Source organism: Odocoileus virginianus, chromosome 7, assembly GCF_023699985.2.
Source record: "Odocoileus virginianus isolate 20LAN1187 ecotype Illinois chromosome 7, Ovbor_1.2, whole genome shotgun sequence".
Taxonomy (NCBI): Eukaryota; Metazoa; Chordata; class Mammalia; order Artiodactyla; family Cervidae; genus Odocoileus; species Odocoileus virginianus.
The window spans coordinates 49,315,682-49,387,770 of record NC_069680.1 but is presented as its reverse complement, the minus strand read 5'-3'; the positions used below and the strand labels follow the sequence as shown (position 1 = coordinate 49,387,770).

At 38.7% G+C, this 72,089-nt stretch overlaps 1 pseudogene; it reads left to right on the top strand.

The window, feature by feature from the left end:
• The first annotated feature begins 23,388 nt into the window (after positions 1-23,388).
• Positions 23,389-25,618, top strand: LOC110148121 (WD repeat and SOCS box-containing protein 1-like; annotated as a pseudogene).
• The last annotated feature ends 46,471 nt before the right edge of the window (positions 25,619-72,089 follow it).

The window sequence follows — 72,089 nt, the reverse complement described above, 5'->3', positions numbered from 1 at the left end:
GGGTGATGGGTCTCTAAGTAATGAAGGATAATTTGAACTATGAGAAAAGCCACAGAAATGGAGACAAACTGGTATCAGTGGGACACTAATGAGGTAGAAATAAGTATGTCTGAGGTCAGGAAAGCCAAAGGCATACTTTACCAGTAGCTTTCCTGTGCTCTCAGATACCTGGTCATGGTACTGAACTTTTCATTTCTATAATAACCATCGACTTTCAAGATTCTTGAGACTTCCTCAAGGAGAGGAAGGGGTGAATAGAAAGGAGAAGGGAGGGTCAAGCAAAACATCCATGATGATGGCTTAGAAAAAGGAAATATAAAATATATTCTTTTTGTACCCCAAAACAGAGTAAAGCAACAGGATAAAGCATGGATCTTAAATCATTCATTCATTCATTGAACACTTGAATTATGAATTGAACTATGAATCAGATCCCTTTCTAGGCATTGGAGATGCAATTAATAAAACAGAACAAGACCCTGCCCTCAAGATCTCATTGTCTACAACTACATATTTAGAATTGATTTGTTTTTAGCATTGTCCTAAAATTAGACCTGTATTTGTCTTCAATTAACTGGATTTTTTAAAAAAATGAAAATTTAGCTTTTCTCAAAATCTGTACAGAGAGAGAAGTACTTATCAAGTGCCCTGGGAGAACCAAGAAGGGAAAATTTGCCTAGGTAGATGGAACAAATAGAACATTCTGCACAGAGACACAGAGGACTGGTATGTCTGTGAGAAATGCTAAGCAAGTCCTTTTGGCTGATAAAGAATGGGTGGAAAGGTAAGAGTTGTAAACTATATATTAAACAAACAAACTCTCTGTTAGTGGAAAGGACAGAAACGATGACTTTTGCCTGCTGGGGGAGGAAAATTTTCTGTTGAAAAGCACATCTCAAGACATTACTAAAATTTACTTTCAAATTCACATTTATCCACCTGCTTTTGGTTTTTGGTGGCTGCAAGCTGGCTATGAAACAGCTTTTGGCAGGAGTAAATGAGTTGGGATTATAGAAATCCTTCACTATAATAAAGCAAAGGAATTGCTTGTGGTCACAAAGAGATTATATATACGTGTGTTTCTATGTGTGTGTATGTATGTATGTTTATATGTATATATATATATTTTTTTTCTGACATAATATAACATACAGCTTTTATACTTTAGTTTTACTTAAAAAGCCTGCCGTGGAGCTCAGGATAAAGTACTAATTACGAATACAACTTAACATAGAGGACATCCTCAGGGTTCCTAGCAGTTTGTTGAATATCAGTTGGTCATTGGAGAGTCCCTGGTATTCTGCCACACCTCATCCTAAGTGTCAGAGAGGCTATTCTTGGTTTGTCTGAATTACTTCCTTGCTTTTCTTCTGCTCTTACTATCCCCCTCGCTCCATACAGGGGAGGCTTGAGACATTGGTCTTCTGAGTCCTAACCACATACTCTCTTAGTCTCCTTCTCAACTTATTTCTGTTTCTTTCAAGTATGAATCTCAGTCCACAAATCCAGCTTTGAATGGAATTTTAAATTAGCATTGTATAAAGTCTGAGCCTATAAACCTGCAAGCAAGGGCAAGTTAAACTTCAGTTCCCACTGGGGAGCTCCCTTCAAGGAATTGCCATCTGATCCATCCCAGGGAAATCGCATGGCCATTCCCTGCTGCCAGCCCCAGGGCACTGCCAGGATGTGGCCCCAGGTCTCTCCAAACCCAGAGTCTCTCTCCATGTTGTCTTCATCCCTAGAAACATGGAGAATTGCCTTCCTCTCTCTTGAAATTCCTGCTTGCTTCTCTCCTCAGGAGTATACAGCACACCTGATAAGTGAGTTTAGGCTTTTGAAAACAACATTCAGGAAGAGAGAAGATCTTGAAAGCCATAAACCTCCTCTGAGCAAAGGGCACAGAGAGCCTGCTTGTCTGTGCTGACTCCTCTTCTCCTAAGCTGACCCCTCAAGGCAGCTGTGGCAGCAAATAGGGAGGAGACAGCATGGAGCCATGAATGCTTGCTCCATTTCCTAAAGATGGAAGCAACCCACTTGCCCATCAGCTGAGCGACGCTTAAACAAAATATGGGACCTCCATGCAATGTCAGCGGTTTATTCATCCAAGAGAAGGAATGGATACACTACAACATGGAGAAAACTTGAAAACACGCAGAGTGAAAGAAAGAAGCCAGAAACAAAGATCTTATATTGTATGATACATTTAAATGAAATGTCCGAAATAGGCAAATCTATGCAGACAGAAAGTAGATCAGTGATCACCCAGGGCTGAGGGGATGGAAGATGACTGTTGAAAGGTACAGGCTTTCTGTATGGGGCAATGAAAATGTTCTAAAATGGGCTCTAGTGATGGTTTCACAATTTAAAAAAAAACACACGTTGTTGTTGGCTTTGCTGGGACTTTGTTGCTGCATGCAGACTCTGTCTGGTTGCAGTGAGGAGGGGCTGCTCTTTAGTTGTGGTGTGTGGACTCCTCATGCGGTGTCTTCTCTGTTATGGAACTAGGGCTGGTAGGCATCAGTAGTTGTGTCTCTCGGGCTCTAGAGCGTGGGCTCAGTAGCTGTGGCACATGGGTCCCGCTGTCCTGTGGCAGGTGGAAACCTCCCAAACCAGGGATCAAACCCATATCCCCTGAATTGGCAGGTGGACTCCCAATCACGGGACCACCAGGGAAGTCCCACAATTTTGAATATACTTAAAAAAATCATTGAATTGTACATTAAATAGGTGAATTGTGTGGTATGTGAATTCTATCTCAATAAAGCTGTTGCCAAAAAAAGGCATTGGGTTGTAATTGGCCTACTCCTATAGTCCATGGGGTCACAAAAGAGTAGGATACAACTTAGTAACTAAACAACAACTACAACAACAATTCTGTACCCTTGGGTTTCCATGGTGGCTTAGTGGTAAACAATCTGCCTGCCATGCAGGAGATGCAGGTTCAATGATCCTTGGGTTGGGAAGATTCCCTGGAGAAGGAAGTGGCAACCCATTCCAGTATTCTTGCCTGGGAAATCCCATGGACGGAGGAGTCTGGTGGGCTGCAGTCTCCATGGGGACTCAAAGTCAGACAGGACTTAGCTACTAAACAACTCTGTGCACTATAATCAAATAAGTGAATGTTATCCTTTGGTCACGTGTTTCTTTAATGTTAATGTTTCATGGTCATGAATTCCTGATAACTGGCTGTTCTTCCAATAAATCACCTTTTGAGGATGCAAAACAGTCTTTTTTCCAAGTATCTCTTAGAACAAAGTGAGAGATTTCTCCCCAGGCTCTTGAAAGAAGGGAGGGAGCAACCTTCCCAAGTTATACTCATGGAGCTTACTCTGAACACCAAAGAGCCAACTTTAATTTGCTCAAGTTTCATGACTTTGATGATATCTAGGTCATTTATCTATGAATCTTGCACTTGGAAGACATCCTAGAAACAATCCAGCCCAGTGGTTTTCAAATTTGTTTAGTAGAATCTAGAGCTGCAGAGCAGGGACCTCGGGAGCAACCACAGGAGGAAACTGTGGGGGTGGGGTCAGCTGTGTGTTCTAAACTGGGCTGAGTGAGCTCTGTCTCAGCTTCAATCAGGGCAGCCCTGATTTCATCTGATGTATACAGTGGGCTTCAGCAAGGTTTTGTTTGAAGAATTTAGCAGCTAACATGTTTAAGGCTCCTCTGACTTCTAGTTCAATGGAAAATGGAGACAGGATCCTGGGAAAAGACTCAGAGTCTCTGTATCCATCTGGTGACAGGAGCGGGGTCTGGAATCATAGATTCCTGAGGATGGGCAAGGTGGTTGGGATCACTGAGGCAAGCATGTGAAGCTTGACTTCTCATGACTCTACCACTCCTGTCTAGTGAAGGCAGGAGAGCATGCTGGACAAGCCTGTCGACTCTGGAGCCAAGTGGCCTGTAGTTGAACCCTGATCCAGCACATCCTAGCTATGTAATCTTGAGCAGGAAATTCATCCCTGCCCAACCTTGGCTGCTTGTGTGTAAAACCGGGCTAATGACTGTACTTATAGCAGAAGATTAAGTGAGGTGATGTCAAGTGTCTGGCACATAATTGGGGCCAAGTAAATAGTAGCCATGATTATGACATGTCAGTACAGACTATCCACATGCTTTGGTCTCCACAATTTCAGTGGCTAAGAGGCAGCACCCTGTGAAGTTTTTGTCTCCATCTGCCTTGACTGAAAAATCAGAGTTGGTTCCACATGGCCATTCTCTGTACCCTCATATGACCTACCTATAAGATTTTTTATTTGTTTCAGTTCAGTTTCATGTATCTTTTGGGGTCATTTATCTCAGACTGATGGGCTGTTTTCCAGTCCTAAGTGTGAGAAGACTGTAGCCAGGTCTGTCTGACAGCTTGGTCCCAATAGGAATCTATACTTGGTCTCAGAGTTTCTGCTGGTTTGTGCATAAGAATGCTATATGATGGATGGTACTCTGTAACTCTTCTTTTTGGGGAGCCATGCTTCAAATTGTGGCTTGCTGCTGACCCTTAAAAAATTTTGTTTTTATTCCTGCTTTGTTCCTCTCATCTGAGGCCCAATTCCCATTACTTTGTCTTTCTGCTTTATTTTCCAAATATGGTCTGATACGTCCCCCCACTCCCTCCTCCCTGAATCCCCCACATGTAGTCATCTCTGTATAGACCCCTTCTGAGCATGACTCCCTTTAAACTTAACACTTAAGAATTTCTCCAGTAAGGTGTAAGCAACCCTGCCTGACCCTACCTGCTGGCCAGATTTTGTACACTTAACTCTAAATATGTTTTCTTTATATTCAGGACCAAAAGTAAAGCCATTGAACTACTATTTCTCAGCTTTGGGGACTCTGCTAATATTTTAAAATGTCTTGATTAACAATTAACACATATCCCTTTGTGAAAATAGAAGATCATCCATTCCCACAAGACAAATGTATGCCAGAGTTGTAATGCAAATTCCATAGACTCACACACCCACAGTTCAATTGAATTTTTAAATAAAAATGCAGATAAATCAGTCTTCACCCGTTATGCTAACGATTTTAGTTAGTTCCCTGTGGCCTTAAAAGTGTCTTCATTAAATGACTCAATACATTGCTTTTCTAAAGGGCACCAATCGATGTCCTCAGCATCCCAATTAGTGACTTTTTTAGCTTTAGAGAACATTAGATTTGGAGCAATCATAAAGGGCAGGTCACCCACATACCTTATTTTGCAGATGGGAAAAGCAACTCCCAGAGAGGATAAAACTGAGCTAAAGTCACACAGCATTAAGCACCAGGGCTGAGAGCAAGTCTTTGGTGTCTCGATCAAGTCCCAGCAGATCCCATATCTACATTCTAAAACAGATGCCCTGGTGAGCTTGACATGTTCTGAATTAGAGGAGGTCTGGTGTAGGGTTGGAAAATCTGTGTTTTAGAATACCTCCCCAAAGGGTGGCGATGCACTCTGAAGTTTAGGGACAACCATTCAGGAATGCTCTCTGAGCAGAACTCAAAACAACTGTTGACCTCAAACTTAAGAAAAAACTGGATTATATAAAACTTCCCCACCACAGTTTTCCTAAGGGGAGAAGAGGCATAGCGTAGGTCAGTTGACCCAAATTCAGTCCAATTCCCCAAACTGAATGGCCAGGAAAAGTGCTTCAGTAGTATGAAAGCAATATATATGTATATGAAGAAATGGACTACAAGAGCTGCTGGACAGATCCAAGAATTCAGCATAGAGAACTGTAGAGTAGGCTTGTAAAGGCATTCGTTTTGTGAGCTGTAAGCATTGCATACACTGTGGGTCCAGTAACCACAGTCAATGCCTTAGCAGCTTGCCCTGCTTCTCATAATGTGAGTTGTAGTTGCTGATTTACCTTCCCTGACCCCTTCCTTCACTTTTTCTTTCTCTTGTCAATTCTTTCTGGTGAAAGGAGCACCAGAGCAGAATGAGTGCTCATTTACCACCTAATCTTAGGTCTTGGTGACCTGTTCGAAGCACATTTACTCAGAATGCAGCTTGAAAGTGAAAAGTGATAGTCGCTCAGTCATGTCTGACTCTTTGCGACCTCCTGAACTGTACGGTCCAAGGAATTCTCCAGGCTAGAATACTGGAATGGGTAGCCTTTCCCTTCTCCAGGGGATCTTCCCAACCTAGGGATCAAACCCAGGTCTCCTGCACTGCCAGTGGATTCTTTACCAGCTGAGCCACAGGGGAAGTCCAAGAATACTAGAGTGGGCAGCCTATCCCTTCTCCAGGGGATCTTCCTGACCCAGGAGTCAAACCGGGGTCTCCTGCATTGCAGGTGGATTCTTTACCAACTGAACTATCAGGGAAGCCCTGAATGCAGCTTAGAAGCTATAAATCATGTTATGAATGCTGGGTAGTGTGATGTCTCACCATTATCTATCTCATTTCTGACCAGGGTCAAATGTTGTTGATTGCTACCACTGCAAATTGTTGCCATGAATTTTGCAGAGCATAGTATCTCAAAATGGAGGAGAAGTTGGAAGGTATTTGTTGAAATGGATGATTCTTAAGACATCAAAAGGATAATCTATATGATGTCAGCATCTTCATCAGAATCATTTAAAAGAGAAATGGAAGAGCATGTGAAGGGGATTTGGAGTTGTCTTATTTCTATTGGGCTACTAAAACAAATGACTGTAGACTGAATGACTTATAAACAAACATTTATTTCTCATAATTCTGGAGTTTGGGAAGTCCAGGATCAAGGTGCTGCCAGATTTGGTATCTAGAGAGAGCACTCTTCCTTGTTCATAAATAACTGTGTTTTGCCGTGTCCTTATGTGGTAGGGCTACAGTCCATGGGGTCACAAGAGAGTCAGACACAATCTAGCAACTAAACGACAACAACATGTGACAGAAGGGGTAAAGGGAACTCTCTGGAGCCTCTTTGATAAGGGGCTACTATTGATGAGGGTCTTACCCTCAAGTCCTGCTCACTTTCCAAAGGTCCCACCTCCAAATATCACTGCATTCGAGATTAGGTTTCCACATAAATTTATGGGAGACACATTCAGTCTATCGTAGGAGTGCTCAGTGTTATTTTTCTAAGTATTCACTAGATTAAACCCAAAATAATGAGTAGGTGGAAAAGCTTCAATTCATTTACATTTTTGCCTCTTAAATGTAGTTGCCATTAACATGTGATTGTCCTTTTAACAAAAAGGGGAATATATATCATGGTAAAATCTTGCACATGTTCTTCACAAGACATTTTTTGAAAAAGATTGAAAAGCTTTATTTTTTGTCCTTTTATTATTAAAGCTGAAAATAACTTTGAAAAATTCAATTACTCCCTAATTTTACAATTCAAGAAAGGAGTCTGAGCCCCTGAGAAGTTAAATGTCTCATTCAAGGTATACTAATTTCTAACTGACTGATTCATAATTTAGCATTTGTTTCCTCCTACTAATGACTTCTCCTCCTGCCCTTAATCTTTCCCATACAAAAGCTATATATTATGTCAGAAAAAAATGTATACACATAGAAACATACACACACATATAATCTGCTTTTGACCATAAGTGATTCCTGTGCTCTGTGATAGTGATGGATTTCTTTAATCCCAACTAATTTACTTTTGCCAAAGCCTATTTCACAGTTAGCTTGCAACCACCAAGGAAACAACTTGAAGTTTTGAAATTTTTTCAAATGTTTGTCTACAAGATAGGAGTATTTTTTGACAGAATCTGAAAATTACTTATTTTTCTCTTTATTTTTAAAGTAATATGTTAAACATTTCTTTATTTTGCAACTGGGCCAGCTAGAGTTTGGAATGAACAGATGTTTAACAGTCATTAAATATTACGGAATAGTCTCTAATCAGCTTTGAAGGTGAGACTGTTGACTTCACTGTTTTCTCTTGATGAAAGTTATTAAAGTGACAGATTATGAATAATTAATATTGGTGTAGATTGAGCACTCACTGTTGGTAGAGACTTAGAATATAAAGTTCACAGTGGCTACCCTCTATTCCCTATGAAGAAAGTTACACATGCGCCACGTGAAACTCAAGGTCCTTTGAGCTTTGATATCCATTTACACACAAAGGAATGTTGGTAGTGAGAGAGGAAGCCTGATCATCCAAAAGGACTCAAAGGGTCAATTTCTATCCATTTCAAGTAAGCCACTGTTGAGGCAAGAGTGTTGGTATTTGGGACCACATGTAATCTAATCTTAAGGTTTGCAGAAGTCAAATTGCATACTGTGCAGTGTTGGCTGGGTATGAAATCATGTGCAGTCTGGTTATTGGGTCATGCTATCATAAGTTTTTAGTTACTTTTTCTTCCTTTAGTAACGAGTATTTATTGGATGCTTAGGGCCTCTTGGGGAAAATAATTTATATTTTCTTCCTGTAGCTGACTTTACAGCCTGATTATCTCTTTTCAGAGACTTCTTTATTTATTTTTTTGCTCTTCAGCTTTTGTGAATAGTTTTGTTGATGAAATTGTAAAATATTTAAAGAGTAAAACAAGATGATTTGATATATACGTACATTGTGAAAAGATTCCCACCATCAAGTTAATTAGCATGTTTATCATAGTTACTTAGTTGTTTGTTTTGGTGAGAACATTTATATTCTACTCTCTTAGTGAATTTCGATTATATAGTAGCATGTTATCAACTGTAGTCACCATGTTGCATATTAGATCCTTAGACTCTATTAATCTTATAACTGAACATCTATACCCTTTTACTAACTTCTCCTTATTTTTTCCTCCTCCTCCTCCCAGCCCCTAACTCTACTCTGTTTCTATGAGCTGACTTTTCTCTTTCTTTTAGGATTCACTTATTAGTGATGTCCTGTAGTATTTGTCTTCCTTAAGTTTGGCTTATTTCATGGCCTCCAAGTTCATCCATGTTATTGCAATGGCAGAATTTTCTGGATTTTTGCTGGATCATATGGTAGTTTTTATTTTTTAATTTCTTGAGGAACCTCCATACTGTTTTCCATGGTAGCTACATGACTCTACATTCCCAGCAACAGTGCACAATGGTACCCTTTTTGCCACATCCTCACCAACACTCACTACTTCTAGTTTTCTTGAGCATAGCCATTCTAACAGGTCTGAAGTGATATCTTATGGTAGGTTTGAGTTGCATATCCCTGACAGTTATTGATGTTGAACACTTTCAGGTACATGATGGCATTTTGTATGTTTTCTTTGGGAAAAAATGTCTATTCAGGTTCTGGGTTATGATTGTTTTTTGCCTCTGAATTGTATAAGTTCCTTATATATCTTGGATATTAATGCCTATTGGGTATAGATTAGTAGATATTTTCTCCCTTTCCATAGGTTGCCTTTTTATTTTGTTGATGGGTTCCTCTGATAAACAGAAGCTTCTTAGTTTAGTATAGTCCATCTTGTTTATTTTTGCTTTTATTGCTTTTGCTTTTGTTGTTAAATAAAGTCATTGTCAAGACCATTGTGAAGGAACTTACTCTCTATGTTTTCTTCTAGAAGTTTTGTGGTTTCAGGCCTATGTTCAAATCTTTAATCTGTTTTGAGTTGATTTTCATGTGTGGTCCAGATTTATTCTTTTTCATGTGGATATCCAGTTTTATCAGCACTATTTATTGAAGAGACAGTCATCTACCCATTGTATACTCATGGCTCCTTTGTCAAAAATCAACTGACCATATGTGTATGGGTTTATTTTTGACTTCTCTATTGTGTTCCATCGATCTATGTGTGTATTTTTATTCCAATGCCATATTACTTTGGTTGGTATAGCTTTGTAATATAGGTTAAAACCAGGAACTATGACGCCTCCATCTTTGTTCTTCTTTTAGAGCAAAGGACTGCTTTCACTATTTGGGGCTGTTTGTGGTTTAATACAAATTTTAGAATTTTTTTCTGTTTCTGTGAAAACTGCCATTGGAAATTTGATAGAGATTGTATTGAATCTAAATTGTGTTGATTAGTATGGCAGTTTTAACAATATTAATTTTTCCACATAAGCATGGAGTATCTTTCATTTATTTGTTTCTTCAGTTTCTTTCATCAGTGTCTTACATTTTTCAGTGTACAGATCTTTTAGCTTATGATTAAATTTATTGAGTACTTAATTCTTTTCGATGCTATTGTAAATGGGATAGCTTTCTTAATTTTTCTTTTTTATATAGTTCCTTGTTAGTGTATAGAAATGCAACTAATTTTTGTATATTTATATTTTACCTTATAATTTTACTGAATGCATACATTCATTCTAGTAGTTTACTGATGGAAGCTTTAAAATTTTGGCACATAGAATTTAAGTCATGGTTAAGACATGGTTATCTTGCTGCCAGCCCCACTGGAGTACTCTTGTGGCTGTCAGAACCACTGCAAGATTTGACATCTGGCATCCAGGGGCACTCCCAGCTGGGAGAAGCCATGTGCCATGAGGGTCCTTGCCCCACCACTGAGGGAAAGTGACCCTCACACGTTTTTAAGGGATAATGTGCTAAAACATGTGTATTTTATAAGTTAGTAATAAACTCACAAGTACAGTGTGGTGATAGAGGCCAGGCACTTGGTTATGCCTTAACTTATACAGTCTTGGGCAGTTTAGGAAGGGCAGCGTGCTTTCACAGATTCCAGTGGAAAAGAAATTTGGTGATAGATAATAAGAATAAAAAAGACATATACATGAGTTGCTTTATCAGAGAGAAGTTTTGAGCTTTAGCACAGATTTTTATACTTAAAAATACTGCCACTCAATTTTACAGTCTCTCCTATAATTTAGAATGTAAGACTTGTCCAATTTAAGACTTGGACATTCTACTTCCCTTTCATACTCAGACACCAAGAGGCACCTACAAAAATGCTCACTGCAACATTGCTAATAGTGGTTACAAATGGCAAGCGTAGAAATGTCCAAGGATGATTATATAAACTATGGCATAGCCATTACAGTGCAAAAAAAAATGAGATAGATCTGTATAATTAACACAAAACATCTTCAGGGTAAACTCCAGTGAAAATAGCCAACTATAAAAGCACACAATAACTATAAAACAGTATGATAATTTTCTTTTAAAAACTATGCCACATGTTTTCAGTTCAGTTCAGTCCCTCAGTCGTGTCCGACTCTTTGCGACCCTATGAACTGCAGCACGCCAGGCCTCCCTGTCCATCACCAACTCCTGGAGTCCACCCAAACCCATGTCCATTGAGTCGGTGATGCCATCCAACCATCTCATCCTCTGTTGTCCCCTTCTCTTTCTGCCCTCAATCTTTCCCAGCATCACGGTCTTTTCAAAAGAGTCAGCTCTTCGCATCAGGTGGCCAAAGTATTGGAGTTTCAGCTTCAACATCAGTGCTACCAATGAACACCCAGGGCTGATCTCCTTTAGGATGGACTGGTCTGGATCTCCTTGCAGTCCAAGGGACTCTCAAGAGTCTTCTCCAACACCATAGTTCAAAAGCATCAATTCTTCAGCATTCAGTTTTCCTTATAGTCCAACTCTCACATCCATACATGACCACTGGAAAAACCATAGCCTTGACTAGATGGACCTTTGTGGACAAAGTAATGTCTCTGCTTTTCAATATGCTGTCTAAGTTGGTCATAACTTTCCTTCCAAGGAGGAAGTGTCTTTTAATTTCATGTCTGCAATCACCATCTGCAGTGATTTTGGAGCCCAGAAAAACAAAGTCAGTCACTGTTTCCCCATCTATTTGCCATGAAGTGATGGGACCGGATGCCATGATCTTAGTTTTCTGAATGTTGAGCTTTAAGCCAACTTTTTTCACTCTCCTCTTTCACTTTCATCAAGGGTCTCTTTAGTTCTTCACTTTCTGCCATAAGGGTGGTGTCATCTGCATATCTGAGGTTATTGATATTTCTCCCAGCAGTCTTGATTCCAGTTTGTGTTCCTCCAGCCCAGCATTTCTCATGATGTACTCTGAATATAAGTTAAATAATCAGGGTGACAATATGCAGCCTTTACGTACTCCTTATGTATAATAAGTATTTATTTATGTATAATTTATGTATAATTATGTATATGTACTCCTTATGCATAATAAGTATTTATGTATGATTTATGTATAATTATGTATAATTTATGTATAATAAACCCATAGTAAAAGGTTTAGAAGGATAGATGTCAATTGATAAAGTGGATATCTCTAGTAATTGTGGCTTATAGTCAGAACTTTAGTTTTTTTCATGTTTTTTTAAATATGTTTACTTATTTTTAAATGGATAATTGCTTTGAAATATTGTATTATTTTCTGCCATACATGAACATTAATCAGCCATAGGTGTACATATGTCTCCTCCCTCCCATCCCATCCCACCCCTCTAGGTTGTCAGAGAGCACCATGTTTGAGCTCCCTGCATGATACAGCAACTATCCATTGACTGTCTGTTTTACATATGGTAATGTATATGTTTCAGTGTTACTCTCTCAATTTGTCTCTCCCTCTTCTTCCCCCACTGTGTCCACAAGTCTATTCTTTGTGTTTGCGTCTCCACTGCTGCCCTGCAAATAGGTTCATCAGTACCATCTTTTTAGATTCCTTATATATGTTTTAATATATGATATTTGTTTTTCTTTTTCTGACTTACTTCACTCTGTATAATAGGCTCTAGGTTCTTCCACCTCATTAGAACTGAATCAAATGCATTCCTTTTTATGGCTGAATAATATTCTTTTGTATATAAGTACCACAATTTCTTTATCCATTCAGCTGTTGATGGACATCTAAGTTGCTTCCATGTCTTGGCTATCAATAATAATGCTGCAGTGAACACTGGGGTACATGAGTCTTTTTCAATTACAGTTTCCTCAGGATATATGCTCAGTAGTGGGATTGTTGGGTTGTATGTCACAATGTTTTAACTTTACAAAAATTGTGGCAGGCAGAATTCTGAGGTGGTTCCTGACCCTGCCTCCTAGAGTATACATAATCCGTGGAACTATAAATTTGGTGGATTTTATTCCCATGATTAGTGTTTGTTTCCTGGTAGAGTTAATTAAGAAAAGGAGATTGTTCCAAGTGATTCTGACCTAGTCACAAGAGTCTTTTAAATCTGGATCTAGAAGTCAGAGAGGGGAAAAGCCAAAGATTCAAAGTAAGAGGAGTTCTTCCATGCTGGAGAACTTCTTAATTGTTGAAGAAGGCCACATGTCAAGGAATGAAGGCAGCCTTTGGGATCTTAGCCTCTAGCTGACAGCCAGCAAGGAAATGAGCACCTCACTCTTACAACTGCAAAGAACTGAATTCTGCCTCAAGGATGTAAGCTTGGTAAGCTCCGTGGCTCACACCTTGACTTTAGCCTTATGATACTCTGAGCATTGGCACATGCATCATTTATCACTGTGACATTTCCACTTCTCATCAATTCTCACGACACCAGGAGAACCTCGAACCTAGCCATGCCATGCCAAGACTTTTGAGTGCAGAAACTGAGATAATAAATGGATATTGTTTTTAAGCTACTTCATTGCTAGTAATCTACTATGCAACAGTAGAAAACAAATACAAAGTTATTTTAGTATTAGTTGCTTAATTAAACATAATTTGTTATAATAATAAAGTTTAGTTATCCTTAATAACTTTCTTAGTAGGTTGTGAGTATTAATTGCACTTATAAAATAAACCTTGGGAGCTGTGTGTTATTTGTCAAAGAGAACAGTAAAGGAACTGTGTGTATGGATCAGTTTTAGGTTGTCAGGAAACCCTCTTAGCTTTCCAGTGATTAGTGGACCTACCCTTGGAGAATTGGCACCTTAGAAGTCATCTGGTCCAACCCCAAGCTGGTTCTAATTTGTAAGTGGTCTGAGCATCCTCAGTGATGACAAGGAACTCACCACTCCACAAAGAACTCCATTCCATTTCAGACAGCTCTAATTGCTGTAAAGTTTTCTCCTAAACTCTAACTTCTTGTCAGCGCCAGCTTGGCCCTTGTGATCACTTGAGCTGTCTTATAAATGATGGTCTAAATAGTCTAAGGCCTCACTCATGTCCCTGTGAACATTTTCATAGGTCTCCTTATTGTTCTTCAGTGTAAAGAACAAAACAAAACACCCCAAATACTGCTTCTTCAGACCTCTCACTCTCATTGAAGAAGTAACCTTGATTTATAAGTTGAATATGAATTTCTCAAGTTGTGCCTCAGTGGAGAGCCACATTTCCCAAGCATTTGAGGAAGCTGAACATCAACGTCATCATGTGGCTGAAAGATTTATGAATCACTGATGTACATTATGTGCCATCAGAGTGGGGAAAGCAGGACTCGTCCAAAATAAGTAAGAACAAGACATTTCCACTCTTATTTGCCAAATGTTTTATAACTGACTGCTTTCACACATGATTTTGTGGCCATAGTCATAACCTAGAACAGAATCAAAGTATTTCAGAAAGGAAAGAAACTGGAAGCTTTCAAAATCCAATTATCTTGCCGATACTTTAGTTCTTTGTAAAACAACCCCAGATTTGCTCGAGTAGTTCTGGTGACAAGTAACTCACTACCTGATGAGGTGTCCAGGGTGTATTCATTTTTTTCTTACAATTACAAGCATTTTCATATTGATTTGAAATCTATGTTCTTTTTTAACTTTTTAAAATTTAGCATCTCAGTTCTGTCTTTGGAGTCTAAACATAGATCTGTTCAATCCATCTTCCTTTCAGGTACTTAAAGGAAACTGTCACAACCCCTTAAGTCTCCTATTCTTTAACTGAACATCTTCGGTTCTTTTACATTTAATCAAAGGAGCCTAAAGTGATAGGAAATTTTATTGTGTCTGTGTGTGTATGTGGCTGTTTTCACATTGTCTCTTAACTGAAGTTAACATCAGCAAAGAACCCTGGTCATTTGCATCCAAGCTGATAAAAGGAATTGGCTGAATCTTCTTGGCTTTGTTTGCTGCAGGGAACCAGGGAGAAGCAGGGTGCAGTGATAATAGTTATCAACCAGTGCAAAGACATTTAAATGACAGTCATTTCATTTTCTTCCCAGTTTTTTTGTGGACCTCCAGGTCTACCTCACTTTGCCTCTAGAACATCAAGTTCTAGTTGATGTTTTGAACTTTGAGAAGTTTTAGCCCATGGTACAAAATTTACTTTAGATAGCATATCTAAATGTAAATTTTTGCACTTATATTTAATAATATTATTTAAATGTAAATATCTACACATATGTTTAGATGTAAATTTCTACACATATGTATTTAATCACAAATTGTAGGACATTATACACATTGTTCTACAATTTGCTTATTTTTTCTTTTAACTGTATATTCTAGAGATCTCATGGTATCAGAGCATACAAAGCCATTTTGTTCTTTTTAATATGTGTATAATATTCCATTGCATAGATGTGCTCTAATCATTTAATGCATTCCTTTTGATGGACACCTAGGCTATTTCCTTTATTTAAAAAAATTTTCAATTATAAATAGCACTGCAAAATACTTCTGTTTACATTAATGTTTCACACAGAAGCAAGATATTTCTAGAGCAGTAGTTCTCAGACTTTAGCATGTACAGAATTATCTAGAGGGCTTGTGCAAGCATGGATAGCTGGGCTCCACCTCCAGATTTTCTAATTCAGGAAGTCTGAGGTAGGACCCAAGACAGTATTTTTTAAACAAGTGCTCAGGTGATGCTGGTGCAGCTGGTCTGAGGAGCCACACTTTGGGAATCACTGCTCTAGGAGCTCCAGAAGTGAAACTGTCCATTGAAGTTCTGTGTTAATCCTCTTCATCTCTGTCTCTTAGTGTAAATGTAAAATATGTGTGCCAGGTAGCTCTTGGTAAAGGAGGACTCTGAATGAAACTGCTTCTTCCCTGTCCTGTGGTGGGAAAGGAGGTCAGGGCAGAATAACCAGAAGCACAAGTCTTGCACCCTCATGCCAAGTCTAGGGGCTTTATTATCCTCCAGGACTTTTAACCTGCCATATGAGATGTCAGCTAGGGCACCACTGTGTGCAAGCTCTTGAAAGCTGTCATTTGCTCTTTAATGTTCTTCCTGTCTGCCTGTGTGGCACAGGAAAACACCACTGGGCACTTACATTTATTCTGGGCTCTGGGGCTCTGCACAGCAACAGAGTCAGATCCTGTAACTATTTTTGTGAGGTAGATCTATATCAGGAGAGAAAGGACAGTTTCATTGCTTATGAAGACAGGGTGTCCATCCACATGCCCTCCTTCATTTTCCATGACCCCATGGGCCCCCATCCCATGACACATTTCTTCTTCCCCCTTTCTCTGACCTGGGGGAGCGGGTCTTGGGTGTGGGGAAGGAATTTGTTGAATATCTACTGTGTGCTGGGCACACAATAATGCAAGAGGATAGCTATGTGCTGCTACTTTCATCTTAGAGATGCTGAACCTGAGGCCAAGATCTGAGATGTAATAAGTGGGAGAGCCAGGATTTGAGACCAGGTCTAGTCAGTTTTAGAGCCTGTGTGATGTGCTGTCTGTTCTTCTCCACCTTCTCTCCTGTAATAGTGGTAAAGCCCAAAGAGAGTGCTTTGGGCCAAATGTAGTGTTTGTGATTGTTGAATTTGCAGTATCAACTATACTTAGCACAACTGAGGTGAGTTCCTTGGTGTCTCTTCTTGTCTCCAATTGTGACTCTTAAGTCAGGACTGTGTCACTGAGGCTTGTCATAGTGACTAGAATGCCACCCTCCGAAAGAAGAGAATTTTCAGATCATGCACAGTCTCTGTTTCAATGCTCATGCTTCAGTTTGGTAAAAGACGGGAACCAATGGGGATGAAAAGGGCAGAGGGAATAGTAGACCCAGGCACACAGAGAGCTTGCCCTTGGCTCAGACTCAGTCCTGTCTTTTATTAGTTCCAAGACCTTGGGCTTTGGTAGCTGCATAGCACGTCTTTTCTGTAAAATGGCTACCAAAAAAAAAAGGCACTGTCCCCTAATGCAGGGTTTCCAGTTTGCCTGATATGATGATTAAACATTCAGATTCCTAGGTCCTTTGCCTAGAATATCATAGTCAGAAGAGGAAAGGTTGGGCCCAGGAATGAGACTGGCCAAGATCACTGGACACTGCCTCATTGAGTCAGGAGCACCCTGTCCACCTTAGAGTTACATAATCTGATGAAAGAGTAGGTCTTAGCAATTATGCCTAACTCGGAAAGAGAAATAGTCATTGTTGAAGGCCCTCAACACCTTCCTAGCTCCAACTCCTAGGCAGATTAAAATTTTCCCAAGGCTAAGTATTTTCCTGAACTTATTGCTGTGAAACCCAGACATCTTTGGGAAATAATCACACACAGGCCTTTAGACCAGCAATAGTGCTTATCCAGCTGGCACACAATAGAGAGTTTGAGGCACATGTGTCACCGTAGAGAAGACAGGAGTCTGGAACTAGGGTGGAGGCCCTGAACAGATCAAAGTGCTGACAAATGCTTAGGATGAACGTTTATTCCATGACCGTATCAAGGATTGGCCCCATAATGTTAAGTTTAAAAAAGAGAAAATGGAAAATTCCCTATTGTTGGTATGAAATTATACTAATAAAAATTATTTTTAACATTGATTAAGTGCTTAGTCGTTGCTGAAATTGATTTCCACAAGATGGAGGGAATTTTTAACAGTCAAAACTAATTCATTATTTCTTATTTTCATTGATGATGCCTCCAAGGGCAAATGACTTTCTGTTCCAATAGAAAGAACTGACCTTGATCTTGCCTGTCCCAAAGCAGTCTGGCCTCTAATTTTCCTGCATATGATTTATGTTTACTCTGGTTTGGTGGCAAAGGCTTCAGGAAGAGATTTCTCCAGGGCATGACCTGTATATCATCTGCTCATTCTCAGAAAACAAAGCACAAAACAATAACAGAAAGACCCAAATGTGGTCATTGCATTGTGTAACTGATGCAAAGTGAATAGCACTTGACAGCAGATGATGGTCTAGGAGAAAGAATGACTATATTAGGAAATAACTTTTCGACCTATGGTTCCTGCTGCCACTTCAGGGATGTAAATGGGAAGGAATCACAAGAATTCTAGCACCCTTGGGATAATCATTTTTGTCCTGTGTCTGCCTCACATTAGCACTGTTATTTTATGGGCTGCCTGGAGATGGGAGGTGGCTCCATTTGGATGCAGATGACAGCATCAGACTGAGTAACTATTTGAAAACCTGTGATTGAGTATTAAGTCTAAGAAATTTATATTAAAAATAAAATACAAATTATGAACAAATTATAAAGAAAGTGGAAGAGGATTTTATTTTATTGTTTTATTCAAGAATAGTTGATTTACAATATTGTATTAGTTTCTGATTGATGGCATAGTGGTTCAGTTTTTTTTTTTTTTTTTTTTTAATTTTTATTAGTTGGAGGCTAATTACTTTACATCATTACAGTAGTTTTTGTTATACATTGATATGAATTAGCCATGGATTTACATGTATTCCCCATCCCAGTCCCCCTTCCCACCTCCCTCTCCACCCAATCCCTCTGGGTCTTCCCAGTGCACCAGGCCCGAGCACTTGTCTCATGTACCCAACCTGAGCTGGTTATCCATTTCACCCTAGATAATATACATGTTTCAATGCTGTTCTCCTGAAACATCCCACCCTCGCCTTCTCCCAGAGTCCACAAGTCTGTTCCATACATCTGAGTCTCTTTTTCTGTTTTGCATATAGGGTTATCGTTACCATCTTTCTAAAGTCCATATATATGTGTTAGTATACTGTATTGGTCTTTATCTTTCTGGCTTACTTCGCTCTGTATAATGGGCTCCAGTTTCATCCATCTCATTAGAACTGATTCAAATGAATTCTTTTTAATGGCTGAGTAATATTCCATGGTGTATATGTACCACAGCTTCCTCATCCATTCGTCTGCTGATGGGCATCTGGGTTGCTTCCATGTCCTGGCTATTATAAACAGTGCTGCGATGAACATTAGTGGTTCAGTTTTATATTCTTTTTCATATTCTTTTCCAATAGAGTTTATTGTAAGATATTGAATATAGTTCCCTGTGCAATAAAATGGATCCTTGTTGTTTATTTTACATATAGTAGTTTGTATCTGCTGATCTCAAACTCCTGATTTATTTCTCCCTCACTCCTTTTCCCCTTTGGTAACCATAAATTTGTTTTCTGTGTCTGAGTCTTATTTCTATTTTGTATATAAGTTCACTTATATAATTTTTTAGATTCCACATAGAAGTGAATATCATGTGATATTTCCCTTTCTCCGTTTGACTTACTTAATTTAGGATAATAATCTGTAGGTCTATCCATATTGTTGCAAATGGAATTTTCATTCATTTTTATGGCTGAGTAATATTCCATTGTATATATATGCACCACATCTTTATCCATTCCTCTGTTGATGCTTCCATGTCTTGGCTATTGTCAACCATGCTGCTGTGAACTTTGGGATGCATGTATCTTTTCCAGTTAGAGTTTTTTTCTAGATATATGGCCAGGAGTGAAATTTCTGGATCATATATCGATTCTATTTTTAGTGTTTTAAGGACCCTCCTTACTTTTCTTACTATAGTGGCTGCACCAATTTACATTCTCATCAACAGCATAGGAGAGTACCCTTTTCTCTACACCCTCGTCAGCATTTATTATTTGTAGAGTTTTTAATGATAGCCATTCTGGTCTGGGTGAGGTGATACCTCACTGTAGTTTTCATTTGCATTTCTATGATAATTAGCGATGTTGAGGATCTTCTCATGAGCTTGTTGGCCATCCATATGTTTTCTTTGGAGAAATGTCTGTTTAGTTTTTCTGTAGTGTTTGACTAGATTGTTTGTTTTTTGTTATTTAGTTGTACAAACTGTATATTTGGAAATTAATCCCTGGCAGGTCACATGATTTGCAAATATTTTCTCCCATTCTGTAGGTTTCTTTTTGTTTTGTTTATGGTTTCCTATTCTGTGCAGAAGCTTTTAATTTTGATTAGGTCCTATTTGTTTTTACTATTACTTCTGTTGCCTTGGGATACTGATCTAGGAAAACATTGGTACAATTTACGTCAAAGAATTTTTTGCCTATATTCTCTTCTAGGAGTTTTATGTTGTCCTGTCTTATATTTAAGTTGTTAAGCCAGTTTGAGTTTATTTTTCTCTATGGTGTGAAAGTGTGTTCTAACTTCATTGATTTACATACAGCTGTATGGCTTTCCCAATAGCATTTGGTGAAGAGACTAGCTTTTCTCCATTGTTTATTCTTGTCTCCTTTGCCCAAGATTGAACCTAGGTATGTGGGTTTATTTCTGAGCTCTCTATACTGTTTCACTGATCCCTGTGTCTCTTTTTGTGCCAATACCTTGCTGTTCTGATGACTGTAGCTTTGTGCTATTGTCTGAAGTGTGGGAAGGTTATGCTCCCAACTTTGTTCTTTTCCCTCAGGATCGCTTTGCCAATTCTGTCTTTTGTGGTTCCATATAAATTATAGGATTATTTGTTCTAGATCTGTGAAAAATGTCATTTTGGTATTGCTGCAGTATTTATAATAGCCAGGACATGGAAGCAAGCTAGATATCTGTTGAGAAATGAATCAATAAAATTGTTGTAGTGCATGTATATAATGAAATATTACTCATCCATAAAAAGGAATGAATTTGAGTGAGTTTTAATGAGATGGATGAACACAAAGCCTGTTACACAGAGTGAAGTCAGTCAGAAAGAGAAAAACAAATATCATGTATTAATGCATATATTTGAAATCTAGAAAATGGTACTGATGAACCTATATGCAGAGCAGGAATAGAGACACAGACATAGACAACAGACCAGTGGATGCACAGGGGAAGAAGAGAGTGGGATGAATTGAGATAGTAGCATTGAAACATATACATTACATATGTAAAATAGATAGCTGAAGGGAAGGTGCTATATAACACAGGGAGCCCAGCTCTGTACTCTGTGACAACCTAGAGGAATGGGGATTGGATGGGGAGTGGGAGGGAGGCTCAAGAGAGAGGGAAATATGTATACTTATGGCTGACTCATGTTGTATGGCAGAAACCACCACAACATTGTAAATTAATTAGCCTCCAATTAAAAATAAAATTTTTTAAATGTCATGGGTAATTTGAAAGGGATTGCATTAAATCAATAGATTGCTTTGGCTAGTATGGCCATTTAGCAATGTTGATTCTTCCAGTCCACAGCATGGCGTAATCTTTCCATTTCTTTGAATCAGCTTCAGTTTCCTTTATCAGTGTTTTATAGTTCTCAACATGTAAGTCTTTCATATCCTAGGTCAGATTTATCCCTAAGTATTTTATTCTTTTTGATCCAATTTTCAAAGGGATTTTTTAAACCTTTCCTTTTCTGATATTTGTTAGTGTAAAGAAATTAGAAAGATTTCTGTATGTTAATCTTATACCCTGTTACCATGCTGAATTCATTTATCAGTTCTAGCAGTTTTTGTGTGGAGTCTTCAGGGTTCTCTGTATATAGTATTGTGTCATTTGCATATAATGGCAATTTTACCTCTTCTCTTCCAGTTTGGATACCTTTTATTTCCTTCCCTTGTTTGATTGCTGTGGTACAACTTCCAATACTATGTTGAATAGAAAAAGTGAGAGTGGGCATCCTTACCTTGTTTCTTATTTTAGTGGGAAGGCTTTCAGGTTTTCACTGCTGAGTATTATGTTGATTGTGGGTTTTTCATAAATAGCTCTTATTATGTTGAGATATGTTCCCTCTGTACCAACTTTGATAAGAATTTTTATCATGAATGGATGTTGAATTTTATTAAATGCTTTTTTTTGCATCTATTGAGATGATCATGTGGCTTTTGTTAATGTGGTATATATATCACCTTGATTGATTTGCATATGTTGAACCATCCTTGTGACCTTGGGATTATTCTAACTTGATTGTGGTGTATTTGTTTTTTAAAATGTGGTGTTGTATTCATTTTGCTAGCATTTTGTTGAGAATGTTTTCATATGTATTCTTCAAAGGTATTAGCCTGTAATTTTTGGTAGTGTCTTTTTCTAGTTTTGGTATCAGGGTGATGGTGGCTTCATGGAAAAAACTTGGAGGAATTCCCTCCTCTTCAATCTTTTGGAAGAGTTTGAGAAGAATCAGTATAAGTTCTTCTTTGTGTGTTTGGTAGAATTCCCCAATGAAGCTATCTGGTATTGAACTTTGTTTGTAGTGAGTTTTTTAAATTACAGTTTCTATTTTACTTCTAGTGATTGCTTTGTTCAAATTATCTATTTTTTCTTGATTCAGTTTTGGTGGGCTGTATGTTTCTAAAAACTTGTCCATTTCTTCTAGGTTGTCCAGTTGGTTGGCATATAATTGTTCACAGTAGTCTCATGATTTTTTGTATTTCCGAAGTATCAGTTGTTATTTCTTTTATTTCTTATTTTGTCTATTTGGGTTCTCTCTCTTTTCTTTTTGGTGAGCCTGGCCAGATGTTTGTCAGTTTTGTTTACCCTTTCCAGATCTTGGTTTTATTAATTTTTTTGTATTTAAAAAATCTCTATTTCCTCCTTCTGATGGAAAGTGAAAGTGAAGTCACTCAGTCGTGTCTGACTCTTTGCGACCCCATGGACTGTAGCCCACCAGGCTCCTCCGTCCATGGGATTTTCCAGGCAAGAATACTGGAGTGGGTTGCCATTTCCTTCCTCCTTCTGATGACTTTGGGTTTATTTGTTCTTTATCTAATTCTTTTAGGTGGCAGGTTAGGTTGTCTATTTGAGATTTCCTTGTTTTGAGGGGAAGGCTTGTATCACTGTGAACTTCCTTTATAAGACTGCTTTTGCTGCATCCCCAAGAATTTGTATGGTTGTGTTTTTTTGGTCATTTGTCTCAGTGTATTTTTTAATTTCCTCTTTGATTTCATTGTTGACCTCCCTTTTATTTTGTAGCATGTTGTTCAGTCTCCATGTAATCTTTTTTTTTTTTCCTTATTTCTCTTTCCATGGTTGATTTCCAGTTTCATATTGTCGTCATGAAAGAGGCTTGTAATAATTTCTAGCCTTTTAAGTTTTTTGAGGCTTGTTTTCTGTTCAAGTCTGTGGTCTGTCTTAGAGAATGTTGCATGTGCACTTGTAAGAAATGGGCATTCTGGTTTGTGTGTTTTTTTTTTTTTTATGTAATGTCCTGAAAATATCAATTAAGTCTGTTTTATCGTGTCATAGGATTTCTGTTGGTTTATTGATTTTCTATCTGAAAGATCTGTCCTTTGATGTGGGTGAGGTGTTAAAGTCTCCTACTATTACTGTATTCCTGTCAGTTTCTCCCTTCATGTCTGTTAGTAGTTGTTTTATGTATTTGAATATGTCTTCAGTGTCTCGTTTGCTCTCTTCAGTGTGGAAGGAAGTGTCTTCCTTCGTAGGAGGAAGGAAGGGATCAGCATCTATTGTCTGTGTTTGACTCCTAGTTCGGTCAGAGTCCCAGAGCTTTCCCGGGGCTGTCAGCAGGAGCCTCCGAGACCGTCCCGCCCCTCCCCTCTGTCCCTGGGACCGGGAGGGACCCAGCCCTCGTCTCGCCCCTCGGCGCTCACCTTTAGCTTCTCTGTCGTTGCGTCCGCATCGCGCCCCCAGAATCAGACGGTATCCCTTAGATGGCCAGCTTTCCCCCGAGGGTCAACGAGAAAGAGATCGTGAGATCACGTACTATAGGTGAACTTTTAGCTCCAGCAGCTCCTTTTGACAAGAAATGTGGTCGTGAAAACTGGACTGTTGCTTTTGCCCCAGATGGTTCGTACTTTGCCTGGTCACAAGGACATCGCACAGTAAAGCTTGTTCCGTGGTCCCAGTGCCTGAAGAACTTTCTCTTGCATGGCACCAAAAATATCACCAATTCAAGTAATTTAAGATTATCAAGACAAAACAGTGATGGTGGTCAGAAAAATAAGCCTCGTGAGCATATTATAGACTGTGGCGATATAGTCTGGAGTCCTGCTTTTGGATCGTCAGTTCCAGAGAAACAGTCGCTGTGTAAATATAGAATGGCATCGATTCAGATTTGGACAAGATCAGCTACTCCTTGCCACAGGGTTAAACAGTGGACGGATCAAAATATGGGATGTATATACAGGAAAACTCCTCCTTAACTTGGTAGATCATACTGAAGTGGTCAGAGATTTAACTTTTGCTCCAGATGGGAGCTTGATCCTGGTGTCAGCTTCAAGAGACAAAACTCTCAGAGTGTGGGACCTGAAAGATGATGGAAACATGATGAAAGTATTGCGGGGCCATCAGAACTGGGTGTACAGCTGTGCATTCTCTCCTGACTCCTCTACGCTGTGTTCAGTGGGAGCAGCAATATTGGTGTGATTGAGGTTATGCTGGCACCACTCGCACACAGGCGCACAATGGTGTTAGCTGGGCAGAAAGAGTGGCATCTCTGGCTACCGGGCTGGGGGCGACCTTTACCATAGGATGAAGTAACCTTGCATTTGGCTGCAAGGTGTACTGTACGTACACAGGTTTTCCTTTGGAATATGGATAAATACACCATGATACGGAAACTAGAAGGGCATCACCATGATGCTGTAGCTTGTGACTTTTCTCCTGATGGAGCATTGCTGGCTATGGCATCTTATGATACTTGAGTGTATATCTGGGATCCACACACTGGAACCACTTTGATGGAATTTGGGCACCTGTTTCCCCCACCCACTCCAATATTTGCTGGAGGAGCAAATGACCGATGGGTATGATCTGTATCGTATAGTCATGATGGACTGCACATTGCAAGCCTTGCTGATGATAAAATGGTGAGGTTCTGGAGAATTGATGAGGATTATCCTGTGCAAGTTGCACCTTTGAGCAATGGTCTTTGCTGTGCCTTTTCTACTGATGGCAGTGTTTTAGCTGCTGGGACACATGATGGAAGTGTGTATTTTTGGGCAACTCCAAGGCACGTCCCTAGTCTTCAACATTTATGTCGCATGTCAATCCGGAGAGTGATGCCCACCCAAGAAGTCCAGGAGCTGCCAGTTCCTTCCAAAGTTTTAGAGTTTCTCTCCTACCGTGTTTAGAGGATGCTGCCTTCCCTAGTATTAGGGACTGAACACACTTTACACAAACCTCAAGCTTTACTGACTTCAAGGTTTAGGAGATTTATTTAATTTTATACATTCTTGTATTGCATTTTGATCAGTTGAGCTTTTAAAATATTATTTATAGACCTTAGAAACATTTCTGAACATATCAAATGTAAATTTTTTTTCTAAAATTTAACTGTGAAAACATATACATACATGTATATATTTAGATATAGGCTGCTATGTGTTGAATGGACCCTTTTGCTTTTCTTAGTTTCAGCATGTACATGTTGCTTCAGTAGAGCCACAATATATATCTTTGCTGTAAAGTGGAAGTAACTTTTTATTATTCTGTAACACTGAGTTAGATGGTAAATACTAACTTAAGAAAGCTGAATTGCACCATACAAAATGTGTATTTAGTTGGGGGGTAGTCAGACAATTGACCTGCAAGTAAAACACAGCTTCTGTCTAGGGAAGGATTTTGCTTTTGTTAGGAGTGGCATCTGAGAGGTGGAGTTTGAATGTGACATTATTAAATTAAAAAATAGGATATAACCAGGAAAAAGGAGTGTCCCCCCCCAACTTGCTGCGGGCCTTAATTTTGGAAAGCAGCTTGCTACTTTAACCCCTGTGGTATAAATAAAGTACTATAAATTTTAGTCAATTTGAAAAATCCATCTACTGTATTATTGCTAAATATTTTGTTGTTTATACTAAGGGACAATTATGACTGTGGTGGGGATTTGTTTTGTTTATTTTATACATATATCCTGTGTTTCTGCAGAGGGTAATACTGGTGCCTTGCCAAAGAGAAGCAATACAGTATGTCTGCTTTTGCCTTCTGTTATTTATCATACCTGCAGATATTAAGAATGTATGAGTTATGTAAAATATATATTTTTGTTGAGTTTTCTAATTAAAGACTTAAAACTATCAAAAAAAAAGAATATGTCTTTTGGGTGGACATATGTTAATAAGTATAATATTCTCTTCTTTAATTGATCCTTTTATCTTTATATAATGTCCTTCTTTATCTATCTTTATGCCCTTTGTTTCAAAGTCTATTTTGTCTGATATGAATATTGCTACCCCTACTTTCCTGTCATTTCCATTTGCCTGAAATATTTTTTTTTCCATCCCCTCACATTCAATTTATATGTGTCCTTTGCCTGCTTTGGGTATGTTGTAGGCAGCATATTGTAAACTTTTGTTTTATTATCCAGTCTGCTACTCTGTGTCTTTTGATTGGAGCATTTAGGCCATTGACATATAAGGTAATTATTATAGCTATGTGTGAATATCTATTGCCACTTTAAGCCTCGTTTTCCAGTTGATTTTGTAGTTCTTCATTCCTTTTGTTTTTCCTTCTGTGGTTTGATGATTTTTTTTTTTGGTTTGAGTTCTTTTTGTATTTTATAAAAATATTGTATGTTTCTGATTTGTGGTTACCCTGTTTTTCAGGTATGCTAACCTATTACTGTATCTGCTTGCTTTAGGCTGATAGCCTTGTAGACTCAAATACATTCTTTAAAAAAAATTCTACATTTTCTTATCCCCCTTATCCACATTTTATGATTTTGGTGTCTCTTTACATCTTCTTGTTTATCCTTTCTCTGTTCATTGTGGTTATCATTACTTTCACAATAATTTTTTTAAAAAATCTGTATACTGACTTATTCAAGTAATTTAATTTCCCACTGTGATTTTCTCTTTCCTGAAGATTCTTGCTTCTTTTCTATTTAGGGAAAACTGTTTAGAAGAATAGGTTTAGTATTCTTCTAGTCTTTGCTTTTCTGCATAGTTCTTTACCTCTTCTTCTATTCTAAATGATAACCTTTCTGAGTAAAGTATCTTAGGTTGCAGGTTTTTCCCTTTTAAGACTTTGAATATAGCTTGCCTTGCTCTTCTGGCCTGCAAATTTCTGTTGAGAAATCAGCTAATAGCCTTATGGGAATTCCCTTTCCTCTTTCACAGCTCCCTCTCAGGGCCCATCCCAATTCCTTTTTTTGCTTTCATTTTACCCAGGTACATGGTGATCTTTCTTGCAGCTGTGGTTGTGTGAGATCTCCTGCTAGCATTTAGTAGGTATCCTGTGAATATTCTTCCACATGTAGATATATTTTGATGTATCTGCGGGAGGAAGTCACCTTGGGGGTCCCCGCGGCCACGAGCAGGGTGAGCTGCAGCGCTAGCAGCCCGGCCCGCGGGAGGTGGTGCGTGGTCTTCAGGCTGTGACATCACCCACTCCACTCTTGAAGCTATTAGGGGTGTTCCAAATGATCTCCTTTCTATTCAGGGAAATACAGAACCTTCCTGGATCAACAAAACAGAGAAAGCTTTCTTCAGAGGTAGAGATGCCGTGAGAGGAAAGTCTCCAGTTGGTGTAGCTGTCCAAGGAAATTCCACACCTACTAGATGCAGGAATTACAAGATATTTCTTCTTCCAAGAGAAAGAAAAGGAGCTTAGAAAAGCTAAATTGATAGGTTTTTCTTTTTTAAATTCTTTAAGCACAAGTATCAAGTAAATGTGGATGGGACCGTGACTGCTTATAGATATCCATATCTCATGCTTGGTGACAGTTTGGTTCTGAAGCAGGACTCACCATATTATGAACATTTCTATATGGCACTAAAGCCTTAGAAACATTATATTCCAATTAAAAGAAATCTTAGTAATCTACTAGAGAAAGTTGAATGGGCCCAGGAGAATGATGGAGAAGCCAAGAAGATGGCAAAAGAAGGACAATTGTCTGCTAGGGATCTGCTACAGTCACACTGGCTTTATTGCTACTGTTATAGAGTACTACAGGTCAGAGGATCCATCCTGCTTGATTGAATGTCTTCAGACCAAATACATGGCCTGAGTGCTTGCTTCCTATAGAGGCTCAAGAGTCAGCCTGTGGAACTCTGGCTACACCGAGACACCAACCTATAGAAAGATAGTGCTAAGTCACTTTGTGGCCACCATATTTTTGTTAATCTCCATTCAGTTTTAAGAAAAACAATGTTTAGAGACCTTACAAATATAGATTAAAAGCTCTGAACCTCAGAGAACATCTTTCCTCATATGGAAAATAAGAGAGTTGGACTAGAGATCATTAACATCTCTTTCTGCTCAAAATATCCACCTCTTTGTTCTCCTTACTAATTAGGATCCATGCTTTTGCTATCAGTACAAAATGGAAAGCAAACATTTAATTTGTTGTGTAAAACAAGCATGAAAAATGCAGTTGACCCTTGAACAACATGGGTTTGAACTGTGCAGGTCCATTTATAGATGAATTTTTAAATTTTAGTAATAAATATTACAGTATGAAGGCTTCCCTGGTATCTCAGTGGTAAAGAATCCACCTGCCAATGCAGGAGATGCAAGAGATGTAGGTTTGATTCCCTGGGCCGGGAAGATCCCCGGGAGAAGGAAACGGCAACCTGCTCTAGTATTCTTGCCTGTAGAATCCCATGGACAGAGGAGCCTGGTAGGCTATATATAGTCCATGGGGTTGCAAAGAGTCTGTCACGACTAAGCACCCACATGCACATGTGGGAGGAAGAGAGCTCCATGTCCTTTTATTCCATCATCTTGATCTCCCTTGAAGCTTGTTTAATCATAAAATTCACAGTGAAATATGTCTTCTATTATAAGTTTTCTCTAAGTGGGCTTTTCTGGTACTCTAAGTCTGAAAGAATGTGGATCTCCAAACACCACTTAAAAACATGACACAAAACAATGTCACATCACTGGGACAGCTCTCACATGATACTGCTTCAAGTTTTGGCTGTATATGGCTCAGTGGACAGTACATCTTTTTGTCAGACCAGGAGTTGTCTCACCTTCTAGGAAGAGTGCTAGTGTAGAATAAACATCTCCTTTGATTATCAGAAATTGCTTCCTGTATCTTAAAAGTTGAAGCATAAGATGTTTCTTTAAAGCAGAGAATCTGCTAGAATCTGAATTCCACAAACAGGCTTAGGCAGAAGAATTTCTCATATAGAACACTCTTCTCCATTGATTTTTTTTTTAACTAGAGAAATACCATCCAATTGAAGGGAGAGGTGCAGAAGACTTCCAGTATTAAAAGTCCTTTTTTCTGATGTTAGATCTGTTATGTTCTTATTTGTTTAGAGTCTGCAATTTGTATGAAAAGAGAAAGATTTATGCATGAAATAATCAGAACAAGGCAGTGAGTGACTAAGAATGGACATTAATGGTGCAAAGAATTTACTTACTTTTCATTCATTCCCCACATTGTTTCAGAAAGAGAATGAGCCCGGCTGAGTTTAGCCAGTCTTCTGAACATGGGGGTGTCACTTGAAGCTGGAGTGGTTAAGGAAGGCTTTTGGGAGGAGGTGGAATGTGAGGAGAGTCCTGTTGGTTGAGTAGAATTTCCATGGAGATATGTATGAAGAAAGAGAAGGATAATCTGAGGAAAGGCAGCAGTGTGGACACAGGTAAGGTGGTAAATGACTCTCTGTGGATGTAAAAAGGAATCATATGGTAGGACTGCACTCAGTATGCTGGCAAATTTGGAAAACTCAGCAGTGGCCACAGGACTGGAAAAGGTCAGTTTTCATTCCAATCCCAAGGAAAGACAATGTCAAAGAATGATCAAACTACCGCACAATTGCACTCATCTCTCACACTAGTAAAGTAATGCTCAAAATTCTCCAAGCCAGGCTTCAACAGTACATGAACCATGAACTTCCAGTGTTCAGTCTGGTTTTAGAAAAGGCAGAGGAACCAGAGATCAAATTGCCAACATCCTTTGGATCATCAAAAAAGCAAGAGAGTTCCAGAAAAACATCTATTTCTGCTTTATTGACTGCCCCAAAATCTTTGACTGTGTGGATCACAACAAACTGTGGAAAATTCTTCAAGAGATGGGAATGCCAGACCACCTGACCTGCCTCTTGAGAAATCTGTATGCAGGTCAGGAAGCAACAGATAGAATTGGACATGGAGCAACAGACTGGTTCCAAATAGGAAAAGGAGTACATCAAGGCTGTATATTATCACCCTGCTTATTTAACTTATATGCAGAGTACATCATGAGAAACGCTGGACTGGATGAAGCAAAAGCTGGAATGAAGATTAACAGGAGAAATATAAGTAACTTCAGATATGTAGGTAGCACCACCCTTATGGCAGAAAGTGAATAAAGAGCCTCTTGATGAAAGTGAAAGAGGAGAGTGAAAAAGTTGGCTTAAAATTCAGCATTCAGAAAACTAAGATCATGGCATCTGGTCCCATTACTTCATGGCAAATAGATAGGAAAACAGTGGAAACAGTGGCAGACTTTATTTTTTTAGGCTCCAAAATCACTGTAGATGGTAACTGCAGCCATGAAATTAAAAGACGTTTACTCTTTGGAAGGAAAGTTATGATCAATCTAGACAGCATATTAGAAAGCAGACACATTACTTTGCCAACAAAGTTTCGTCTATTCAAGGCCATGGTTTTTCCAGTAGTCATGTATGGATGTGAGAGTTGGACTATAAAGAAAGCTGAGCACCAAAGAATTGATGCTTTTGAACTGTGATGTTGGTGAAGACTCTAGAGAGTCCCTTGGACTGCAAGGAGATTCAACCAGTCAATCCTAAAGGAAATCAGTCCTGAATATTCATTGGAAGGACTGATGCTGAAACTGAAACTCCAATACTTTGGCCACCTGATGTGAAGAACTAACTCATTTGAAAAGACCCTGATGCTGAGAAAGATTAAAGGTGGGAGGTGAAGGGGACGACAGAGGATGAGATGTTTGGATTGCATCACCAACTCAATGGATGTGAGTTTGAGTAAACCCTGGGAGTTTGTGATGTACAGGGAAGCCTGGCATACTGCAGTCCATGGGGTCGCAAAGAGTTGGACATGACTGAGCAACTGAATTGACCTGAACTGAACTGGTGGTAGGACTAGAGCAGATATCCAGTTGTAGGGAGTAAAGGGATATTCATGTGTTTGGGAAGAATGGAGATGTATTATGAAACACTTTCAGTGTCTTATCACTTTAGTGTTTGTCCCTAAAGTCATAGGCCATGTGAAACCACTAAAGTTTTCCCAGCAAAGAGTAACAGAAAATGGATTCTATCCCTTGGTTTGGTAACACATCACTGTATGTTATTTGTCCTGCATAGAAACAAATCTTGATGGTATATTCTCTTCCTGTCTTACAGGAAGACACTTTAATGCTTTCTGTGATTTTAGATTTGAACACACACTCTTCCAGCTGAGTCCTCCCTCTCTCTCTTTCCCTTCCCTTCCCTGTCCCTGTTTTCTCCCTCTTGGCCCTTCTAGTATGTCCCCACCTTTCCCTCCCGCCTTAATTCCTATTCTTCAGAGCCTATGGTCATCTTGCTCCAGCAAGGCCTGTCAGCTTCACCAGCTGACATTGCATTTCATGTTTTTGTGTCACAGTGGGACTCTGTAGCTTTCTTTATTTCTCTACAAATAGAGTGTGCAATGACTTTGCAAATACATTCTACATTTAAGAAATGAAAGCTATAAAAGCATCAGTAAGGTAATGGGGAGAGCTGGCTTCAGGACTCTTGAGGGTATTCTGAACTGACCCTGTTCTTGCTACCTTCTGAAGAAACAAATTTCAGCTGCTGCTCTGCTTATCTTTATCCTGTAAAGCTTAGAATGTAAATTCATAAGGTTTCAGATTTTTTTCTTCCAGGTTTAGTACTATAAATTGTTGTTTGTAAAAAACCCAGGAATGAAGATATGGGTTTGCCAAGGTTGTTTGACTCTGAAAGCATTAACTTGGTAAAGATGAACTAGGTAAACTCCAAGCTTTTTTATTCATCTTCAGTCTGTTCTGTTTAGGGCTCAGGATGGCACTGGGAAAATGTCGCAGACTGAGTTACTGTTCCAGCAGCAGTGAAATGGATGGCAGTGATACTTTGGGGTTGGCAGAAATAGCAGCAATAATGATGAGACCTTTATGTAAATATGTGTATCATTTTTTTTTTGAATGTAAGGTTTTCATAATGCTTGAAAACTCATGATCTTTCTTGAAATAATCATTAGTGGTAATGATCTTATGGTTAAAAAAATGGCAAGTTCTTACATACTTAGGTCTTATCCAACAAGACTTCATTTATCTAGTAACTTTGAAATAGAAACATAAACATAAATTTATTTTCCTGTTGACTAAAACTGTCTTAATTTTCTTATAACCATGTATGGTGTAAAGACTTTGAAACCCATGCAAATGCCATGACTTTTAAATGAAATCCATTAGTTAGATTGTATATATGTGTGTATGTGTATATTTATATACATATATATATATATGAAAGTTATGGAAAGTCCAAATTGTCTTAAACAATGATAGGAATTTATTGGTTTTTACAACTGAAAACTCCATAATGTATGGGTGTGTCAGACAAGTGTTAACCCAGTGGATCAGTGATGTGGAGTGCCCAGTGCTTTTCTGTATTCCCTGTGGTGTTGGATTGAGGCCAGCTTGCTTCATGAACATAGATAGCTACCAGTAAGTTATGGAGATGCATGCTGCCTTGTTTGCTCCAATAGGAGAAAGAAAGTAGCTTTCCACACCTGTCTAACAAACTGTTGGGCTACAGTCTGAGAAGCAGATAGGACAGGTCTGCCCATCCAAAGGTCATCTTTGCCTGGGGTGGGGATTGGGTGAGTGAGGAGGGGAGAAGACCATGCCCTGAATTAGGTCTTTAGTACACACCAGTCCGCTCCAGTCACTATGGTAAGCAGGGGTAGCATCAGCTTTCATTTTAGAGTAAGTTTTCTGATTGTTACAATGCATAGGTACTTTTATTCTAATATTTAGGCTGTCATGGTGATCAGAGCATCTCAACATTTATTATCAGCTAACAAGATACCTTGAAAAAAATCTGCTGAAATTGAGAGAACTCTGCTCATTAAGCTAGTATTTTAGTCTGTATCCCTCCATAAAGTAGAGCCTGGGTCCAGGTCTTATGTGGAGGTCATTTATTTAGTGAAGTCAACCTAAGGTCCAAGAGTGCGAGTCTGTGAAGAACTTAATTGAGAAGCTGGGGGAAGTTTTTTGGTCACTGCTATGGGCAAATGGACCTCAGTCCTGCTCAGAGCCCTCTGAGGATCCAGGTAGCATGCATGTCGGGATTGTTCCCTCCAGACAGGAAAGAGGACAGTATTTATCCAGGGACTTCTTTACTCCCAGATGTGCACTTGCATCAGAATGACTGAGGAGATTCCAGCAGATGCCAAGAAGCCACATATATAGCAGAGCAAGGTGCTGTCAGGTCACGCCCATGCACAGCTGGTTGCCACAGCAAAAGCTGGAATAAAAGGAGTGAGTAACACGCCATGTGAGGTGTCTGAGATAGTGAATGTGGTCTGATTGCTTGGTTTTCTGTGTACAAGTGTAGATCTGCTTCTGAGAGCCCTCCTGGAATAGAGAAACAGAATCCAGCTTTCTCTTCCTGCTCAGTGAAGGGGATCATCGATAATGAGATTTTCTCTGAATACGGAAAACTTTGATGTAGTTTTTTAGCATCCCATCTGCCTCCTCCTTCTGCCACCCCAGGCAAGAGTTCAGCTTTTGAATTTTGCTTAAGGGCACTGATGCTCCAGGATACACCATGATATGAAAAGGTCTAGCTCCGTGATGGAGGGATGATGCATTGCCTCCAAGAGAGCATGGGGGATGAATCACTGCTACTGAAGACAGATGTCACATCCTAACTGGAATTTCACCAAATATTAGAACTGGCATCCAGAAACCACAGGTCATACATCTCACAGTTCTCCTATTGTCTTTCTACTTCCCCAGAAGTAGATGAATGACAAATGATGTGGTTCAAATTATTTGGTAAGAAAAAGGAAGGGGTAGAAAAAAGAAGTGCCTTGAGTTGGTACTGTTTATATAACTGATTATATTTTGGAATTTGGAGTATACAGTAATATATAATAAGATTATTTTAAACTTCTTATTTGTTTACCTATGTTGAGAGGTTGGGGTTCCAGATCCTCATCAGCCCTCACATTTGGCTGGGAACAGACCCAAGGAGTCTGGGAGAATCAGTACATGAGTTTCATGAATGGTGACCCAATGATCCCCCAAATACAGGGCTTCCTGGAAAAGCAGAACTGGAGAAAGTGGCTGAGGTCAAAATGAGGGCATCCTATTAACATCTCCTTCTTCCTAGACCTTTTGACTTACTGGTGGGGAGATTGGAGCAAAAACAGACCTTGAATTCACTCACCTAAAAGTGGTGGATCATAGCCCTCACATATAATGCTGCTAACAGATTCAGAAGCCCCAGGGAACAGCCTTCAGCCTTGTGTCTAGAAGTCAGGCCACACCTAGGTGAGCCTTTTGCTTGGAGCAAGAGAGGAGGGCCATTGACCTTGTGGCTGATCTGTGAGATGATAACATAGAATAGGCAGAAGGTCCCTGTTATCTCTTCCACCTGCTTACTCTGGTAAAAACAACAAAATCAGTGGCAAAATCAACAAATAAAAAGAAAACAACGTCCCTGGAAGATGCCTCCATAGATTCCAGAAGGGGTGAACTAGCAGAGATAAAAAGAATTTGCTAGATGTTAATTTTTTTCAGTCTTCTTTGCCTGGGGATTCTCCCATGTATAAGAACAAGTCTCAGGATCTCCAACAGGGTGGCAGAAATGGTTACCATCCCTCAAAGATGCACATTCTGCCTCTGTGACATGGACCAGTGGCTAGAAACTGCTGCCCAGATAGGAACTACATTTCCCAGCCTGCCCTCACCCTCCTCCCTTTCCCACCCCTGAATCGGTGGCCTGTGACCATGTGAATAGTCCCACTAATGGAATATGAGGAGAAGTGATACGCCCTTTATAGGCTTACCAGGTGATAAAGCCTGTCTTCTTCCCATCTACCACCTATAAATAAAAGGTTTAAGAACCCTAAGGAAAGTGTAGCCACAAGGTTAGAGGAGCCTGATTCCTGAAGTGCTGTCTGCCCTAAGTTAAATGAGAGACAGAGACTCTCTCTCATGAGTTAAATGAGAGAGAACAAATTTCCCATTATGTGAGGCCATTAAGATTTTGTAGTTTGCTTTCTCCATCATAGAGCATTATTGTAATGACTACAGCCATCCAGGTTTGGTCCCAGAAGTAGTTAAGTGTTCAATGTTTTTGAATAAATGAATGAAGTACTTATTTTCTTTTGAAAGTTTGTTTAATGAATCTACATATAAGGAAACAAGATGATTAAAGAGTAAAATTACAGATGTTGCAGAGAAAAGATTTTGTTGTAAAAGCAACATGGGAATTAAGCATAGAGTAAATTACTTATGAATATTAAGAAACAGTATTTCCAAATAGCACCCAGTCAGAAGTTGTCACTTATCTGACAATAAACATGGAACTCAGTTAACTTTCTTTCATCCCACAGAGGAAAAATCATTCAAGTCAACTGCAGTAGTCATTTTACAGTAATGGAAAGAAATTGCGTGTGTGTAGGTACAAGGAAGAAAATACATTCTAATGAGGCAAAAATAGCCAGAGTTGTAGAGAGGCATTTGCTTCTACTGTTAAAGACAGGTTGAGAATTCTCTGCTGTTGGTTCCATTAGTGAGAAATAAAAGCCAGCCTCATACTGACGGGGCAGGCTGCTGCACAAGACGGCCACCTTCTCACCCCATCACAACACAAGTTTCCCACATGGCCTGTGCTACCATAGGCTGCTGGGCTTGTGTGGTGGCTCAGCAGTAAAGAATCTGCCTGCAGTGTGGGAAACCCAGGTTCAATCCCTGGGTCAGGAAGATCCCTTGGAGGAGGGCATGGTGACCCATTCCAGTATTCTTGCCTGGAAAATCCTTGGACAGAGGAGCTTGGTGGGCTACAGTCCATAGGCTCACAAAGAGCTGGACATGACTGAAGTGACTAAACACACATGCACCAGGCTGCAGGACCTTTGCATACATTCTTCCCACTACCCAAACAATTGGTCTGTAAAGAACATTCTAGTTTCACATGTAAGGTCTCATGTATTTCCACTCAGTCTTGGAGGCTCAGTTAAAATATCACTTGTTCTTCTTCTGGTCTCTGTCTCTTTCTCTTGTGTGTGCCCACAGCACAGTTTCATCCTACAGTTAGGGATCTGATTGTATTGTTGTCATTTTCTGTTTAAAATTGGTTTCCCCCCACCAGACTCAGCTCTGTGAAGTTGCATGCTGAATTCAATTGATCATTATATCCTGAGACATGCCACAGTGCTAAATTCATAAGAGTTAAATTATGGTTCCAAGTGAGTATATGCATGCTAAGTCTCGTCAGTCCTGTCCCATTGTTTGCAACACTATGGACTGTAGCCTGCCAGAGTCCTCCATCCATAGGATTCTCCAGGCAAGAATACTGGAGTGGGGTGCGTGCCCTTCTCTATGGGATCTTCCTGACCCAGGGATCAAACCCACGTCTCTAACATCTCCTGTGTTGGTAGGTGGGTTCCTTACCACCAGTGCCACGAAATTGATAAATTAATAATTAGGAGTTTGGAGGACATAATCTGAGAATATCTCAGTTCATCTTAATGCACAGTAGAATTTTTGAGAAGTTCTGATAAAGACTTTAGATTGTTGGTTTGTTTCTGTAAAACCAAGCTGTGTTTCTTCAATTTGGAGACTTTCCCTTCTTAGAGCTCCTAACTCTTGAGTTTCTGAAAATAATTTCAGCACATTCATCTTTCCCATTGTTCTCAATATGTTAATATTTGCTTTCAAAATGGGACAGGGTGCTCAGGGCTGGTGCACTGGGATGAATCAGAGGAATGGGATGGGGAAGTTGGTGGGAAGGGGGTTCAGGATGGGGAACACATGTAAACCCATGGCTGATTCATGTCAATGTATGGCAAAAACCACACAATATTGTAACAAAAAAAAAAAAGTAAATGCCTACAGAGCATAATAAGCCTATTATGTGGTGAATTAAGAAAACATCTTCTAGTTTTTAGATTTGTAGAATAATGGAGAAGATAGTAGTACAGTGTGTTGCATTTTACCCTCAGTTTCCCATATTTTTAATATTATAATAACTGTCATACTTTTGTTACAACTAGTGAAACAATATTGTTGTCATTTAGTCGCTAAGTTGTGTCTGAGTCTTTGCAATCCCGTGGACTGTAGCCCACCAGGCTTCTCTGTCCATGAGATTCTCCAAGTAAGAATACTGGAGTGGGTTACTATTTCCTTCTCCAGGGGATCTTCCCAACCCAGGGATTGGACCCATGTCTCCTTCAGTGGCAGACAGATGTTTTTACCACTGAGCCACAAGGGAAGCCCAGTGAACCAAAAACTGATACATTGTTATTAACAAAGACCATAGTTTATTCATATTTCTTTAGTTTTTAACCTAATTTTCTTTTCTTTTATAGACTCCTATCTAGGATACCACTTTCCATAGTTTTCATGTCTCTTAAGGTTCCTCTTAGCTCTGATAGTTTCTCTGATTTTCCTTGTTTTTTTATTTGTCTTGATAGTTCTGAGAGATGTTGGTCAGATGTTTTGAAGGAGGCCCCTCAACTGTAATTTATCTGATGTTTGTCTCACAAATAGACTTGTAAAATGAGCTTCAGGGAGAAAGACCACAGAGACAAAGTGCCAAATGATTGAGTGCCTTCTTTCACTTAGCCCTGCACAGTTTAGATATATCTGTGTCTTTTTGTGGCTTGATAGCTCATTTCCTTTTTTCCAACTGTTCCCTTCCATTTAGTCAGTCATGTCTGACTCTTTGAGACCCCATGGACTGCAGCACACCAGGCCTCCCTGTCCATCACCAACTCCCGGAGTTTACCCAAACTCATGTCCATTGAGTCGGTGATGCCATCCAACCATCTTATCTGCTGTTGTCGCCATTTCCTTCTGCCTTCAATCTTTCCCAGCATCAGGGTCTTTTCCAATGAGTCAGCTCTTCGCGTTGGGTGTCCAAAGTGTTGGAGTTTCGGCTTCAACATCAGTCCTTCCAATGAACACTCAGGACTGATCTCCTTTAGGATGGACTGGTTGGATCTCCTTGCACTCCAAGGGACCCTCAAGAGTCTTCCCAACACCAAGTTCAAAAGCATCAATTTTTCCGTGCTCAGCTTTTTTTTATAGTCCAACTCTCACATCCGTACATGACTACTGGAAAAACCATAACCTTGACTAGATGGACCTTTGTTGGCTAAAGGTCCACCTGTTAACAAATATTTATTGCATTTACTGTGTCATCCATATTGAGATAAAATATCCATAACATCAAATATGTAATTTTCATCATTTTAAAGTTGCATTATTTTAAAATTACATTTAAAGATGTAATTTTCATCAATTTAGTGGCATTAAACACATTCACATTATTGTGTAATCACCACTGCTGTCTTTTTTTTTTTTTTTTTTTACCATCGGCAACCTAAATTCTGTACCTATTAGTCAATAACTCCCCATTTTCCTTTCCCTCAGCCTCTGGTAACCTTTATTCTACTTTCTGTCTCTATGAATTTGCCTGTTCTAGGAAGCTCATATAAGTGAAATTGCACGCATTTGTCCTTTTATGTCTACTTTTTCACTTAGGCTAATGTTTTCAAGGATCATCTATGTTGTAGTATGTATTAGAAATTCAGACCTTTTTAAAGCTGAATAATAATCCATTGTCAGTATATCCCACATTTTGTTTATCCACTGATTTGTTGATGTTCATCTGACCTATTTCCACCTTCTTGGCTATTGTGAATAATATTGTTATAAATATTAGTGCTCATTTTATTTTATTGCTGAATAATACTCTATGGTTGTATCACAGTTTATCCATTCACTTGTTGAAGGACATTTAGGTAGCTTCCAGAGTTTTGTAATTATGAATAAAGCTGCTCTAAACATTTGCAGCAGATTTTTGTGTAGACATAATTTTTCAAATTAATTAGATGAATACCTAGGAGCACAACTGCCACATAATAGGTAAGACTATCTTTAGCTTTGTGAAAAACTGCCACGCTATGTCTCTATAAGTGACTGGACCATTTTTCATCCCCACCAGCAGTAAGTGAGAGTTTCTATTGCTCCACATCCTCACCAGTGTTGGATTTGGCAATGTTGTGAATTTTAGCCTTTCTTATAAATAAGTAGTAGTATCACATTGTACTAATTTGTTCCTAATGATATGTGCTGTTCAGCACCTTTCATATGCTTTCATATCCTTATACCCTTATCTGTATATCTTCTTTAATGATGTGTCTGTTCAGATCTTTTGCCCATTTTTAAATTGGGTTGTTTATTGCTGACTTTTAAGTGTTCTTTGTATCTTTTATATATAACTCCTATATCAGATATTTTTGCAAATATTTTCCCTTAATCTGTGGCTTATTTTTTCATTCTTTCACAGACTAACTTAATATTTTAATTTTATTGAGATCCAGGATTACTTTTTTCTTTCAAGAATCATGCTCTTGATATTGTATCTGAAAACTCAAATCTATGGTTAATTAGATTTTCTCACATGTTTTCTTTTAGAAGTTTTATAGTTTGTTTTACATTTAGGTCTATGATCCATTTTGAGTTAATTTTTGTGAAAGGTTAAGGCCTATATCAAATTGTTTTTTTTGCATTGGAAAGTCCAGTTGTTCTGGCAGCATTTGTTGAAAAAGCAATTCTTTCTCCACTACTTTTGAATCTTTACTTCTTCAAAAAGGTCAGTTTCCCTCTTCAAGTTGGTCTGTTTCTAGGCTCTTTGTTCTAGTCCATTGATTTATGTGTCTGTCCTTTTGACAGTACTGTGCTCTGTTGATTGGTATAGCTTTATGTAAGATTTGAAGTTGAGTAGTCTCAGTCCTCAAAGTTTCTTTTTCTTCTTTGGTAATATTTTGCTATTCTAGGTCTTTTGTCTTTCCACATAAATTTTAGAATGAATTTATTCATAGCATCTTTCATATCAGAATAGTTTGCTGTGATTTTGACTGGAATTTCACTGAATCTGTGTATCATTTTGGAAAAATTAACGTGTTAACAATACTGAATTTCTAATCCATTAACAAAGAATATCTCTTCATTAAGTTAGGTCTTCTTTGATTTCTTTGTCTGTTAATCTTTTCTTTGTTCTGAAGTCTGCTTCGTGTGAAATTAATGTAACTATTTTAGCTTTCTTTCAATTTATTATCAACATTAGGGTTAGCCTGATTAGTATATGTTTTTCCACCCCTTAACTTTTAACCTATATTTAAAGTGGATTTCTTATAGACAACATTGTAGTTGGGTCTAGTTTGTATCATCTCTGATAATCTCTGACTATTAATTATAGTGTTTAGAGCACTCAGATTGAAAATGACTATTGATATAGAGTAATATGTACCATATAGGAACTTCTTTGTTTGCTGCACTTTTTCTTTTTTTTCATTCCTATTTCTCTTGCCTTCCATGAGAAATAGGACATTTATAGTAGCTCCATTTTTTCCTCTCTTAGTGTATCAGTTATGCTATTTTAAAAAATTTTAGTAGTTGCCCTAGAGATTACAATAAATATTTATAGTTAATCTGCATCTTCTTTTAAATAACATTAAATTGCTTCTCAGGTAGAGCAGGTATTTTATAACACAGTATTCCCAGTTCTTCCCTCCTGTCCCAAATAAAATTATCATTTATTTTAATTATTGATGTTATATTGACATAATATGTTATTGTTATTATTTTGAACACATCTATTTTTTTCAATTAGTAATATGAAAGATAAAAAGATTCTATTTCACCTAAATTTATTCCTTTTATGGTGCTTTAATTTTATTTTTAAATTTTTATTTATTTATTTATATTTATTTTTTCCATTTATTTTTATTAGTTGGAGGCTAATTACTTTACAGTATTGCAGTGGTTTTTGTCATACACTGACATGAATCAGCCATGGATTTACATGTATTTCCCATCCCGATCCCCCCTCCCACCTCCCACCTCCCTCTCCACCCGATCCCTCTGGGCCATCCCAGTGCACCAGCCCCAAGCACTTGTCTCATGCATCCAACCTGGACTGGTGATCTGTTTCACACTTGATAATATACATGTTTCCATGCTGTTCTGACAGATCATCCCACCCTCGCCTTCTCCCACAGAGTCCAAAAGTCTGTTCTGTACATCTGTGTCTCTTTTTCTGTTTTGCATATAGGGTTATTGTTACCATATTTCTAAATTTCATATATATGTGTTCATATACTGTATTGATCTTTACCTTTCTGGCGTACTTCACTCTGTATGATGGGCTCCAGGTTCATCCATCTCATTAGAACTGATTCAAATGAATTCTTTTTAATGGCTGAGTAATATTCCATGGTGTATATGTACCACAGCTTCCTTATCCATTCAGCTGCTGATGGACATCTAGGTTGCTTCCATGTCCTGGCTATTATAAACAGTGCTGCGATGAACACTGGGGTGCATGTGTCTCTTTCAGATCTGGTTTCCTCAGTGTGTATGCCCAGAAGTGGGATTGCTGGGTCATATGGCAGTTCTATTTCCAGTTTTTTAAGAAATCACCACATTATTCTCCAAAGCAGCTGTACTAGTTTGCATTCCCACCAACAGTGTAAGAGGGCTCCCTTTTCTCCACACCCTCTCCAGCATTTATTGCTTGTAGACTTTTGGATAGTAGCCATTCTGACTGGTGTGTACCTCATTGAAGTTTTGATTTGCATTTCTCTGATAATGAGTGATGTTGAGCATCTTTTCATGTGTTTGTTAGCCATCTGTATATCTTCTTTGGAGAAATGTCTGTTTAGTTCTTTGGCCCATTTTTGGATTGGGTCATTTATTTTTCTGGAATTGAGCTGCAGGAGTTGCTTGTATATTTTTGAGATTAATCCTTTGTCTGTTGCTTCATTTGCTATTATTTTCTCCCAATCTGAGGGCTGTCTTTTCACCTTGCTTATAGCTTCCTTTGCTGTGCAAAAGCTTTTAAGTTTCATTAGGTCCCATTTGTTTATTTTTTGCTTTTATTTCCAATATTCTTGGAGGTGGGTCATAGAGGATCCTGCTGTGATTTATGTCGGAGAGTGTTTTGCCTATGTTCTCCTCTAGGAGTTTTACAGTTTCTGGTATTACACTTAGATTTTTAATCCATTTTGAGTTTATTTTTGTGTATGGTATTATAAAGTGTTCTAGTTTCATTGTTTTACAAGTGGTTGACCAGTTTTCCCAGCTATGGTGCTTTAATTTTAAATGTAGATCCAAGTTTCTGACCTATATCATTTTGCTTATCTCTGAAGAACTTGTGATAAATTTTGTCAGTATTTTTTCTTCTAATGTTAGACTTTATTTTCAGCTTTACTGACATATAATCAGCCAACAAAATGAAGATATTTGCAGTGTACAATGTTATAATTTGATATACATATACACGGTGAAAAAAATTCCCCATTAAGTTAATTAACACATCCATCACCTCACATATTTATCCCTCCCCCCTTTTTGGAGAAAATTTAACTTATATTCTCTTATCAAACTTACTTATACAATACAGTGTTACAAACTACAGTCACCATGTTATGCATTATATCTTAATATCTTACTCATATTAAAATTCAAAGTTTGTACCTTTATCACCATCTTCCCTTTCTCCCACTTTCCAATCCAATTGTAGTCTCACTCTGTCAGTTTGACTTCTTAAGCTTCCACATGTAAGTGATATCATATACTATTTGTCTTTTTTTTTCTTCTAGTTTTATTGGGATGTAATTGACAACCTAGATAGCATATTAAAAAGCAGAGACATTACTTTGCCAGCAAAGGTCTGTCTGGTCAAGGCTATGGTTTTTCCAGTGGTCATGTATGGATGTGAGAGTTGGACTGTGAAGAAAGCTGAGCACAGAAAAATTGATGCTTTTGAACTGTGGTGTTGGGAAGACTCTTGAGGGTCCCTTGGACTGCAAGGAGATCCAACCAGTCCATCCTAAAGGAGATCAGTCCTGGGTGTTCATTGGAAGGATTGATGCTGAAGCTGAAACTCCTGTACTTCGGCCACTTCATGTGAAGAGTTGACTCATTGGAAAAGACCCTGATGCTGGGAGGGATTGGGGGCAGGAGGAGAAGGGGATGACAGAGGATGAGATGGCTAGATGGCCTCACCGACTTGATGGGCATGAGTTTGAGTAAACTCCTGGAGTTGGTGATGGACAGGGAGGCCTGGCGTGCTGTGATTCATGGGGTCGCCAAGAGTCAGACACGACTGAGCAACTGAACTTAACTGAACTGAACTGAATTGACATACAGCACTGTATGAGTTTGAGTTTACCTGGTGGCTTAGCAGGGAATTAGCAACTAAACACGATTCAGCAACTAAACAACAACAACTGTGTAAGTTAAGGTGTTGTGTGAGTCGCTCAGTTGTGTCTCACTTTTTGCAGTCCCATGGACTGTAGCCAACCAGTCTCCTCTGCCCATGGAACTCTCCAGGCAAGAATCCTGGAGTGGGAAGCCATGCTCTTCTCCAGGGGAATCTTCCTCATCCAGGGTTTGAACTTGGGTCTCCCACATTGCAGGCATTCTTTGCCATCTGAGCCACAAGGTGTATAGTATAATTATTTGACTTAAACATATTACTACATGATACCACATTAAGTTGTAGGAACACCCACCATCTCAGATAAATATAAAATCAAAGAAATACAGTGGTTTTTTATTGTGATGAGAATACTCTCTAATCTTCTTTTTCTGTGAATTGTTTTCTTGTTTTTTTTTTTAATATAATTGACCTACAATATTGTGTTTTTTCCTGGTATACAGCATAATGATTTGATACTTCCACATATTACAAAATGATCACCATGGTAAGTCTAAGTAGCATCTAGATTATGTAATACAAAGATATCACATAATTATTGACTATATTCCCCACACTATACATTTCATATTTGGGACTCATTTATTTTGTAACTGAAAGTTTGTATTTCTTAATCTGCCTCACCCATTTCTCTCTTCCCTTTAACCTCCTGCCCTCTGTTAACCACTTGTTTTTTCTCTATGACTCTCTTTTTAGTTCTGTTCAATGATTTGTTTTCTTTTTTAGATTCTACATATGAGTGAAATCATACATTAATTTTTTTGTCTCACTTATTTCACTTAGCTAAACCCCTCTAAGTCCATCCATGTTACCACAAATGACAAGAGGGTTATGCTGAGTAATAATTCTTGTGTATGTGTGTGTGTATCTCACATCTTCTTTATCCATTGATATATTGATGGGCATTTAAGTTTGTTTCATATCTTGACTACTGTAAATAATGCTGTGATAAACACAGTGATGAATATATCTTTTTGAATTAGTATTTTTATTTTCTTTTTTAAAATTTATTTATTTTTCCATATATTTTTATTAGTTGGAGGCTAATTACTTTACAATATTGTAGTGGTTTTTGCTATACATTGACATGAATCAGCCATGGATTTAAATGTATTCCCCATCCCGATCCACCCTCCTGTCTCACTCTCCATCCCATCCCTCTGGGTCTTCCCATTGTACCAGCCCCGAGCACTTGTCTCATGCATCCAACCTGGGCTGGTGGTATGTTTCACCCTTGATAGTATACTTGTTTCAATGCTATTCTCTCAGAACATCCCACCCTCGCCTTCTCCCACAGGGTCCAAAAGTCTGTTCTGTACATCTGTGTCTCTTTTTCTGTTTTGCATATAGGGTTATCATTATCATCTTTTTAAATTCCATGTATATGCATTAGTATACTCTATTGGTCTTTATCTTTCTGGTGTACTTCACTCTGTATAATGGGCTCCAGTTTCATCCACCTCATTAGAACTGATTCAAATGAATTCTTTTTAATGGCTGAGTAATATTCCATGGTGTATATGTACCACAGCTTCCTTATCCATTCGGCTGCTGATGGACATCTAGGTTGCTTCCATGTCCTGGCTATTATAAACAGTGCTGCGATGAACATTGGGGTGCATGTGTCTCTTTCAGATCTGGTTTCCTCAGTGTGTATGCCCAGAAGTGGGATTGCTGGGTCATATGGCAGTTCTATTTCCAGTTTTTAAAGGAATCTCCACACTATTCTCCATAGCGGCTGTACTAGTTTGCATTCCCACCAACAGTGTAAGAGGGTTCCCTTTTCTCCACACCCTCACCAGCATTTATTGCTCATAGACTTTTGGGTAGCAGCCATTCTGACTGGCGTGTAATGATACCTCATTGAGGTTTTGATTTGCATTTCTCTGATAATGAGTGATGTTGAGCATCTTTTCATGTGTTTGTTAGCCATCTGTATGTCTTCTTTGGAGAAATGTCTGTTCAGTTCTTTAGCCCAATTTTTGACTGGGTCATTTATTTTTCTGGAATTGAGCTGCAGGTGTTGCTTGCATATTTTTGAGATTAATCCTTTGTCTGTTGCTTCATTTGCTATTATTTTCTCCCAATCTGAGGGCTGTCTTTTCACCTTGCTTATAGTTTCCTTTGCTGTGCAAAAGCTTTTAAGTTTCATTAGGTCCCATTTGTTTATTTTTGCTTTTATTTCCAATATTCTTGGAGGTGGGTCATAGAGGATCCTGCTGTGATTTATGTCAGAGAGTGTTTTGCCTATGTTCTCCTCTAGGAGTTTTATAGTTTCTGGTCTTACATTTAGATCTTTAATCCATTTTGAGTTTATTTTTGTGTATGGTATTATAAAGTGTTCTAGTTTCATTGTTTTACAAGTGGTTGACCAGTTTTCCTAGCACCACTTGTTAAAGAGGTTGTCTTTATTCCATTGTATATTCTTGCCTCATTTGTCGAAGACAAGGTATCCATAGGCTCATGGATTTATCTCTGGGCTTTCAATTCTGTTCCACTGATCTATATTTCTGTCTTTGTCCCAGTATCATACTGTCTTGATGACTGTGGCTTTGTAGTATAGTCTGAAGTCAGGCAGGTTGATTACTGCAGTTCCATTCTTCTTTCTCAAGATTACTTTGGCTATTCGAGGTTTTTTGTATTTCCATATAAATTGTGAAATTATTTGTTCTAGTTCTGTGAAGCATATCGTTGGTAGCTTGATAGGGATTGCACTGAATCTATAGATTGCTTTGGGTAGTATAGTCATTTTGACAATATTGATTCTTCCAATCCATGAACATGGTATATTTCTCCATCTGTTTGTGTCCTCTTTGATTTATTTCATCAGTGTTTTATAGTTTCCTATGTATAGGTCTTTTGTTTCTTTAGGTAGATATACTCCTAAGTATTTTATTCTTTTTGTTGCAATGGTGAATGTTATTGTTTCCTTAATTTCTCTTTCTGTTTTCTCATTGTTAGTGTATAGGAATGCAAGGGATTTCTGTGTATTAATTACTATATTTGTTGATTAGCTCTAGTAATTTTCTGGTAGAGACTTTAGGGTTTTCTATGTAGAGGATCATGTCGTCTGCAAACAGTGAGAGTTTCACTTCTTCTTCTCCTATCTGGATTCCTTTTACTTCTTTTTCTGCTCTGATTGCTGTGGCCAAAACTTCCAAAACTATGTTGAATAGTAGTGGTGAGAGTGGCACCCTTGTCTTGTTCCTGATTTTAGGGGAAATGCTTTCAATTTTTCACCATTGAGGGTAATGCTTGCTGTGGGTTTGTCATATATTGTTTTTATTATGTTCCTTCTATGCCTGCTTTCTGGAGAGTTTTAATCATAAACGGATGTTGAATTTTGTCAAAGGCTTTCTCTGCATCTATTGAGATAATCATATGGTTTTTGTCTTTCAATTTGTTAATGTGGTGTATTACATTAATTGATTTATGAATATTAAAGAATCCTTGCATTCCTGGGATAAAGCCCACTGGTCATGATGTATGATCTTTTTAATATGTTGTTGGATTCTGTTTGCTAGAATTTTGTTAAGGATTTTTGCATCTATGTTCATTAGTGATATTGGCCTGTAGTTTTCTTTTTTTGAGGCATCTTTGTCTGGTTTTGGAATTAGGTTGGAATTAGAATGAGTTTTGAAGTTTACCTTCTTCTGCAATATTCTGGAAGAGTTTGAGTAAGATACTGTTAGCTCTTCTCTAGATTTTTGGTAGAATTCAGCTGTGAAGCCATCTGGTCCTGGGCTTTTGTTTGCTGGAAGATTCCTGATTACAGTTTCGATTTCCATGCTTGTAATGGGTATGCTAAGATCTTCTATTTCTTCCTGGTTCAGTTTTGGAAAGTTATACTTCTCTAAGAACTTGTCCATTTCTTCCAAGTTGTCCATTTTACTGCCATAGAGCTGCTGGTAGTAGTCTCTTATGATCCTTTGTATTTCAGTGTTGTCTGTTGTGATCTCTCCATTTTCATTTCTAATTTTGTTGATTTGGTTCTTCTCCCTTTGTTTCTTAATGAGTCTTGCTAATGGTTTGTCAATTTTGTTTATTTTTTCAAAAAACCAGCTTTTAGCTCTGTTTATTTTTGCTATGGTCTCTTTAGTTTTTTTGCATTTATTTCTGCCCTAAGTTTTAAGATTTCTTTCCTTCTACTAACCCTGGGATTCTTCATTTCTCCCTTCTCTAGTTGCTTTAGGTGTAGAGTTAGTTTTTTTATTTGACCTTTTTCTTGTTTCTTGGGGTAAACCTGTAATGCTATGAACCTTCCCCTTAGCACTGCTTTTACAGTGTCTCGTAGGTTTTGGGTTGTTGTGTTTTCATTTTCATTCGTTTCTATGCATATTTTGATTTCTTTTTTTCATTTCTTCTATGATTTGTTGGTTTTTCAGAAGCATGTTATTTAGCCTCCATATGTTTGAATTTTTATTAATTTTTTTCCTGTAATTGAGATCTAATCTTACTGCACTGTGGTCAGAGAAGAGGACTGGAATGATTTCAATTTGTTTGAATTTCCCAAGGCTAGATTTATGGCCCAGGATGTGATCTATTCTGGAGAAGGTTCCATGTGCACTTGAGAAAAAGGTGAAATTGATTGTTTTGGGGTGAAATGTCCTACAGATATCAATTAGGTCTAGCTGGTCCATTGTGTCATTTAAAGTTTGTGTTTCCTTGTTAATTTTCTGTTTAGTTAATCTATGCATAGCTTTGAGTGGGATATTAAAGTCTCCCACTATTATTCTGTTACTACTAATTTCCCCTTTCATACTCGTTAGCATTTGCCTTACATATTGTGGTGCTCCTATGTCGGGTGCATATATATTTATAATTGTTATATCTTCTTCTTGCATTGATCCTTTGATCATTATGTAATGTCCTTCTTTGTCTCTTTTCACAGCCTTTATTTTAAAGTCTATTTTATCTGATGTGAGTATTGCGACTCCTGGTTTGGAGTATTGCGACTTTTGGTCTCCGTTTGCATGAAATATTTTTTTCCAGCCCTTCACTTTTAGTCTGTATGTGTCCCTTGTTTTGAGATGAGTCTCTTGGAGACAGCATATACAGAGGCCTTGTTTTTGTATCCATTCAGCCAGTCTTTGTCTTTTGGTTGGGGCATTCAACCCATTTACATTTAAAGTAGTTATTGATACATATGGTCCCATTGCCATCTGCTTTGTTGTTTTGGGTTCACGTTTATACAACCTTTCTGTGTTTCCTGTCTAGAGAAGATCCTTTAGCATTTGTTGAAGAGCTGGTTTGGTGGTGCTGAATTCTCTCAGCTTTTGCTTGTCTGTAAAGCTTTTGAATTCTCCCTCATCTCTGAATGAGATCCTTGCTGGGTACAGTAATCTGGGCTGTAGCTTATTCTCTTTCATTACTTTAAATATGTCCTGCCATTCCGTTCTGGACTGAAGAGTTACTATTGAAAGATCAGCTGTCATCCTTATGGGAATCCCTTTGTGTGTTATTTGTTGCTTCTCCCCTGCTGCTTTTAATATTTGTTCTTTGTGTTTGATCTTTGTTAATATGATTAATATGTGTCTTGGGGTGTTTTGCCCTGGGTTTATCCTGTTTGGGACTCTCTGGGTTTCTTGGACCTGTGTGACTATTTCCTTCCCCATTTTAGGGAAGTTTTCAGCTATTATCTCCTCGAGTATTTTCCCATGGCCTTTCTTTTTGTCTTCTTCTTCTGGGACTCCTATGATTTGAATGCTGGGGCATTTCACATTGTCCCAGAGATCCCTGAGGTTGTCCTCATTTCTTTTGATTCTTTTTTCTTTTTTCTCTCTGCTTCATTTATTTCCACCATTTTATCTTCTACCTCACTTATCCTATCTTCTGTCTCCATTATTCTACTCTTGGTTCCCTCCATAGTGTTTTTGATCTCATTTATTGCATTATTCATTTTTAATTGACTCCTTTTTATTTCTTCTAGGTCCTTGTTAAACATTTCTTGCATCTTCTCAATCCTTGTCTCCAGGCTATTTATCTGTAACTCCATTTTGTTTTCAAGATTTTGGATCATTTTTATTATCATTATTCTCAATTCTTTTTCAGGGAGATTCCCTATCTCTTCCTCTTTTGTTTGACTTGGTGGGCATTTTTCATGTTCCTTTACCTGTTGGGTATTTCTCTGACTTTTCATCTTGTTTAGATTGCTGTGTCTGGAGTGGCCTTTCTGTATTCTGGTGGTCTGTGGTTCCTTTTTATTGTGGAGGTTTCTCCCAGTGGGTGGGGTTGGATGATTGTCTTGTCAAGGTTTCCCAGTTAGGGAAGCTTGCGTCGGTGTTCTGGTGTATGGAACTGGATTTCTTTTCTCTGGAGTGCAATGGAATGTCCAGTAGTGAGTTTTGAGATGGGTCTATGTGTTTGGTGTGACTTTGGGCAGCCTGCATGTTGACGCTTATGGCTATGTTCCTGCGTTTCTGGAGAATTTGCGTGGAATGTCTTGCTCTGGAAGTTATTGGCTCTTGGGTGGTGGTTGGTTTCAGTGTAGTCATGGAGGCTTTCGGATGATCTCTTATTACTTAATGTCCCCTGTAGTCAGGAGTTTTCCAGTGTTCTCAGGTTTTGGGCTTAAGTCTCCTGCCTCTGGATTTCAGTCTTATTCTTCCAGTAGCCTCAAGACTTCTCCAACTATACAGCACTGATAATAAAACTTCTAGGTTAATGGTGAAAAGATTCTCTGCCATGAGGGACACCCAGAGAGGTTCACAGAGTTACATGAAGAAGAGGAGAGGGAGGAGGGAGATAGAAATGAGCAGGAGGAGAAAAAGGGGGACTCAAGAGGAGAGAGACAGGTCTACACAGCACTCTGTTCCCTAAGTGTTCTCCGTAGCCCAGAACTCTCACAGAGATTCACAGAATTGGATTGGGAAGATAAGGGGGAGGGAGGAAATAGAGGTGATCTGGGGGAGAAAAAGGAGAGTCAAAAGTGGGAGAGAGTAATCAACACACTCCTGAGTAAAAATGGGTACTGAATATTGGATTCTTATGTCCAAAATTGATATCAAATACTGAAAAACAAAGATAGAAAATCTAGAGTCAAGGCTAGATTCTTAAAAATACAATATTAAAAACAGAAACAAAAAATTTTAGAAATACATATGAAGTTTGGTTTAAAAATAGGGCCTCTTCTTTTTTTTTTTTTTTTGCAAGGTTATAGTGAAGTGAAAATGAACATTAAGGAGTAATAGAGGGCTTTAAAAGAAAATAAGAGAAAAAAAAAAGAAAAAAAATTTTTTTTCTAGTAAAAAATAGTAAAATTATATGAAAATGGAAATGAAATTAAGGAGTAATGGAGGATTAGTAGGGAATTTTTAAAAAAAGAAAAAATTCTTAAAAAAAGAAGGAAAAAATATTATTCTTTAATTAAAAAAAAAATATATATATATATCTAGGAATTTCTCTGGAGCTGTTGCGGTCAGTGTGGGTTTGGTTCAGTTTCAGATAGCTCCTCATTCCAGCTTGCACTTCTCGATATCTACGGGCCCCTTCCGGTGTAGTCGATGTTAACTACAGGGATTTTAATCTGTTGCACCTGTCACTTCTGAAGCAGTTCCCTTTGTTTACTTGGCTTCTGTTTGCCGGTCTCTTCAGTGTCTAATTTCCCCCGTGACACAGGCAGGCAGAGGTGGTCTCTTGTTTAGGGTCGCTTGTTCAGTCGTGCTGCGGGGATGGAGGGGCGCTACAGACAAATGTCACTGGTGTGTGTGTGTAGCACTCACAGTGTTCCGGCCACACCGGGTTTGCCTCGCTCACGGGTGTGTGCTTTCCCCGTCTACACTGCTCAGGCTCCAGGCTGCTCTATATGGAGCGGGTCCTGCGTTGCGTGAGGGTCCAGTTTTTGGGTATTCCACAAAGTGCAGACTCGGTTGGGCCTGTGTTTTGTGCCTTCCTGCCCGTACAGCTCAGGCAGCCAGGAGCTTGATGGGCGCACTCTCCCTGGGTGCAGTGCGCCTTATCCCCTCCACAGTCCCAGCCTCAGTTTCCACGTGCGCCAGTCGGGTGCATGTGCCTTGTGTCTGTTCTCAGGAGCTGGCCTGTAGCCACGACCCTCCCGGCAGATGTTGACCATCCAGAATCTCAGGAAGTCTTTGGTTAGAAGCTGGGAGCCTGTTTGCAGTTTGGTAGGGGATACTGTCTCTGGGGCCGAGTTTGCCCCTTTCCCCTGCCGCCTGCCTCCTGCCTCCGGCGGGAGATGGGCCGGTCTGCAGCTGGCTAGCTCTTCTCTGGAATTGCTCAGTCCCTTTGTTCTGCTAACAGCCAGCAGTGTGTTCGGGCCGGTTAATTTTCTCTCTCTCTCTCTTGCTATCCCACAGTTTAAGCTGCTATCTCACGTTATCTCCCTCCAATTGCCCTCAGAGCATTCAGGCCCGGTCCTCACCCTAAGCAATGCCACCTGTTCCTCTCCGTTCCGCCCCCACTTGCTGGTGGCGGATGCGGGCGTCTGGGGTACTTTTCTGCTGGGAGTTGCTTTTAGGCATGTAATCTGTGGGTTTCATTTATTTTTCCTCCCAGGTAGGTTGCCCTCTGAGATTCGAAAACTTTCCCCAGACCCGCCAGTGAGAGGGTTTCCTGGTGTTTGGAAACTTCCTCTATTATGACTCCCTTCCCGGGATTGGTCTCCGTCCCTATCTCTTTTGTCTCTCTTTTTATATTTTATATTTTGTCCTACCTCCTTTCGAAGACGATGGGCTGCTTTTCCGGGCACCTGATGTCTTCTGCTAGCGGTCAGAAGTTGTTTTGTGAAGTTTTCTCAGCATGCAAATGTTCTTTTGATGAATTTGTGGGGGAGAAAGTGGTGTCCTCGTCCTATTCCTCCGCCATCTTAGCTCCTCCCCCTTTCATTTTCTTAAGATAAATACCCAGGAGTGAAATTGTTAGAATATGGTAGTTCTGTTTTTAATTTTTTTGAACAACCTCTGTACTGTTTTCCATTGTGACTGTACCAATTTATATTCTCACTGATACTGCATGACAGTTCCCTTTTATCTACATCCTCACCAATGTTTGTTATTTGTTGTCTTTTTCATAATAACCATTTTGACAAGTGTGATGTGGTATTTCATTGTGGTTTTGATCTACATTTCTCTGATAATGAATGACACTGAGCATCATTTCATGTGCCTGTTGGCCCAAAGTCTGTTTATGTTTGCTTTATGTATTTACACACCTACCATAGGACCCCCTACTTGGCATGTGAGATCTTTAGTTGTGGCACGTGAAATCTAGTTTCCAGACCAAGGATTGAATCTGGGCCTCCTGCATTGGGAGCAAAGCATTTTAGCAGCTAGACTACCCAAGAAGTCCCTTTCCTTCACTTTGAAGGCTAATTTTGCTGGATATGTAATTATAGATTGTTCTGTTTTTTTTTTTTCTTTCATCATTTAAAGTATTTCACTCCACTATCTTATTGCTTGCAAGGTTTTTATTCTCCCCTGACTTATTTCAAGATTTTCTCTCTTTTTTTCCCCTGGAGTTTGAATCTGACATTCTTAATTGTAGAATTTGGGGTATTTATTCTATTGATGTTTTCTGAATTTCTGGATCTGTAATTTGGTATCTTCAGTTAAATTTTGAATCTTCTTGACTATGATTACTTCATGTTTTTTTTCTGCTTGTTGTTGGTCTTTTTCTGGTATTCCAATTGTGCTGTGTTACACCTTTTGGGATTGCCCCACAGATCTTGGCTATTCCTTTTTTTTTTTTTTCCCTACATTTCATTTTTGAAGATGAGTCCATCAAAGGCATTGTTCATTTCTGACACACTTTTTTTTTTCTTCTAACATTTATTTTGATTCTTCTTACATTTTTCACCCCTCTGCTTACATTCTTTATCTGCCCTTGTATACTGTCTGCTTTTTCTTTTTATAAAATTTATTTATTTATTTTAATTGGAGGCTAATTACTTTACAATATTGTGCTAGGTTTTGCCATACATTCACATGAATCAGCCATGGGTGTACATGTGTTCCCCATCCTGAACCCTCCTCCTACCTCCCTCCCCATCCCATCCCTCAGGGTCATCCCAGCGCACCAGCCCTGTCTCATGCATAGAAGAACCTGGACTGGTGATCTGTTGCACATATGGTAATATACATGTTTCAATGCTATTCTCTCAAATCATCCCACCCTTGCCTTCTCCCACAGAGTCCAAAAATCTGTTCTTTACATCTGTGTCTCTTTTGCTGCCTCACATATAGGGGCATCATTACCATCTTTCTAAATTTCATAAATATGTGTTAATATACTGTATTGGTGTTTTTCTTTCTGACTTATTTCACTCTGTATAATAGTCTCCAGTTTCATCCACCTCGTTAGAACTGATTAAAATGCATTCTTTTTAATAGCTGAGTAATATTCCATGGTGTATATGTACCACAACTTCCTCATTCATTCATCTGCTGATGGACATCTAGGTTGCTTCCATGTCCTGCCTATTGTAAACAGTGCTGTGATGAACATTAGCGTACACGAGTCTCTTTTAATTCTGGTTTCCTTAGTGTGTATGCCCAGGAGTGGGATTGCTGGGTTGTATGGCAGTTCTATTTCCAGTTTTTAAAGGAATCCCCACACTGTTCTCCATAGTGGCTGTACTAGTTTGCATTCGCACCAACAGTGTAAGAGGGTTCCTTTTTCTCCATACCCTCTCTAACATTTATTGTTTGTAGACTTTTTGATGGCAGCCATTCTGACTGCGTGAGATGGTACCTCATTGTGATTTTGATTTGCATTTCTCTGATAATGAGTGATGTTGAGCGTCTTTTCATGTGGTTGTTAGCCATCTATATGTCTTCTTTGGAAAAATGTCTGTTTAGTTCTTTGGCCCGTTTTTTGATTGGATCATTTATTTTTCTGGAATTGAGCTGTAGGAGCTGCTTGTATTGTCTGCTTTTTCCATTAGACTCCTCAACATGTTAATCAAATCTATTTTAAATTCCCAGTCTGTTAATTCCAAAATGTGTTTCATATCTGAGTCTGGTTCTGATGCTTGGCTTATATCTTCAGACTTACTTTTAGCATTCTTTGTGATTTTTCTGTTACTGTTATCAAAAGCCAGATGTAACTTACAGTAAGAAATAAGATACATAGATCTTAAGCATGAGATTTTATGTTAATCTGGCTATGAGTTAGTCTTAATGTTTGTTTGTGAGTGTAGATGACATGGACCTCAACTTTCCCTCATGTTCTTGAGTTCACCTTCACTGTTGCCTTTTGGTTCCCCTGAGGACTCCTTCCTAAAGAGTCTGAACCTTGCAGTTCTTTGAGTTATAATCTGTTATACTGAAGCTGTGTTGATGTGGTGTTTAGGAGTGTGTTAGGAGTAGTATTCTGTAATCTCAAGACTAAATCCCAGTTTTTAGTGAGACTGTATTACTGGGATGAGAGTTTCACAAGAATTTAACTTTTTTTTCCCACTCTCTCTGCTCTCTTTTGGTGGTACAAGAGGCTTGCAAGGATGGGGGCTGGGTAATTGCTCTTCTGCTTGTGTAAGATAAGGCCATACTAAAGTCTTTTTCAGTGGAGAATAACACTTTGTTATGGAGGCCACAATGAACATATTTAAAAATGATTATTTTCCCCCTACACTTGCCAAATATAAGAGGTGATTTTTCTTGGCTCGGCATTGTGAGAACCTGGTGAAATTCCTGGAGGTAAAATCTATGAAAGTGTAAAGGTTTTCCTAAAATGTCAGCCCCCAGGAACTTCTCATTTTCCATGCTAGTCTGCACTTAGCCTCCAGCGATTTATCAAAATAACCATTGAGTGTTCCTACCAGCTTACGGCTCCTGTGGCTTTTCCTCTGGATAGCTGATGCTCGCTGTATTTCTTTGTATTCTTCGGTCTCTCTAGATTTCATAGTGGCTGTCTGCCTGTGATTTTAATTCTCTGTTGGTTCAGGAAAACACACTGATTTTAAGTTTATTCAATTTTTTTTCTTACTATAAGAATCGAAGTGCCAACTTCTAAGCTCTTTATGTGTCAGAGCGAAAACCAGAAATCTCTTAATATTTACTTTATAGATTTTAAAAACTTCTTCAAGCAAGAGACCTTCCTAAGTGATCTTCTATGAATCTAAGGTACAATTATTGTTAAAATTTTGTGAATTTGATAGATTGTCATCTTGAAAAAGGAAGAAAGGTATTGCTGTTTGAATGATGAAAGAGGGTATCTTTTATCTGCTGTCTGTGTGGGCTTGATAAAGATGTACCCTCAGTATAGATTACATTTGGGTCTTCTGAATCTGAAGTGAATTAATTGGAAAGATGTGATGTTTTATCTTAATTAAATGATAAGTGTCACTGCATGGGTCATTTATCCCCCTCTGGAAGCTTGCAGAGAGGAACCATTAAAAACCCTTCCACCTTTGTCAAAATGTAGAGCAAATAAAGTGGCATTTCCCCTGGGCCTTTCCCAATCTGCAGGCATCAAAGAAAGAGAAGTGAAAATGTAAAATGATAGTATATCTGAACTGTTAGAAAATTCTCTCAAGCTTACTGGCTGGAAAATTACAAGTGTGCACATACAGAGGACTTGAACAGAAAGCAGGATCTCCCTAATTTATTTCAAGTGTGTCTGCAGCCCTCTCTGTGAGAAATAAGCCATGCCAATCTGATAAGGTGAGTAGATATTCAGCTAGGGTATAGGACAACCATGAAATTCCACGTGGAGAAAGACCTGTAGGGGACATGGTACCAGTTTCTTCTGTTAGATTTTTTTTTTTTTATCAGAAGCAGTCAGAGGGCAGCACAACAGTTTGGTTTTAAATGCCAAAAATCTCTCTAAATGGACCCTTATGCCAAAGAAATGAACTGCAGATGGTGTTTCTTATTCAAGGTTCACAGACACCTCCCACAAACACCAGACAAAGATATAGTCAGGCATTCAAATGAGAATAAGAATAAACATCTAAAATTTAGAGAAGCTATCTGAAAAAAAAATGCCAATAAAACTTTGATCAGCCAATCATAGCAAGTAGTGGAAGACTGAATGTATGGAAGGTAGGCAGATTTATTAAGTAGCATCCTGCTAAATAGAACCTTTAATCCTAAATAGAGCAGAAATCCTTTTAGACAAGTTAAAAAACAAACTATTTTTGTACAGATATAATTTTTTAAAGCTCATTGCAGCAAATGTCTTTTAGAAGCTGTTTTAAAGTCAGTTCACCTTTAGTCCAATAGCCTACACTGTCTGCCAGTCTATTTTCAGAAATAATCCCTGAAAAATTAAAGTCTAGAACAATGACCCTGAACTCATAAAAATAGACTTAATTCCATTCACCATATTTATACTTTTAGGAATGACTCATACATTTCGGAAATTCTATTTTTGCAAAAGTTGTTTCTGTCTAATCCTTAGGTAATCAGAAAATCTGATTAGCATGAACATTTTATTATTGTTAAGTATTTTAGTTAATGTTTTCCTTTTATCTATTGTCCTTTAACCTGGACCATAGTTGTGTAGAAAGTCTATCATATTCAAGGGCATTTCAGAACATAGCATTCAGTCTATGGAAAAAGTGGGTCAACATTAAGATAAACTCTCTTTAGTTTATAGCAACATAATGAATTTAAACCAGGCTAACAATCCTATTGTACCATTCTGTAATCATGAGCTATTGTAGAGGAAGAGACTGGATCCATAAATACACAGGTCATTTTTTCTGAACCCTAAATCAGGGTATATGGTAATACCTTTGGGGAGAATGATCAATTATTTAAAATGTTGGTCTCTGCTAGAAAATTCAGGATGAAGAGTCATTATATCCACCATTATTCTTTTCTGCTGACTTGGAAAATTTCAGAGATTGCGAAGAAACTGTCAAATCCATTCATTCATTCATTTAAAGTTCAGCCTTTCCAGATGCCCAGTTCAAATACAGCAGAAGGTCTTTGGGTTTGTGTTGCTTGATTTCTGCTTGACACGTGCAAAGCACTTTTCTTAAATGGAAAATGGGCCTGTTCTCACATGTCACTCTTGTGGAGAAGCATGTTTTCCTATTCTGGCAGATGCTTCACTTATGTCTGGGTTTCAGACCTTGATCCAAATGAAGTTTTTGACCAGTCTAGAATCTTTAATTAACAAAAGCGAAAAGCTTTGGTTGCCTCTGATTTATGTTAAGGTCAACTGGTGGAAATAAGTTCTCTAGGCTAATTTATGAGTGCCCTAGAATATCCATAGTTATTCATTTTGAAACAGGGAACAAATAAGATAACAGAGAGAGGCAAGTATCTAAGACTTGGTATTTTGATTTCTTTGTTTGTTAGACTTTTGTTTTCCCTCGAGGAAGAGTCAGCATGTCTTGCAGTCTTTCAAAACATGAATGTGAAGATGAGAGTATGCTTAATTTGGTGATATATAAAATGCTACTTATGGGTTTTTATCCTTTTGCATTTTAAGGTGATTATTGCTGTATTAATAATATTACCATTATCATGTCTGGCTTCATTCTTTTCATATATTTAATTCTTTTACTTGGTAAGTATTTCTTTAAACAAAGCACTGACAGCATGACTGCTCTACTTTTCCTCTGCCCATCCACATTCCCCTTTCAGGTAAACCTTAATAACCACTAATCATCTTTGGCATTCATTATTATATATTAAAAAGCAAATGTTTCCGGTTAAACTATGAGGGGATATAAATACAGACCTTTCCATGCCTTGAATCAGACCTGGGCACAATCTTGGGGTTTAGAAAAAATGTGCATGTATGTATCAGTTCACCTTGTTTTCAGCATCTCCAACTATACTCTCTCCTGGTACCCAATTTCTTCTTCCTTTCTCTGCTGAATGGCTGCATCCAAGACTCAGAGGGCTTGACTAATTTCTCCAAGATGTGAGCTAATGGTGGTTTATTTGTTGTTACTCAAAGGTGATTTCCTATTCCTGGGGAACATTTGAGGGGTAGAAAATCTTCGAAATTGGAGGCAATACATTTCTAATATCAGTATTTCAGGATACTTGAGGTCTTGGTGGAGATAAATTTCTTTTCGCACAGTGGGTAGCTTGGCATATGTCACCTCACACCAAGCAATCCATCATCCATTCTGCCTGTAAGCCCACTTAACCTTCTCTGTTTATAGAATTTGACAGCTGAATTTCTTTCTGACTCTGGCAGGCAAGCCTTCTGGATGCAGTGTATTCAGCTGAGGTGGAAGAGAAAGGGAAGAGTTAACTAAAGTTACACTTAATGTTCAAGTGTTGATTCTCTTGGGAGCAGATTCTTTTGGGCTTGGATTCCACACCAGCTCCAAGCTTGACATCTGGAAGTTACAGATTTTATAGTACTTTCTGGGCAGAGGCTGTGTTTTAAGAATCTAAGTATACATCAGTACAGTTTGTTCAGATAATTCTTTAATGATTTACAGTATGAAGGCAATTAGTGGTTGCTCTCTTCATCAGAGAGAATATATTTGTCCTCTATTTTGTGTCTGTGTGAATCTAAACATCAAGTACCAATAAACTAGAAATGATTCAACTTATCAAAAATAACGATGATTAGTACTTAAGTAGTCAGAATATACCAATGGAGTTAAAAAGCAATAAATTTAAAAAACAATTTGAATTTTTAATCTCTTGATAAAACATTAAAATAAAAGCAAAACCTAGACATTAATAGTTTGGATGTAATATGAACTATTATCTTTTTCATAGTTTGGATGTAATATGAACTTTTATCTTTCTAATGAGAACTGTCTTACATATTTTTATTTCTGATTATGTAAATAACACACTCAATGGAGGAAAAATTAAGAATCCAGAGAATTTAAAAAAAATTTACCATCCAGAAATAGCCACTGTAGTATTCTGTTATATAGCTTTCCCTCCTTTTTTTTTCAATGAATATTGACATATATTTCCTTTTTCAATTTTTACATAGATGGAATCATGTTTAAACATACTTTTGTAACCAGCCATCTTATCCTACATATACTTGACTTTGCATGTTGATTGATAGCAGTCTAAATTGCCACATGGAAGTTCCATTATACAAATTTACAGAGACATATGGGCATTTCTGCTGTTAACATAGTTGTACCATTACTAAGACAACATTTGTTGAAATGTCTTGCTCTTGACCTGCTATGAAAATGTACTTTCAAGGCCTCTGAAGTGAGATGTTGAGTGAACTTTATAAATCACTGAGAAGAGCAGAAACCATATGTGCCGGGCCTGGATTGCTACAAATTCTGGTTGTTCAGAAGTATTTGCATTCTCAGGCCCCTGCTTTCATCAGGAAGGATTATGCTACCTCTCACAAATGAGGTAGTGCACGTTGAGGGATTGAAATTGGTTTTTCAGGCAACTTGAAAAAGTGTGTATCTTTCTTCTTATCCCCTCCTTCATATCCTGCTTACTGTGAAGGATTTGGAAGTCCTTTCACATTTATCTACATAGCTTTTACTTTCCTACAGAAACATTCCACTTTTCAGAAATACCAAATAAATATTTGTTGAAATCTGTGTCACGATGAATTTTCTGCTTGCTAATAATAATATTATCTTATGTGCAGTAGGAGTGGGACATTTCAAATTTAGGAACAAGAATTTTTCTGCAGGAAAACTTGCCATGTGGGTTCAGCTTGTGGGTTGTTCAATTATCTTTTTTTGGAAACAAAATCCATTTGCTGATTTAACTCCAACTTGGATTACTCTGATTTTGCTGCTGAAACTGGAGGAAAAACTAGTTTCTCTAAATATTTTCATAAATACTTTATCGGTTGCATTTTGACATCTCAGAATTCTAGCTTCTGGAGCCAAAAGGAATTTAGAGAGTGCATAGATCCTTAACCTGGGGTAATTGAATGAACTTAAGGAGTCCATAACCTCCCAGAAATAATAATTTACAAATGTGTGTGTATCCACTTTTCTTACAGACAATGTCCAAAGCTTTCACTAGATTCCAAAAGGAATCCATGGTGGAAAAAAACATTAAAAAACACTCAAATTCAGTTTAGTTCAGTTGCTCAGTCATGTCTGACTCTTTGCGACCCCATGAACCGCAGCACGCCAGGCCTACCTGTCCATCACCAACTCCTGGAGTTTACTCAAACTCATGTCCATCGAGTCGGGGATGCCATCCAGCCATCTCATCCTCTGTCGTCCCCTTCTCCTCCTGCACCCAATCCCTCCCAACATCAGGGTCTTTTCCAATGAGTCAGCTCTTCGCATGAGGTGGCTAAAGTACTGGAGCTTCAGCATCAGTCCTTCCAATGGACACCCAGGACTGATCTCCTTTAGGATGGACTGGTTGGATCTCCTTGCAGTCCAAGGGACTCTCAAGAGTCTTCTCCAACACCATAGTTCAGAAGCATCAATTCTTTGGCGCTCAGCTTTCTTCACAGTCCAACTCTCACATCTATACATGACCACTGGAAAAACCATAGCCTTGACCAGACGGACCTTTGTTGGCAAAGTAATGTCTTTGCTTTTTAATATGCTATCTAGGTTGGTCATAACTTTCCTTCTAAGGAGTAAGCATCTTTTAATTTCATGGCTGCAATCACCATCTGCAGTGATTTTGGAGCCCAAGAAAATAAAGTCTGACACTGCTTCCACTGTATCCCCATCTATTTCCCATGAAGTGATGGGACCAGATGCCATGATCTTAGTTTTCTGAATGTTGAGCTTTAAGCCAACTTTTTCACTCTCCTCTTCCACTTTCATCAAGAGGCTTTTTAGTTCCTCTTCACTTTCTGCCATAAGGGTGGTGTCATCTGCATATCTGAGGTTATTGATATTTCTCCCAGAAATCTTGATTCCAGCTTGTGCTTCCTACAGCCTGGCATTTCTCACGATGTACTCTGCATATATGGATCATCGAAAAAGCAAGAGAGTTCCAGAAAAACATCTATTTCTGCTTTATTGACTATGCCAAAGCCTTTGACTGTGTGGATCACAATAAACTGTGGAAAATTCTGAAAGAGATGAGAATACCAGACCACCTGACCTGCCTCTTGAGCAACCTGTATGAAGGTCAGGAAGCAACAGTTAGAACTGGACATGGAACAACAGACTGGTTCCAAATAGGAAAAGGAGTACGTCAAGGCTGTATATTGTCACCCTGCTTATTTAACTTATATGCAAAAAACACTCAAAGCACTCATTAGAAAAGAAAAAAAAAGACCAAGAAAATTTCCCTAAGGTCAGAGAGCTAGTTGATGGCAGAGGACAAGTTGTAACCCCTCTCCTAAATTCTTCTACTCAGGAAGTGGAGTTTTGTGCAGTGATCTGATAGCCAATGTTTAAGTCATTTCTCAAGAAAAGTATGCATATAGGTGAAAACATAACTTTATTATAATTTTATAGATATAAAGGATGTATATCACATCATGTACAAATAGTATAAAAGTGTAATATACTTTCATATAAATTCCATACACCTGTGACTTCAGTGTGACTTGCTATTTCTTGAAAAATCTATCAGTTTTCAAAAATTCTCTTGCCAACAGTAATGTCACAGAATCATTGATGACTATCCAGTCAAGAAGTCACTTACCTCACTGACAATCAAGTGTAGTTCTGACATAAACATTGAATATACAAAAGTGAAATAACCCTTTTGACAATGAGGTGCATAACTCTTTGGTTGAACTGACAGTAATTTTGAAATACTGTGATACTGAGAATCTAATTTTTTTTTTGCTGACAAATGTCTGGCTAGTCAAAGTTAGTCATGTATGGATGTGAGAGTTGGACTATAACAAAAGCTGAATGCCTACGAATTGATGCTTTTGAACTGTGGTGTTGGAGAAGAGTCTTAAGAGTTCCTGTAAGGAGATCCAACCAGTCAATATTAAAGGAAATCAGTCCTGAATATTCATTGGAAGGACTGATGCTGAAGCTGAAACTCCAGTACTTTGGCCACCTGATGTGAGAACTGACTCACTGGAAAAGACCCTGATGCTGGGAAAGATTGAAGGCAGGAGGAGAAGAGGACAACAGGGGATGAGATGTTTGGATGGCATCACCGACTTGATGGACATGAGTTTGAGGAAGATCCGGGAGTTGGTGATGACAGGAAAGCCTGGTGTCCTGCAGTCCATGGGGTTGCAAAGAGTCAGACACAACTGAGCAGCTGAACTGAACTGAACTGAGAATCTGATTACTATAGATATCTACACTTTTTAGTTCAGTATGAATTATTAACTGAATTATTTTCTTCATCACTTTTTTAGTCTAGACCATCAACAATACTCTACATCAAGCCCCAGTTTGTATCATTTATTGTTTCCATAGTATAAGTATTCTCATCATGGCAAATTTCGAACTGCCAATGAAACCTAACTGGCTGAGGAGTTGGGAAGAATTGCCTGATAGCACACTATTAGGTAGTGTCTTCACTCTTCAGAAACAATAGACATAAATAACTTCATAGCAGAGATAATAGTAAAATGTAATGAAAGATTCAGAAGTAATCATCTTTTAGTATCTGTCACCCTTATTTTTTTGATGTAACATGTTACTGTAAGTTTGTATAATTTAATTTTTAATAATGACTGAGTTTAACAATCACCTTCCAAAATTCCTGAAATTTTTAACAGTTGGCTTTCATGATGTAGTTAAAGTCAAGTCCAGCCCACCCCTGGTTCTGTCTCTGCAGTGGTTTTCAAGGCCCTGGTTTACAGTGAGAAAGGAGCAGCAGTGGGCTAACTGAATCCTGCTACTTCAGAGCATGGGGGAATTGAAACAGTATGTGTGGCAAAGACAGGCTCCAAAGTCAAGAACTTTTTCAAAAAAGAGTTTTGCAAAACACCACCAGATCATAGGGTTATTGTGGTAGTGGTGATGGTATATTGGAGTTTCTTTTTGGAAAATTTATTTACTTTTCTTTAAGACCTATTTTGGTAATTCTAATAATGTTTCCTTGAATGCTGCTAAAAAGATGTACAGATATTGATATCAGAGTAACCCTTATTATTGATGTTGTTCATATTCTTTTTCCACTACTAACATTATTTGTATATTTTGGAGCAATGTTATCTGGTTCATAAGGGTTCATGATGGCTATGTAGTTTTGAAAATAATTTACTTTATAAAAAACAACAACAAAAAATAAAGTCAAGGAGACTCTTGAGTAAAGTGCCCCATTCCAAGAGGTTATTAAAGAGAATGAGATATATCTGTAAGCACCAAAGGATAAAGCTGTCCATAATTTATTAGGAAGTAAAAGTTTGCTTATTGTTAAGTGTTCATGACTGTGTGTGTGTCTGTGTACAATGTGTGTATGTATACAGTGATCAGTATATAGACACACCCTGAATTATGTAACTGTGTCTAACTGGAGAATTGGTTAGCTATTCTTGACTTATTACAGTTGTTTTTCAGTGAATACTTGTATGTAAAGAAATGGAAAAAGACAAAAATAAAGCACCCTGAAAAAAATGAAAGACTAAGCTCAAATATAAACAAAGCAACAGACAAAAACTGAGTCTGTAACTAAGGAATATCCATAGGGAGTAAGGAAATGAGAAGATTCTAAAAGGCAGCAGGAGACAAATCCCCAAGAAATTTCACTGGTAGTGAAACATGGATATCCAGATTCACTTCCATCAAGAAGCTGGCAGCCTTCATGCTGGGAAGACTTGCTAACAGTAAAATCTCCTGTTGCTATAGCCAGCTGCTCTGCCTTCTTGGTTCTTTTAACCGTTTGAACAAAAAACATCAGTATCAACAGCGTTTTAGAAATAAGAAGAATGTTACTTTCACAGATGTGCAAGGGAGTTGGACATCAGAAAGATTTTCTCATCAAATAAAAGTATAATATTCATTGAAGGGAGAAAATGCAAGATGTCATTGATTGCTAATTAATAGTGGACTGCACCTGTTGACAAAACTAGAAATTTCTCACAATTATCACCACAAAGGCCAGGGCCTGTCTTCAGATGTTAGTATTATAAACACCAGGAATAAAATTGTTTACTTTAACAGGAAATGCTCAATGTTTCATTTATTTCAGGGAACAGAACTTAACAAACTGACCTGTTATTTTTGGTTTATCTCGGTGCAGAGTTCAGGGAGCAGAACTTAAACTGACCTGTTGTTCTTGGTCTATCTTGGTGCAGAGTGTTCTTTCTTTCTTTCTGAAGATGGTCATGATGTAGGTACGTACTTATAATGATAGAGGGCAATGTGTCCATTTTGCTTCCACACTCCTAAACAAAGTAATTTAGAAAGATTGTGAAGGAACAGAAAAATTATCTGGCAACTGAAAACCAAAGCACAGTACGTCACATTATTAATATTAGAAAAAATGTAATTCTAATCTATGCTGATAATGATGCTGATGATCAACCAAATAGGAAGAATAAGTTTCCCATAAGATATTCTTCTGAGGGGAACCAAATGGGCAGAAAAAGAATGAGATTTTGTTAATAATCAGTTAGATGGACATGAGTTTGAGTAAACTCCAGGAGTTGGTGATGGACAGGGAGGCCTGGTGTGCTGCGATTCATGGGGCCACAAAGAGTTGGACACAGCTGAGCGACTGAACTGAACTAAATGAACTGAATTATTATTTTGAACCAAGCTATTGATACTTTCATGAAGTTCAAATTCAGTAGTGGAGGGAGATATAAGAGTTGCTCAGCCTATGCACTATTAAGTTTCTGTTACTATGTATAAAATAAAACAGCAAGGTCCTACTGTATAGCACAGAAAATTATATTCAATATCCTGTAATAAACCATGTGGAAAAAAAGATGCAAAAGAATATATATATATAAACCCAGTATATGTGTATGACTAGCACATGACTAGCACAAGATACTTCAATTAAAACAATTTTTTAGAATACTTGCTAAACTAAAATATTTCTTTAAAGCTGTCCTACACTTCACTCGATGTTTATCCTTCTGCTTTTTCTGTTTTATAAGTTGTATCAAAGATGCAGAAGAAATGACAAGCAGTTTATAATTAAGAAGACTTAACCAAACGTCAAGATTGAGGCAGAGGCTGGGTCAGTACTGAGTTAATCTCAGCTGTGCTCATCTCTGGGTATGCCTGGAATCATGATGCAGATCCTTGGCTAAATGTAAGTGCAGCGTCCTATATTCTATTTTCTTTGTTCTACTATTGAGGCTTGTCAGTGTCCTGGTTTTTGACTATGTGACCAGAGACGTACAGAAGACTCCTCTTTGAGTAAGTGGTTCTTCTGAGACCAACTATCTTGCACGTATCTTAAATGGTTCTGGACGTGAAGACAAAACCTATCCTGTGAAACTGAGAAAGGACACCAGAATCTGTGCCTAGAAACTTTATACTCTCTGATGTTTGCCTGGGCTTTATTTCTACTGCTGTACTGTAATCTCTTAACTTCACTGAAACCTGAGTACAACTTGAGAAATCCATGCATTCTTTCAGTTATTTGACCCTATATAATTACTGTAGCAATGCTAGGTTTTCTTCCATACATCTTAGCAAAGCGACTTAGCAAGATTGAAGATTAGGCAAAGATATATTAGGCAATTACAATAACAAAGGAATGCAGACATCACATGATTGATATCAGACAACCCTCCATATATGGGTGAAAGTATTTAATGGCACAAAGAAGATGAGTTTATAATGATAAATAGTGCAATTCACAATGGTAAGTAACTGAATCTTTTGGAGCAAATTACATCATTATGGGAACATTAATACAAATCTTCCAGATATTCAAGCTGGATTTAGAAAAGGCAGAGGAACCAGAGATCAAATTGCCAACATCCGTTGGATCATTGAAAAAGCAAGAGTGTTCCAGAAATACGTCTACTTCTGCTTTATTGACTATGCCAAAGCCTTTGACTGTGTGGATCACAACAAACTGGAAAATTCTTAAAGAGATGGGAATACCAGACCACCTGACCTGCCTCCTGAGATATCTGTGTGCAGGTCAGGAAGCAACAGTTAGAACTGGATGTGGAACAACAGACTGGTTCCAAATCGGGAAAGGAGTACGTCAAGGCTGTATATTGTCACCCTGCTTATTTAACTTATATGCAGAGAACATCAAGCAAAATGCCAGGCTGGATGAAGGACAAGCCGGAATCAAGATTGCCGGGAGAAATATCAATAACCTCAGATATGCAGATGACACCACCCTTATGGCAGGAAGTGAAGAACTAGCGCCTCTTTCAGGAATTGTTAACCGTCCATCCTTGGACTGTAACCATCCTTTATCAGTAATCTTTGCTCCTCTTTTCTCATATCTTTCTAATTCTTCCTGAGTATATTGTGGCTTTTCCTGTTCCACAGGACCTGTCCAGATCAAAGGCATCTGTAGTGAGGGGGTTTCGTAAAGTGCAGCTTTTTTGGCTTGAGAGTCAGCTAAAAACGGCAGCTATTTTACTCCCATCCCTGCTGTGCCCTTTGCAATGCATAACCGCTACTTCTTTAGGATAATATATAGCAGTTAAAAGTCTTTCGATCTCTCTGAAATGCTTAATAGGTTCTCCTGTTGCTGTTTTAAACTGTCTTTCTTTCCATATTGCAGCATGAGCATGTAAAGTCAAATAAGCATACTTAGAATCAGTGTAAATATTCACACGTTGCCCTTTGCTTAACTCTAGAACTCGGGTCAGAGCCACTAGCTCTGCCAACTGGGCACTGGTTCCCTAGGGGAGAGATTTTGCTTCTAAAACCTGTTCAGCAGTCACCACTGCGTTACCTGCTTTACGCTTTCCATCCCGAACAAAAGAACTGCCATCTGTAAATATTTCCATGTCAGGATTGTCTAATGGGGTATCCATTAGATCTCCCAGAGCTGCATAGTTTAAAGTTAGGAATTCGGAACAATCGTGATCGGGTGTTTCATTTTCCTTCTCAGGAAGGAAAGTGGCAGGATTCAAATTTCCACAAACTTTAAGCTTAGTTACTGGTCCTTCTAACAACAATGATTGATATTTAAGAAGTCTACTGTCTGTCATCCAAATATTAACCTTAGAATTTAAGATTCCACTCATGTCATGAGAAGCCAGTACAGTAAGGTTTCATCCATTAATTATTTTTAAAGCTTCAGGTGCTAATTAAGCCGCGGCCCCAATTACTCTTAGGCAGTGGGGCCACCCACGTGCAATTACATCTAATTCTCTGCTTAGATAAGCAGTAGGTTGCTGGTGAGGCCCTCGGGGTTGTGTTAAAACTCCCAAGGACATACCTTTTCTTTCAGTGACAAACAAATTAAATTCTGACCCTGTGGGCAAGCTCAGAGCGGGAGCTTGCAGGAGAGCAGTCTGAAGAACCTTAAAAGCCTTTTGAGTATCTGGAGACCAAACCAGTTTGTCGGTTTGGGCCTGCTGAGTTTCAGCTATAAGTTTATTTAAAGGCCGGGCAAGTTCCCCATAGCCCGGAATCCAAATACAGTAGCCTGTGATTCCCAAAAATCCTCTCAGTTGTTTTATTTATTTATTTATTTATTTTTATTAGTTGGAGGCTAATTACTTTACATCATTACAGTAGTTTTTGTTATACATTGAAATGAATCAGCCATGGATTTACATGTATTCCCCATCCCAGTCCCCCCTCCCACCTCCCTCTCCACCCGATCCCTCTGGGTCTTCCCAGTGCACCAGGCCCGAGCACTTGTCTCATGTACCCAACCTGGGCTGGTTATCTGTTTCACCCTAGATAATATACATGTTTCAATGCTGTTCTCTTGAAACATCCCACCCTCGCCTTCTCCCAGAGTCCACAAGTCTGTTCTATACATCTGAGTCTCTTTTTCTGTTTTGCATATAGGGTTATCATTATCATCTTTCTAAAGTCCATATATATGTGTTAGTATACTGTAATGGTCTTTATCTTTCTGGCTTACTTTGCTCTGTATAATGGGCTCCAGTTTCATCCATCTCATTAGAACTGATTCAAATGAATTCTTTTTAATGGCTGAGTAATATTCCATGGTGTATATGTACCACAGCTTCCTCATCCATTCGTCTGCTGATGGGCATCTGGGTTGCTTCCATGTCCTGGCTATTATAAACAGTGCTGCGATGAACATTGGGGTGCACGTGTCTCTTTCAGATCTGGTTTCCTTGGTGTGTATGCCCAGAAGTGGGATTGCTGGGTCATATGGCAGTTCTATTTCCAGCTTTTTAAGAAATCTCCACACTGTTTTCCATAGTGGCTGTACTAATTTGCATTCCCACCAACAGTGTAAGAGGGTTCCCTTTTCTCCACACCCTCTCCAACATTTATTGCTTGTAGACTTTTGGATAGCAGCCATCCTGACTGGCGTATAATGGTACCTCATTGAGGTTTTGATTTGCATTTCTCTGATAATGAGTGATGTTGAGCATCTTTTCATGTGTTTGTTAGCCATCTGTATGTCTTCTGTGGAGAAATGTCTGTTGAGTTCTTTGGCCCATTTTTTGATTGGGTCATTTATTTTTCTGGAGTTGAGCTGGAGGAGTTGCTTGTATATTTTTGAGATTAATCCTTTGTCTGTTGCTTCGTTTGCTATTATTTTCTCCCAATCTGAGGGCTGAAATTCAGAGGACACAAACAGATGGAGAAATATACCGTGTTCATGGATTGGAAGAATCAATATTGTCAAAATGGCTATACTACCCAAAGTAATCTATAGATTCAATGCAATCCCTATCAAACTACCAACAGTATTTTTCACAGAACTAGAACAAATAATTTCACAATTTGTATGGAAATACAAAAAACCTCAAATAGCCAAAGTAATCCTGAGAAAGAAGAATGGAACTGGAGGAATCAATCTGCCTGACTTCAGACTCTACTACAAAGTCACAGTTATCAAAACAGTATGGTACTGGCACAAAGACAGAAATATAGATCAATGGAACAGAATAGAAAGCCCAGAGATAAATCCACGAACCTATGGCCACCTTATCTTCGACAAAGGAGGCAAGGATATACAATGGAAAAAAGATAACCTCTTTAACAAGTGGTGCTGGGAAAACTGGTCAACCACCTGTAAAAGAATGAAACTAGAACACTTTCTAACACCATACACAAAAATAAACTCAAAATGGATTAAAGATCTAAATGTAAGACCAGAAACTATAAAACTCCTAGAGGAGAACATAGGCAAAACACTCTCCGACATAAATCACAGCAGGATCCTCTATGACCCACATCCCAGAATTTCAGAAACAAAAGCAAAAATAAACAAATGGGACCTAATGAAACTTAAAAGCTTTTGCACAACAAAGGAAACTATAAGCAAGGTGAAAAGACAGCTCTCAGTTGTTTTAAAGTCATAGGTAGGGGATAGTTTAGTATAGGTTTAATTCTCTCAGGGCCTCTGGCCATAGTCCCTTCTGATAATGATTAAGCCCAGATATCTAACAGATAGTTGACAAAGCTGAGCCTTCTCTCTTGATGCCTTGTAACTGCAGCCTGCCAGAAAATTTAAGAAATCTTCTGAGGTTCATGAATAAGCTTCCTCTGTCTCAGCACAGAGCAAAATATCATCTACATATTGTAACACCACCGCTTCAGAGCTATTAAAGTTTTGTAGATCCCGTGACAAACTTTGCCCAAATAAGTGAGGACTGTCACGAAATCCCTGGGGCAAAACTGTCCAGGTTAACTGAGAAGCTGGCTGAGTAGGGTCTTCAAAGGCAAATAGAAATTGACTTTCCTCCACCAAAGGCACTGAATAGAAGGCATCTTTCAAATCAATTACTGAGAAATATTTGGCTCGTTCAGGAATTTCAGACAATAGGGTATAAGGACTAGGCACCACGGGGTGTAAAGGAACCACAGCCTCATTTATTATTTGTAAGTCTTGAACTAATCTCCATTTACCATTTGATTTCTTTATACCCAAAATAGGAGTATTGCATGGACTGTTACAGGGAACTAATAGTCCCTGCTCCTTTAAATTCTCAATGATGGGTTTTAACCCTTCTTTAACCTCAGGTTTCAGTGGATACTTCTCATGTGGAAATAAGTGAGGGTCTTTGAGCTTGACAACCACAGGAATAGCATTTTGTGCTCGACCCACAGATTTTCCATCAGCCCATACTCTAGGATTCACATTTTGTTCAACTAAAGGGAGAGAAAGGGAGGGCTCCATATTCATGAAAACAGAGGCAGGGACCTTGCTCAGTATGTCCCTCCCCAAAAGGGGTGAGGGTGATTCTGGCACGATCAGTAACTCTGTGTGAAAATAGCACAGAATCCCAGTTGCAAGATAAAGAATAACTGAAATAATATCTTATGGCTCATCCAGACAGTCCCATTACAGAAGCGGATTGGGAAGAAAGTGGGCCAGGGGCTTCAGTAAGAACGGAGTAAATTGCCCCAGTATCTAAAAGGAAATCGACGGATTGGCCTCCCACAGTTATCAGTCCCCAGGGTTCCTCAGGTGTAATTCGGATGGGACCTTGTGTGGGGACTCCCGGGCACCTTCAGTCTTGGTTGTGTTGAGAGTCTGACCCCTGAAACCTACGTCTCTGGGGTCAGTCTCTCTTCCAGTGTGGTGCTTTGTAGACCGGACATGGGGTGGCTTAGATGCCTGAGGGCAATCCTGCTTGAGGTGCCCCTCCTTTCCACAGTAATAGCAAGCCCATCCCTTTTCACCTGGGTCCCTCTGGGCATTTTTCTCAGGCTGTTTAAGAACGGTTTTCATAGCCATTGCGAAGGCTTCCGCCTGTTCCTTTGTCTTTCTCTGCCTTTCTTTTCCTCATATTCCCTTCCATAATAGACTGTCTGAGCCAGTTGTAACAGATTATCTAAAGACTGATTTGGCCCATATGCCCATTTTGATAACTTACGGCGAATATCTGGAGCCAACTGAGTGGGAAATCTATCTTTTAAGGTCACTTTTCCCTCCTCACTTTCGGGATCAATCTCAGTGTATCTGCGAAGGGCCTCTCTCAGTCTGTTTAGGAATTTACCAGGAACTTCCTTCTCCTCCTCTTCTATGTTTGCCAGTTTGCCATAGTTTAAAGGCTTAGAACGCGCCTGCCTGAGTCCTTCAAGAATACATCTGACAAAATGACTCTGATCCCATCTTCCTTGTTTTGTACAGAACCGGTCTAATTATAAAACAGTATTATACTTAAGAGACCCTCCAACTGGCCACCGTTCACCATCCTCCAGTGGGTACCGCAGCCATGCAGTATCACATAGGAAGACCAGGTGTGTCTTCTTTAAGCCCTGGGGATCAAATCTATCCCAGTTTTTCAGGATACAGTTCAAAGGGGTGAGGCTGGAATTGTTAGCTCCCATCTGTAAGAGAGAAAAAAACCGACCAGCGCCATTTTTCTACTGGAGGCATCCCTCCCTGCTCTAGATGGGGGTGTAGACAGACTTTACACCAAAAGCTTTTCCTTCCTGGTCGGACTTAGCCTTACTGACGCGGGCATCACATTCGTCCCTCCTGGTTCTACCACCGAGATGGAGTGGGGATGCACCAGGGGTAGACCTGATGGCATCCCTGACTGACATCCAGCTCTTCACCATTAAAACCTTGCTTGCCTCTGATGCCACCCGGGGTGCAACCAGAGTAACCTTCCGGAATGCCTCCCAAGCCAAGACTGCTGGGGGAGACATTCGTCACCTGAGTGCCTGTGCACGACCTTGAGTATATTCCTGATCACCGACACAAACATGAAACTGAGATGTTTCTTCCAAGTGTCACCACACCAGTGTAAGAGCCTCCTCTGGTCCCCTAAGAGCCAGCATTACCAAAGGAAAAAAAAATCCCTTGTAGTTCCAATCTGAGTAACCTTTAACCTCAGAGATGCTCTTGGAGCTAGAGCTCCATCTAGCTTCCTGAACTTTCCATGCCTAGCGAGGCTAGGCGCTTCCTGACTACCAATCCAAGTTTGGGACCTAGGCCACAGTACACATTAGCAACATAGATTATAAGTCCCTTGAAAGTCTATGATCC